Source organism: Neofelis nebulosa, chromosome 5, assembly GCF_028018385.1.
Source record: "Neofelis nebulosa isolate mNeoNeb1 chromosome 5, mNeoNeb1.pri, whole genome shotgun sequence".
Classification (NCBI taxonomy): domain Eukaryota; kingdom Metazoa; phylum Chordata; class Mammalia; order Carnivora; family Felidae; genus Neofelis; species Neofelis nebulosa.
In genome coordinates, this window is record NC_080786.1 from 100762683 (window position 1) to 100823776 (window position 61094).

The window sequence follows — 61094 nt, forward strand, 5'->3', positions numbered from 1 at the left end:
CTTTTTTCATACACAGAATGGCAGACCGTTGGCTGTTATCCCAGATTTCCTATACATAAAAAAGAAGGCTTTAGATAACTTGGAAGATATTTCCTAAAATTTATTGTAGTTATCCAGCCTGGACAAGGAAGTGGTTTTGACAGAAGAGAATGGGAGAAACAGATTAGTGCAGCTCTAGATTTCTTTGACCTGTATTCAGTGGACACAGCTAATTTTTAATATATGCTTTGTTAAGAATTTTCTTTCTTAGGGGCACCTGGGTGGCTCAGTCAGTTAAGCGCCTGACTCTTGGTTTCCACTCAGGTTATGATCTGGCTGTTCTGTGAGTTTGAGCCCCACGTCAGGCTCTGCGTTGGCAGCATGGAGCTTGCTTCAGCTTCTCTCTCTCCCTCTCTCTGTTCCCCACCGCCCTCCCCCCGCCCCCAACCACACACACACATCTGTGCTGTCTTCAACTTAAAAAAAAAAGACTTTTCTTTCTTACTTCATTGTTTCATTTAATTTACTGAGGACAGCATTTCCTGAATTTCAGATATTTCCAAGATAAGAAAATCTGCCACCTAACATCTTTCCTAGAGTTGATTACCTGAAGGTTAATGATAATTTGAATGGAGGTACTGTTAGAGAAATACAATGAAAAACAAAATCCCCTGCTGCCCCAGAAAATCTTGCTACAAAAGTAGAAAGTTTCATTATTGAATAAGCACTAAACTGGGATGTGAGGCAAACCACAGGTAATTCACTAAGGAGACTGCAAAAACAGAAGAATCTTGCCCTTTTATGGAACCAAGCAGATAAAATCCATTGTATACATTTTCTCAAGACTAACAATGACTAGTCCTAAACAAGAGAATTAACTGTACCACTTGCCACACATAATCCATCCTAAATTAATTTGGTAATGTATTTGCCAAATGTCCTTCAAAGAGAACATTTCCTCTTTTTAACTGGAAGTAGGCTTGCAATTTGGAGCTAGGTGCCCACTCAATTTCTGTGGCTATTCCCCAGAGGGAAACTGGGAGATTGCGTGTATATTCCTTGCTGATTACATTTCAAAGAGATAGCCTGCAGATCCTGATGGAAACATTCCCCGGCTGTTTACTCAGCCTTTCCAGAATTTATGTGCCTTTCAAATACATTAAGAACTTAAAAGTTTTCTAATGTAAAAGCTCTAAAAAGGGGGAGGGGGGGCGGAGAATGTCTGCCCCCTCATTTTTAATGGAGAGAATTAGGCTTCTTATTTTTTAATTTGTATTTGCCCTTATAGTACTAAGATGTTGGAAATAATCATGTATTTTGCTTTGTGCATCAAGTCCCCCTAGATTGGCATTGCTCTCCTTTCGCTTACAGACCCTCCTCACTTCAGAATGTTTTCTCCTCCTAGGCAAGGATTATTGTCTTTCTTCCAGTTGGTAGTAATGCCATCCTGGAAATGCTCCACGGAGTCCCACTGAAGCCTGGGGAGCAGCTACAAGGGCACAGTGATGTGTGGTGGCTCTGGTGTCACACAACTAGTCCCCTCCTTGTGCTGCTCCTGACTATTGCAAGTGTGACCTCTGCATTACCAAGGATGAGCAATAAAGCATTTTGCTTTATTTCATTTCAAGGAGCTCCACGAGGGCAAGCCTGTATCTGCTTTGCTCGACATTGAACCCACCTAGCATAGGTGCTTAACACACACTTGTTGAAAAAATGAAGAAACAAATGAGTGCCCAAGCTGGAACCGACCATCAAATATAAGCATAATACCAAACATCCAAGTTCATTTCTCTCTTTTTTTAACCTCTTGATTTTTTCTATTGAGACATAACTTACATACAGTAAAATGCACCCTTTTTGGTATAGAGCTATTTTAATTATGAGAAATGCACGTAGTCTGTTGCCACCACCACAAGACACAGAAGAACAACAGAAAAATTCCCTCCTGCCCCTTGAAGGTCAATCCCTCCCCCACCCCTTGCTCCTGGCCACTGCTGAAGTGTTTTCTGTCCCTACCATTTTGCCTTGTGCTGAACGTCATTAAAGGTAGGCTTTAAGTCTGGCTTCTCTCACTTCGTATAACACACTCAAGATTCATTCGTGTTGTTGTATAGATTTGTAGTCTATTCCTTTTTATTGCTGGGCAGTATTGGATGGTTGTGACAATGGTTGTCTCGCCATTCACCCCTTGAGGATCATTTGGGTTATTTCCAGGGTTTGAGGGGCAATTCTGAGTAAAGCTGCTATAAACATTTGCAAACACGTTCTTAGAAATCTTATTTTTTATTTCACTTAGGTTACTGCCTATGAGTGGGATTGCTAGGCTGTATAATGCTGCTATGCTTATGTTTATAAGAAAGTACCATGCTGTTTTCCAAAAAGGCTGAATCATTTGGCATTCCCATCAGCAATACGTGAGACCTCTCAAAGCCCTGCATCCCTTGTCAGCACTTGGTATTATCAATTTTTCTGGGTTTTTTCAAAGGTAGAAATTCTAATAGTTGTTAGCAAGAAAACCACAGACCCAAAATGCCATTACCTGAGTAATTACCAAGTCACCAAACAGAGACTTAATACCTAACTGCAGGTTCAACCTCCTCCAGAAATGTACATCTTAACTGGTAAATAAGGAATTTTCTGATCAACATCAGTGAAGTAATCTCTCACTCGGGCCCTCTTTATCCCCGAAGAAATGAGATAATCCACCGAATGAGACTCCCTGTCTTCCCCCTAAGGGATAGTGATCTTGCCTGAAACACTTCCTTCTTCTCTTTTGCTAATAACGTGCCTGCCCCACCCTCCTTCTATAAAAACCTTCCATTTTGCACAGCTCCTCAGAGGGTCTCTCTCTACTCGCTGGATGGGATTCTGTCCAATTCATGAATCTCTTATAAAGCCAATTAAATCTTCAGACTCACTTGTTTGAGCCTCTCTTTTTTTTTTTTTTTAAAGTTTATGTATTTTGAGAGAGAGAGAGCAGGGGAGGGGCAGAGAGAGGGAGAGGGAGACAAAGAATCTGAAGCCGTGTTAGCGGGGAGCACAGAGGCCAACACGGGGCTCAAACTCACAAACCATGAGATCATGACCTGAGCCAAAAATCAAGACTGTTAACCGACTGAGCCTCCCAGGTGCCCCAATTGACTTCCGTTTTTTAACATAAGTGTGTAAAAGTACCGCGTTGTGGTTTGATTTACAGTTCCCTAGTGACTATGGTATTGAGCATTTTTTCATGTATGTATTTGCCATCTGTGTATTTTCTTTGGTGAAATGTCTGTTCAAGTATTTTGGCCATTTTGTTATTGGGTGTTTGTTTTCTTAGTGAATTTTGAGAGTTCTGTGTATGTTCTGGATAAATTCTTTTTATCAGATATATGTTTTGTTAATATTTTCTATTGGTCCATGGGGTGACTTAGTTTGTTTTAAACTTTTCTTGCTTTAAAACAAAGTTCCCCCTTTGATTTTTTTTTTTTTTCCCAAGACTACAAAGCAGTTTAATAAATTTAGGAATCTGAAGTGAAAAATTCCCATGGCCTGACCGTAATTGCAGACAGGGCTTCCCCAGAGCTCAGTGCTCTTATTGACCAATGGCTTCTGGTGAAGGCCAGTAGCCCAATTCCTTCAGAAGAATTTATCCTCGATTCTGACTGGCCTAAGAATTAAATTGACGTGAGACAAATTAACAGGAGAAAAACAAAATTGAACAACATGTATATCTCCCATATACAAGGGAGAGACCCAGAGAAACTAAGTAACTTCCCCAAATGACTGGAGCCATAACCTTAAATACCATTTTCACATAAAAACAAAAGAAAATGTTGGGGTAGAGAGTCCAAGCAGGAGGAAAATGCACAGTAAACTAGGGTAATGCTGCTATGCAGATTTAATTGCCTTCTGCCTTAGTAACAGTTTCTGGAGATTTAGCGTTCCCCCTCCACCTGACACCCTTACACCTGGTGATTTCCCTTGTAAATGTAAATGTCTGTTGCAGTTGGGTAATTTCCACTTGATTTTCAGAGCTTGTTTTATGTCTGAAGTTTTTTTTTTAAGTTTATTTATTTGGAGGGGGGGAGCAAGACACAGAGAGAGGAGAGAGAGAGAGAGAGAGAGAGAGAGAGAGAGAAACCCAAGCAGACTCCAAGCTGTCAGCACAGAGCCCGATGTGGGACTTGAACTTACAAACTGCAAGACCATGGCCTGAGCTGAAATCAAGAGTCAGGTGCTTCACCGACTGAGCCACCCAGGTGCCCCTGTGTCTGAAGTTTCTTAAAAATAACTGATGTGAGGGGCGCCTGGGTGGCGCAGTCGGTTAAGCGTCCGACTTCAGCCAGGTCACAATCTCGCGGTCCGTGAGTTTGAGCCCCGCGTCAGGCTCTGGGCTGATGGCTCGGAGCCTGGAGCCTGCTTCAGATTCTGTGTCTCCCTCTCTCTCTGCCCCTCCCCCGTTCATGCTCTGTCTCTCTCTGTCCCAAAAATAAAATAAAAAACGTTGAAAAAAAAAAATTAAAAAAAAAAAAAAATAACTGATGTGATTTTGGAGTTGCAGGGGGTGTGGGTCCAGAGCAACAGCCAAGAAAGGATTCTTAAGACGTCTTTGGTGCAAAAAGGTGATTTTGTTAAAACGCGGGGAAAAGACCCACGGGCAGGAAGATCTGCCCCAGGATTGTGAGGAGGGACTGATTATATACTTTGGAGCTGGGGAAGGTAAAGGCAAGGGGAAGTTTCCAAAGGATTTTCGTATGCTGAAGAAGACTCAAGGGATACTGGAGGCCTCGCTTTTGTCAGTCAAGCTAAGGTTGTTTTTCCCTCTAGCAAAGCCTTAACATTAAGGCAGTAGGAGTTCCTGGAGATATATGATCCTCTGCCTGCCTCAAGTGTTTGTGGATGGGCTGCAGGTTCTAAGGAAACTTAAATTTATCTCCATATCCTTTTGCCTTTGTTTCCCATGTCATAACCAGCTTAAAATAACTAATATACCAGGGGTGCCTGGGTGGCTCAGTGGTGTAAGCATCGGACTTGGTTTCGGCTCAGGCCATGATCTCTCGGTTTGTAAGTCCGAGTCCCCCACCATGCTCTGGGCCAAGAGCCTCAATGGGATTCTCTCTCTGCCTCTCCCCTGCTCATGCTCTCTCCCATTCTCTCACAATAAATAAATAAACTTTGGGGGAAAAAAAAATAATCAACACACTGAAGAGGCGTACCTTAGGGTGGCATAATTTGCTCACCTTCTCCATCTCTGACATTTTAGGAAGTTGTTCATGTGTGCACCTCAGACTCTCCTCCCCCTGGGGTCCTCCTCCCTGCTGCAGAGAGGAACACTTCTCATTTCAGCTCTCAGCTCTCTGCACTGGTGGCCGAGCTCCACAGCAGCCTGTAAGTCAGGGAGCTGCCCTCGCTAGAGCTGCAGGTTGGCTGAGGGGAAGTCACCAGGAGACCTGAGAAAATGGGGAACTCTCTGCTGAGGAAAAACAGGTGAGTCCAGACTCCCCAAGGGAAAGCAGGAGAGATGGGACAGAGGAACGCAGCCAGAAAGAGAAAAAGAGGTTTTTGGGTGAGGGGAGGGAACTGGGTAAAGAACTGAGAAACATGAAGCGCCTCTAGGTGTCAGACACTAAGTTCAATTCCTTATGGGTTTGGCCTTCTCCCCAGAATCAGTGCGAGCAGCTGGTGGAGAACAGCTGAAAGGCAGAAGGACTTTATCAAGGGAAATCAGGGCAGTCAACCATGACTTCAGAAATGGAACAACTTTCTGAGGGCTGGGAGGGGATGTTCTCCTGAGCTCTCAACACCTGCAGGGAGCTCAAAGACACCACTATTTTTTTTTTTTTTTAATTTACATCCAAGATAGTTAGCATATAGTGCAACAATGATTTCAGGAGTAGATTCCTTAGTCCCCCTTACCCATTTAGCCCATCCCCCCTCCCACAGCCCCTCCAGTAACCCTCAGTTTGTTCTCCATATTTATGAGTCTCTTCTGTTTTGTCCCCCTCCCTGTTTTTATATTATTTTTCTTTCCCTTCCCTTATGTTCATCTGTTTTGTCTCTTAAAGTCCTCATACGAGTGAAGTCATATGATTTATGTCTTTCTCTGACTGACTAATTTCGCTTAGCATAATACCCTCCAGTTCCATCCACATAGTTGCAAATGGCAAGATTTCATTCTTTTTGATTGCCGATTAATACTCCATTGTATATATATACCACATCGTCTTCATCTATTCATCCATCGATGGACATTTGGGCTCTTTCCATACTTTGGCTATTGTTGATAGTGCTGCTATAAACATGGGGGTGCATGTGTCCCTTCGAAACAGCACACCTGTATCCCGTGGATAAATGCCTAGTAGTGCAATTGCTGGGTTGTAGGGTAGTTCTATTTTTAGGTTTTTGAGGAACCTCCATACTTTTTTCCAGAATGGCGGCACCAATTTGCATTCCCACCAGCAGTGCAAAAATGTTCCTCTTTCTCTGAATCCTTGCCAACATCTGTCCTTGCCTGAGTTGTTAATGTTAGCCATTCTGACAGGTGTGAGGTGGTATCTCATTGTGTTTTTAATTTGTTTTCCCCTGATGATGAGTGATGTTGAGCATTTTTTTCATGTGTCGGTTGGCCATTTGGATGTCTTCTTTGGAGAAATGTCTATTTATGTCTTTTGCCCATTTCTTCACTGGATTATTTGTTTTTTTGAGTGTTGAGTTTGAGAAGTTCTTTATAGATTTTGGATACTAACCCTTTATCTGATATGTCATTTGAAAATATCTTCTCCCATTCCATTGGCTGCCTTTTAGTTTTGCTGATTGTTTCCTTCTCTGTGCAGAAGTTTTTTATTTTGATGAGGTCCCAGTAGTTCATTTTTGCTTTTGTTTCCCTTGCCTCTGGAGATGTGTTGAATAAGAAGTTGCTGCAGCCAAGATCAAAAAGATTTTTGCCGCTTTCTCCTCGAGGATTTTGATGGCTTCCTGTCCTGCATTTAGGTCTTTCATCCATTTTGAGTTTATTTTTGTGTATGGTGTAAGAAAATGGCCCAGGTTCATTTATCTACATGTCACTGTCCAGTTTTCCCAACACCACTTGTTGGAGAGAGTGTCTTTATTCCATTGGATATTCTTTCCTGCTTTGTCAAAGATTAGTTGGCCATACGTTTATGGGTCCATTTCTGGATTCTTTATTCTGTTCCATTGATCTGAGCATCTATTTTTGTGCCAGGACCATACTGTCTTGATGATTACAGCTTTGTAATAGAGCTTGAAGTCTGGGATTATGATGCCTCCCTCTTTGGTTTTCTTTTTCAATATTGCTTTGGCTATTCGGGGTCTATTCTGGTTCCATACACATTTTAGGATTATTTATTCTAGTTCTGTGAAGAATGCTGGTGTTATTTTGATAGGTATGGTTTGCTTTGTTTTATTGCTAATACAAGCTATTTGTACTTTGAAGAAATTAGCCCTTTTCTCTTATTACAAAAAATATTTTTTTCTGTATATCTCATGCCATGCAGATATTTTATGTTTGCTTACTATTTTTTTAAATGTTTATTTATTTTGAGAGAGAAAGCGTAGGGGGGAGGAGACAAAGAGAGAGGGAGACAGAGGATCTGAAGCAGGCTCTGTGCTGACATCACAGAGCCCAATGTGGGGCTCAAACTCACGAACCATGAGATCAGGACCTTAGCCAAAGTCAGATGTTTAACTGACTGAGCCACCAGGCACCCCTGTTTGCTTGCTATTTCTTAAACATAACTGAATTAAATCTAGAAATCTCCTTGTTTTCTACCAATTTATGCTTAAAATTCTTTCCCCTTCTTAAGAAAAATCCACAGTATAATTTTTTGTTTGTTTTATTGCTTTACATGCAGCCCCATACATTCACTATATGGTGTCAAATACACACACACACACACACACACACACGCACACACGCACACATTTTTTTCCCAAGTAGTTAATCAGTTGCCTCAGCATCTTCATTTCCATGCTAATTTAAAATATCTCCCTTAGAGGTGTCCGGGTGGCTCAGTCAGTTAAGCATCCAGGAGTCTTGATTTAGGCTCAGGTCATGATCTCATCGTTCACAGGGTAGAGCCCTATGTCGGGATTTTGTCTCTCACTTTCTGCGCATCCACTCACCCCGTCTTAAAATCAAAAATCTTAAAAAAATAAAAATAAATAAAATGTCTCCCTTAATATAATTTTTTAAAGTCTTATATTTATATTTACTGGGATGTGATTTTCAACTTCACCATCCAATCAGCACACCCTCATCATGGTTCTCCAGACCGGATTTGTTACAAAAGCCGTGGGAATCCCACCCCACCTTCACTGAGCAGAGTGAGAGAACCTAGTTCTCTATGAGAGGAGCTCAGAGTCTTACTTACTGACTGGTGGTCCTCGGACAAGTTGCTTAACATTTTCAACCTTAGTTTTCTCATTGGTTAAAAAAAAATAGAATCATTATAACTACTTCATGGATTTAGTCTGAGATTAAATGAAATATATACAATGCATGTGTTACATACATGTAGTAAGTGTGTGTGTGTGTGTGTGTGTGTGGAGAGAGAGAGAGAGAGAGGTTGAGAGAAAGTAATAAACAAACATAAGTAGTATTTTTTAGTTTCTTTTTCTCTATACTCTCAATTCTCCACAAATGGAAAAAAATGTTTATACAGAAGAAACCTAACCCAAACAATGAATAGATTTTTCTTTATTTAATCCTTTTTTTCTCCTCTTGTCCCCTGTTCTCTGCCTTGGTGCTGTAAAAGATGAGGATTTACATGAGACAAAGCCAGTACCCTTCCCCATCCCTGTATACAGTCCTGAATGTTGTGCCCAGCAGATAGACTTCTCTATATACTGATACTCTCATGGTCACCATAAGGAATCCCGGCCATGTGGGAACAAATGATTTAGGACTGGTTGTGTATGGAGGTTGTTGGAGAATGTTAGTGGGCTGTTGCCATGGCAATGGAGAAAACGTCAAATAAAAGGCTGCCATGTACATTGAGGAGGGGCTGTGAACAGATCTGAGGGCAACAAGCAGCAGCTGAGGCGATTCTGGGGCTACACACAAATGGTGGTTGGAAAACTTGTGAATTGAAGTGGGAAGCCTGGAAAGGAAGTACTTAGCTCGTTCCTGATAGATTGGGTTTTAGGGGGCAACAGAATACTCATAAGGTAACCTGGTCTGGAAAATCATACCTTCAAACAGAGAGCATCCAGGTGAGAACAAATCCAAGAAACCTCCCGGCCTTTGCCCATGAAGAGTGAAGTCTGTCAGGTCCTGAACTTCACATACTCCACACGGAGCACCTTATTTAGACCCAGCATCAGTCGTAATAACAGTAAATGTGAAGACAAGACAAAAACACTTTGAACCTTAGGAGAGGAGATGTACTAGGAACCTAGTGTGATCCCCAGCAACTAGAAATAAGATCGCCATTTCCTGCTGTCTCTGTTCATTTAACTCAAGTCCCTTTGTGCTCAAGCTCCATCCTGGCCATTCCATTTGAAGCTCAAAGTTTCTATTTCTGAGGTGACCACATCTCCCACAGCATCACGATTGTTGAAAGGTTTGTGGAGAGAGACACTTGCAATTATCCTGATGCTGTTAAACCAAGACTCTTCTGACTACTCCCTTTGAGTGTCAGGGAATCACTCAAATATGAAAGTAGTGTCTCGGGGTCCAAGAATCCCAAAGGGTGGCAAAACCAGTTGTTTTGTGGCCTATAGAGTTATCTGCACTTTTCCTATGGTTTCAGGAGAAGCTTTTGAAAGAATATCAGTTAAAAAGCTACCACTGAGCCAAAGCTTCTGTTAGGAGTTAGACGCCCAAAGATTCCCCCCACCCCCAGCAGCATACATTTCTTCAGTGCAAGCTCAGGATCACATATTTGGGAGATGTCATTGGACATATGTTAAAGCACACAGTCCAAAGAATGAAACAGACCAGAAGGGCCATGGCCATTATAACAAGGGAGAGACTGGGTGGACCAGGGGGTCAGAGAAGTTTTGTGTAAGAGACAGGAGCCTGGAATTGCTGGCACATAGCCTGGTGTCATAGAGACGCATCTGGCCTCCTTCAGGGAGGTTCTCTGAACCCATCCCAGACCAAAGCATCCAAGCCGAAGGGCAAGAATATGTTACAGAAAAGTTGAGTGGGGGAAATAACCAGTTTAAAAATAACGTTTGCCCGCATTTAACTTTATTTAACCCTTACAATTCCATGAGGTAAGCAGGGGAAGTATCTTCATTTTACTGATGAAGAAACTGGCTCAAGGTTTCCAGAGACACTGACTGAGTAACTCAAACTTCAGTGTCTTTTCTCATCTTCCAAATCTGCTCCGTGAACCAGATTTCTTAGCAATTGGTGAGATTCCTTGGTTTCCTTCTAGCGTTTCTTTAGCCACAGAAACAGTAGATATAAACAAATGGCCAAAAGTAGCCCAAAGGGGAGGAATAACTACAGCCAACGCCTTTCAGCCCCCAAATTCTGATGGTACATAGACCCGAGGGGTTGTCAGAACACTCAGCCGTGCTGACGCCCACAGCTTCTCCTCTCCTGCCCTTTCCAAGGGAACTCCTTGGGAAGATCACTAGGGATGATATCTCTGAGTGACATTTTACACTTTACATAGTGTTACTGGTACATGCAGTACTTTATAAAGGACCCTCACATTTAAGTCTGTAGGTAGCTATGACTCAAATTCAGAAAGATGCCCAGAATGATACTTAGACTTCAGGCTGGATATCTGACCGCCAAAAGATCCTGGGCCTTTCTGCCATAAAATAGATCACAAGTCCTGTTGATTTACCTATGCCTTGAATCAAGGAGGTAGATTTGAGGATCTGAGCCAGTTAGAGATGCTCTGTTCTTGGCTACTCATTCCTTTATGAAATACTTATGGAAAATAGATTTACTGTGTGCCCCATACTGTGGCATGTGCTGGCAAATAAATATGGTTCCCAGCTCTATGACGCTAATCTTCTAGTGTAGGATGTCAACAAATGAACTGTTAAATAACAAAATTTAACCAAGTAAATTTGCAAACCTAGTCGTCTTTATTAAACGATTCATTAGTCAGGCAACACTTCATCTAGCAAGTCGAGAGGCTCTCCAAGGAGTTACGCAAAATGGAAGGTTTTTATAGAAGAAGGATGGGAATTAGGACCACCTGGGCGGCTCAGTCAAGTGACTGACTCTTGATTTCGACTCGGGTCATGATCTCACAGTTTGTGGGATCGAGCCCTGAGTCAGGCTCTGTGCTGACCGTGTGGAGCCAGCTTAGGATTTTCTCTTTCCCTCTCTCTTTCTCTCAAATAAATTAGTAAATATTAAAAAAGAATAATAAAGTGAAGAAAACTAAATTTTAAAAAAGTTATTAGCGGGGTACCTCGGTGGCTCAGTTGGTTAAGCTTTTGGCTTCATCTCAGGTCATGATCTCCTGGTTTGTGAGTTTAAGCCCAGAGTCAGGCTCTCTGCTGTCATCATGGAACCTGCTTCAGATCTTCTGTCCCCCTCTCTCTCTACCCCCTCCCCTCTCACACTCTATCTCTCTCAAAATAAATAATAAAACATTTTTAAAAAGTTATTAGCAAAAGAAAAGAACTATTTCTCGGGGTGCCTGAGTGGCTGAGCTGGTTAAGCATCCAACTTTCGATTTTGGATCAGCTCATGATGAGCCTCATGTGGGGCTCCGCCCTGGGCATTGAGCCTGCCTAAGATTCTGTCTCCCTCTCCCTTCATCCCTCCCTCTCCCCTGACTTAAGCATGTTCTTTGTCTCTACAAAAAAAAAAAAAAAAAAAAAAAAAAAAAAAAGAATTATTCCAGGCGAGGCCACTTTCTAAGGGGAAAAACAACGTGTCTTTATCAGGCAGATTATCTCACTTTTTTACGGGGACGGAGAGGGCCCAAGTGACAGACTCATTGGCATAGATTAAAGAACTCCTGGCTGACGGGTTAAGACTACATTTATGGAGGAGGTTGAAACTGCAATTAAATTATATATTAAAGGGCACCTGTGTGGCTCAGTCATTAAGCATCTGACTTTGGCTCAGGTCATGATCTCACAGTCTGTGAGTTCAAGTCCCACATCGGGTGAGCCCAAGACCCACTTTGAGTAAAACACGATCTCCACTTCGAGTGAGCCCAATTTCTCTCCCTCTCTCCCCACTCTCCTCTCTCTCTCTCCTTCTTCCCCTCCTGGGATTCTTTCTCTCTCTGCCCCTCAATCAATTGTGACCCCCCCAAGAAAAATTATGTATTAAGCACCAGTTTGAGAACTCAGTCTAAGTGACACCATTTTGGGCCTGTGTTGTTTTGAGGTGTTTTTTTTTTTTTTTTCAAAAGAACAATTATAATATGGTATAAATCGGAGAAATTCAGAGTGCTGTAGAACTCTATATAAATATTACATAACCTATACCTGAAAGAAATCTCTAAAACGTCCATGTACTTATACCTTGATTTCCTAGAGATAACTCACGTGTCCTTCATCACAAGAGTCCAAGCAAATCATTAAAATCAGTCATGAGCAAGCCCTTTCCCTTTGCTGGGAATACAGCCGAAAGTCCCTTCCCTGATTAGGAGTTGATAAGCATCATCTTCATATTTCAAAAGGTCAGTTAGTGTCCTGGAAGGAAGGAGTCATTCTAGCATGCTAAATGTGTCCAAGTCATCTACAATAAATACTGTCTTGGGGTAAGAGAAAAGGTTTTTCACAGAAATGGCAAAAGGAAGAGAGTGACCTAACAAAGCTGCAGAAACCAACATTGTGATTTGTGTCATCTCACGGTTATTTTAGATGCTGGGACTGCTACATTGCTGAAGGTTGTCTCTGCCTTCCGTGGTGAGTGGAGAATTATTTCATGAGTTATTTCCCTAAGTGTGGTTTCAATGTGGTATTTGCTTTAAATCACCTGTAACTGCCCACTGTCTGTGGCCACAGTGGAAGCCTGTCACTACCCGGACACAGTCATCTGAGAGTCAGTCAGGGAAGTGACAATTTGAGTTTGGTGAGAAACAGGAACAATAGTCTTGATAAGCGCTCCTCAAACAGGAAAGCCTCAGAAGCAAGAATTAAACTGGCTACCAATGCAGAGAAAGACCCTTGAATCCCACTGCTAGTCCCAGAATCCCCATGTACAGAAGCATACATTTCTGTCCCTTGCACAGAGAACTTACAGCCAGGGTGGTCATATAATTCATCCTCTGCACTGAGAAAGCTTTGAGAGTGAAAGAGACTCTAAAAATAGTTTAGGGTCCCTAAATGACTGATAAGGACGTTAACTAGACCATCTAAGCAAAGCAGAACACACAGTCATGCTCCTTGGAGTAAATGTCATCATCTCTTGAGATGATAAGGAGCATCCATTACATTTATACTGTGTTTTTCTGGAGTGGGGGCATCATCTCTACAGAGCAGTTACCTCTGTGTTCATATGGGAGCTGTTTGTTTGCTTGTTTGCTTGGAGATCACAGACTGAGCTTGGGGTTGGAACTGGAAATAATCTTGGCTCCTTATCTCACATGATATAAAAGAAATTGAGATTTTGTTAGAAGAAAACATCCCCCAAATAGTTACCTATAACATCATCATGGTTCTCCATTTATAAACCAATTCCACCTCAGCCTTAGAAAAAGGAGAAGGGAGGAGAAAGACACACACACACAAAGGTGTAGATTTCTCCTTGGTCTTATCCTTCCTTTTTCTTTTTATCTATCTTCGTTTGCCCCTATGCTGAAGGGGGTATACCTTTAACAAATGAAAGACTCAAAGATAAGGTTTTAGAGTTGAGTGTAATTTCCTTGGAGAGTTGCTGAACACTGAATCAACCAATTTTCTTTCCTTTTCTTTTTTCAGGAAAAAAACACACGGTTTTGAAGCAAAGCCGGATTCCGATAAGGAGAGTAAGTCATTGCTTTCTCTTTCCTACTTTTGATAGACTTACATTTCCAACTGTCCTTTCTCTGTGCTTCCAAAGCTCCCTGGGCATTATTTCCAGTGTAATACCTTCCACATCGGTCTGAGTCATTTGTCCAGTTGCTGGTCCCCGTCTCCACTAGACTGTGAGCTCATTGAATCAGGAGCTGGTGACTCCATATCTCCCTGAGGTCTGGAAGCTGAAGGGGTTAACTGGGAACAATAACTGGAGAGTTAGAGGTGCCAGGTGCTTCCAAGAGACTGCAAGGAGGCCAGTGCGGGCACAGAGAGCACTCAGGAGGGGCATGGCCTTGTGGTCAAGCTTAGGACGGAAGCTTTTGTCTTGAGAACCACAGGACTATTTTAAGGAAGGGTGGGTGTGATGGTGTTAGCCTTAAAAGACATGGCCTGGGTGGCTGTGCAGAGAACTAATTGTGTTAGGGAGTGGCAAGAACAGATGCTGGAAGATCACTTAGGAGGCGAGGCAACGGTCTCTGGAGACAAAACAGGACTGAAGCCAAGAAGAAGGAATTTGAGAAGGAGAGGGTAGCGAATAGCATCACGTGTGAGAAAGAGAGAAAGCATAGGCATGAGGACAGGCCACTGGATTTCTGAAGAAGAAAAATGAAGGAGTTTTGACTTTGCCTTCCTGGGTTGAAAGAGCGGAGCCTAATTCATTCACTCTGAGTCTTATCAACTAGTTTTGTAAAGTATGAAAAAGGAATAATATGGCCCTCCCATCCCTAGCGTCACCAGAGGAATCATGGGTTTCTGGAAACCCCAATCTCCATCAGAGCCAAACCCGGTAGAAATAAGACCTCTAATGCCAAAACTCGCAGGCTTTTCTTTCTTTCTTTTTTTTTTTTTTTAATTTTTTTTATGTTTACTTTTTTATTTTTGAGAGAGAGAGAGAGAGAGGGAGAATCTGAAGCAGGCTCCAGGCTCTGAGTTGTTAGCACAGAGCCTGACGTGGGGCTCGAACCCATGAACCCTGAGATTATGACCTGAGCTGAAGTCGGACGCTCAACTGACTGAGCCACACAGGCGCCCCTTGGAGACTTTTTTTGTAGTGATAATCAGGGACGTCCTAGATGGCCATGGGAATTTATGGAGATAGGAGCATCCGGGATGTCAGTCCTGAGGAAATGCAAATCCATAATAATAAATCAAGTGGCCTGCAAGGGCTTACCCACCTTCTGTGTAAGATGGCACCATGCAGCTTCCGTGGGAAAGCTCACGTTTGCTGATCGAGCTGATGTGTTTGTGAAGGGGGAGCAAGTCCATTTGCCTCTTTACTGAGGGGCCAGAGCCAGTTGGTTTTAAATAAACTGGTTTTTGATAAAGTGCCCTGCTTTTGTTTGTATCTGCTAGCAAATTCAGGAATGGGAAGGTTCAATTTAAGAGTTTGCTTCTGAAGGGGCACCTGGGTGGCTCTCTTCGTTGAGCATCCAACTCTTGATTTCAGCTCAGGTCATCATGCCTTGGTCGTGGGATCAAGCCCAAGTCAAGCCCCAAGTCAAGCCTTGAGTAGGGTCCCTACGTAGGCATAGAGCTTGCTTAAGATTCTCTCTCTCCCTCTGCCCTCTCCCCCACTCATGCTCTTTCTCTGCCTCTTCAAATAAAAAAAAGAAGGAAAGAAAGAGAGAGAGAGTTTCCTTCTGTCAAGATTTTCTTGAGCACCAGCCCCTGCATGACGGTCATCCCCTCACCTGCATAGACACCACAGCCCTCCTTTGCATTGTGGATCCTCTGAGGCCCTGGTCTGTCCCCTACGCTAGCCTGTGAGCCCCTTGAGGACAGGAAATGTTTCTGATTTTTCTTGGTCTCCACAGTACCTGGTACAGGGCGGGTCTGCAATGAATTTTGTATGAGGGATGGAGGGAATTGTGATTTCCTTTCCAATGCCCCACCGAATGTGTTTCCCTCCATGCAGCCTCTCAGCCCCAGCACGGCTCTGCTGTATCTTGTTTAGATAGTGCCGTCACTCCCTAGGGGTGTGCTGCAGGTCAGGATAGCCTGATGGGCTATCATGTGGCTCTCTGGCTGCTTATATCCAAGTGTTTGCCCCGCCACTCCCCATCCTCTGTCCTCAAACCCCCCGTGACCTGAAATTCATTGAGTGTATTTTCTTTCTCCAGATACAGAAATGTCATCTGCTCCCATCCAGGTAATGCAAACATCTCTGAACCTTTTTCTGAGATGATGACGGAAATGCGGACACCCCTGATGGCAGAAATTGGCCTCCAAGACCCCTTCAAAGCTCGATATGAAAGAAAAACTTTAGGTGCCAATGCTTGCTAGCCCAGGACCCTGTATGGGGCCCGAGGGCAGCAGCAGCTGCCACCACTGTTGTTATACATCTTATTGAAAGGAACTAATATACACAGAGTCATTTGTTGACACCAGTGTGCTGAGGGCTTTGCCTGTAGTGTCCACGTAACTGTTACAGCAACCCTCTAAGATTGGCACTATGATCTCCTCTGTTTTACAAATGAGAAAACTGAGAGATTGAGTGATATTCTCCCGAAGCCAGACAACTGACAAGAGGGGCAAAGACATGATTCAAAACCAAGCCTCCATCCCAGATCCAGGCTCTCCCTCTTAGATTTGCTGCTTTGCTTTTTATCTCCTGAGATGCCACTGACTAGGAACCTCTCTTGAGTGGTTTCCCTTTTTAATAATGCCAAAGTCTCTAGAATGAGTGGTTAAATATCATAACCCAGCCAAGTGAAGGTATCCTCAGATTGTTCTGTTATGTATGAATAGGCTGCCTTCAGGGCCTGAGATTTGGGAATTACACGGAGTGGTCAGGGGTCACTCTGGAACATGAAGCAGAGAAGACATGCCTGAGTAGGCCGAATACTCCAGAAAGCATGAGCTCTCTGGTGACCTGGGCTAGGGGTTGGAGTGGGGACAGCCATTTAGGAAAAACATCTAAGAGATGGGGGGAGAGATGGTCACGGAAGACAGACTTTGCCCAGGGTCAGGTCTGGGTTGAGCCTAGAGTATAAAGGGAATGGCAAGAAATCCACTGTTGATGAGGCTCTTCTTTCACCAGCAGGATAATGCTGACCAGAGGTCCTTAGAAGATCTCTCCTACACCCTCATCAATCACAGCGTCCTTGGAAGAAGGTCATCAGGGATCTCTGGGGCATACTATGAGAACATTTCCCCCAACACCAAGAGACCCAGGGAGTTCTTGAGAAGAACCGAGACGTCGTATGCACTTCTCCATGTGCCTTCCTCCCCAAGGCATTTGCCCTCCCCAGAAGATGAATATGAACTTCTCACTCCTGGTAAAATCTCCTTCCACTCCCTTCGTCAGCCACATCCGCCTATGTTACCTTCTGAGATTCGGGTTTCTTGTTTAAAATGAAATAGACCAGAACTTGTCTAATTACCAGTAAATAAAAGCTGGGGGTATAGAGATCTGGTTGAAGCAGGCATGGGGCACAGAGCCCTTAAGGGGCATACGCACGGGCACACACACACACACACACACGCCACCCCTTTCTACAGGGATCTCTGCAGAATGTGGTTTACAAACCACAGGGATCCTTAGATCCTACTCAATATTCATCCTACAAAGACCAACCACTTATCCTAAACACCACTCTTTGAGAAGGGAGTGGCCATCTTTGATTCCAAATGGCTTTGGGAACTGGCTGCTTTGCTCAGTGGTGGGAGGGGCTTCTTGGTCTTCTACAGCTGGGAGCATCACAAAGAGTCTGCTCCTGTGTCCAGGTTCTTCTCATAAAATGTCTACATAATTACCTTCTGAAGTCACAAGGAAGCATTACCCATCATACTAAGCATGCCAGGGGGGTCTACTCATTCCACACCTGGGCCCAACTCTTCACCTGGAGCCTTCAGGGGGCGGGGGGAGTAGGGGGAGGCTGGGTGCGTTCCTCTCACTCCATACCACTCAGCGATGGTCTTTGCATAGTGTCCTTTGACTTGTTGGCCCTCATGGCTTTGTCGGTTACATGGGTTGAGTCAGTAAGTTCTAGGCCAGGTTTTGATATAATTTTTAGTATAATTTTAATCCATATTTTAAACCTTGTATTTCTCCCTAGAAATATCTTAATAAGAAAATCATAGCATTAGAGCATGGTAGAGTAGAAAGACCTATGGAGACACTCTAATGCCACCACCCTTTTTTGCTCAGAGAGGATAAGTAGGCCAATGTAACTTTGCAAGTTACTGACAGAACGTTATCCAGAGCCCGATTTCCTGGCTCCCGATTCCACACTCTTCCAACATACTACATAGAAGAGCCTCCATTTAACTGTGTGGTGTATATGTGGATTAATTCATATGTCACGTATAAAATATTAATCAAATGTCTACATGGGAAAAATAACACCCCCATACACATACCCCTTCTCCAATGAGCCTTTCTCTGTATGTTCTGATTATTTTTCCTAGTTTTTTTCTCACTGTTCCTAGAATTCTGTCTACTCCCTAAAACAGGGGTCAGTACACTGTGGCCCACAGGCCAAACCTGACCTAGTGCCTTTTTTTTTTAATAAGTAAATTGTTATTGGAACACGGCCATGCTTATACATGTTCATACTTTCTATGGCTGCTCAAACACAGAAGACTTGAGTCGTTGTTGACACACACTGGGGTCCTGCAAAGCCAAAAATATTTATTTTTTTGCCCTGTTCAGGAAAAAAAAAAAAAAAAAAAAAAGTTTGCAGACCCCAGGCCTAAATGGTCATATTTGGAGAGAAACTCAACACAAATGTGTTTGGGTTTTGTAACTCATAAGAGCTGATACCAGTAACCTGTCATGAAAATATTAAACCACAATTTATATGAGACCAAGAATAATTAGCAAATTAGCCTATTTCTATATTCACACCTGTGTTCTCAACTTCCTGTTTTAAGCCACGGCCATTGTCCTAATTTTAGGGATGTTAAAACAGCAAGAAGTTTGTTGACAAGGTAGTGGATATGTTATGTGTTTAATCACTGTTTTGACCCCAAAACTAACCAAGGTTAAATAACTGCTATTTAAAATGTGCTAAATGCCAATGAGGATAATAAATCTGGTCCCATGAAGCTGGATGTGCCAACACAGGTTTGCTGAGACTTCAGCCAGTTGGTGGGCTTCAGCTAAGAGCCAATCACATCTGGGCATCTTGTCCTCTGCTAACTTCCTGTTTTCAGCAAAGTTCTCTCACATGGAACTCTAACTTTGACCCTTGGCCAGGGTTCACTTAGGGGAAAGAGTGTGGACATTAGAGTCAGATAATCGATGATTCAAATCCTGGTTCTACTTCCTTCTCCCTCTATGACCTTGATCATGTAACTTGAAGGCTCAGCTTTAACACCCATCACAGGAGGGCTGTATCTAATGTATGTAGTTGATTTACCACAGACCCTGAATAAATTATCTCAAAGAGCAAAGAGAAACAAAAAACTTCACGATGTCTGAGGAAAATCACGTGTTGATGTGCTTGATGATCAGGGTCACCCAGCTGTCCTCCAGGGAGAGAGAAACACAATCGCTGGGTTTTATACTGGAATTTTTCATTTGGACTTTGGACCTTTACTGAAGTTGACCGGTTTATAACTTTTTAGTACAATGGAAGTTATACAAATTTGAGTCTTATCTGTGAAAGTATTATTTGTCCCAAATAGTATATACCTTTTATCAGCAATACATTAAGCATAAATGCTTAACCAAAGAAATTTGTTCTTATAGTGACATTTAGAGGGATTACAAAAGGGAATTATTTTTGAGCAGGAGAGCCCTTTGGGAGGGCTTTGGAATCCCTACTATGTCTGTATATAATGCTGATCCTGTTTTCCATGGATTTCAGGATTTCTGATGAAAGCTGTGAAGCCCTTTTTCCTGAAAATGCACATTCACACACACACACACACACACACACACAATGTTACACAATTTAGGTTGTAGAGGTCATCCATCAGGGAAAGAATTCCTGTGTTCTGGATAAGATACTGAGGTTGAAGATCTAAACTGCTCCTTGAGGGAGCACAGATATAATCAGAAAACTCCCTTCCCCCTCGCCGGTCTCACACCTGTACATGGCCAGTACACAAAGGCACATTTTATACAGCCACTGCAGGTTTGGTGGTTTCCGTTTTATGTTCAGAGTAGCATCTATAAATAATCCCTTAACCCGTGAATAAATTCTTATTCAGAACAGAAGAGAGGTACAAGAAAAGGGCAGGGTCAGGAAAATCTACCGTTGACAATAAATGCAAACGCTGACATTTTTAGGACAACCGCAGGTGACGGGTGCTTCGAATACTCGCGAATGGAAGGGCATAGGTAGAACAGGACAGATGAGTCCCCAGGTTACCGCAGGAGCCTTCAGAGAGAAGGAGATTCTGCTCACATTTCTCTGACTCTGTTCTTTTTCAAGCCAGCCTCTTGTGTTCAGAAAGCAACTTGAAAGTCATTTGATCTGAGCATACCTCAGTTCTGCCATCTGTTAAATGGGTCAGTATAAGTTCTTCCCCCTTTTAGACAGAGGGTGCTTTTTGCAAGGCACTTGGGGAAGCACTGAGTGGTCTTTACCATCCCAGAGAGTCTTCTACAGTCTGATGGTGACACCTGTCAACCCATCCCTTCCCCCCTCACCGCCTGTGCTCTTTGTGGCTTCCCAGACATCAGCCAAGCCTGAACTGAGCAGGACCTTGGGGTGTCTGCCAAAGTCGGAGGCCACTGATGGTGTGCAGTTGCCCCGTGGGCTGGACTTTGCCCCCCAAAATGGTGGAACTCTAAGCTCACTCTTCAGTCTCTCCAGACCTCGGTTTCCTAAATAGACGATGAGGGGACTACCTTCTGAGGCTAAGAATACATGGTCTCTAACGATAACTGAAAGGCGAAAGGATGTCTGAGGACACCACTGCCAGCAGTGCGGTGACAGCATGAATTAGTTTATTTTAAAGCAATGAAACAGTAACAGGAGCAGAGAAGGGAAGGTTCAGAGAGACTTCTCTCATTTTTCTCAGCACTGACCAGACTCTGGATGGAGCAGGAGTCCATGCAGAGCCCACATCTAAAAGAGAAAAGACAACACGTGAACCTCATCCTCAGAAGACGCAAACACGTGTAAAGGAAAGCAGATCTATTTATTCAAACCCCACTGATGTATGCTGACCACTCGTTTCTCTGACTGCCCACAACCCTACAGTTTGTCTTTATTTTTCACACTGGGCTGTTTTTTTCCTGCTGTTTCCCACTTGGTCTGTGCAGAGTCTCAATGCCTAACAAGACCAGCAGCTTCTTTTCTTGTAATCGGTCTCTCTTGTAATTGTTTGCAAAGCACATTAAAAAAAAAAAATCTACAGAACTAAGTTAAATTGAGAGGCAAAAAAGAATTGGACACATGGGTTGAATTTTTCTTGGGAATAGGAGAAGGGGCACATCCCACTGATCTGGCTGTCTCCTTCCTGTCCCTAAATGACTTCCAGAAAAGATCGGTGCCTCTTTTTTTTTTAAATTTTTTTTTTAGCGTTTATTTATTTTTGAGACAGAGAGAGACAGAGCATGAACGGGGGAGGGTCAGAGAGAGGGAGACACGGAATCTGAAAGAGGCTCCAGGCTCTGAGCTGTCAGCACAGAGCCCGACGCGGGGCTCGAACTGACGGACTGCGAGATCATGACCTGAGCCCAAGTCGGCCGCTTAACCAACTGAGCTACCCAGGCACCCCGGTTTCTCTTCTTAAATCTTTCAATTGCTTCACAGATAGTTGTTGAAACCTTATCAAGCACCAGGCATTGTGCTCACCGTTAAGATGTGTGGCGACCCATAAACTCATCTCCGATTGCAGAACAGTGTATACATGAGTGCCATTTTTTTTCCAGACACCTCAAAATGCTTTAGTCACAAAGTTCAACTCTTTCCACAGCACATGAACCAAAGAGCCACACCTATGGAAAGTCTTCTGTGTGATTCACAAGGGGTCAAAACCCAAGAAAAGGTACTTGCCTCTCAGGAGAAGGGAAAACCACACCATCCTGTCTCCACACAGGAACAGGTCCTTCCTTTTGGCCCCAGGCCCTTGAGACACCTGGTCCTACTGGGAGAGCCCTGGGAGGAACTGGAAGGTAGAGAGAGGGCCCCTCCCCGCTCTCACTGGCAAGGAGGAGAACCCAGCCCACCCCAGCCCATCCAGCTCAGTCTTACTCAGAAGGGGAAGCTGCCCTCAGGGAAATGAAAAAAATCAGTTCCAACACCATTAACTGCAAGAAAATGCCAGTCCAAATCATGGCCCTGGAGAGTCAACAGCTACCAAGCAATAGTAATGTGACAATGACCACGCAAAAATAATTTATTGTAAATATTTTTAAATCCTTCTCCATTAAAGTTACTCATTACATTCTACAAAGTACAAACACACTAAGATTTACATTTGACATGTAAAAAATAAAGAGGAAGAAGGGAAATTCACCTATTTTGCTAGTTTAAGGAACTATCCTCAAAATGGCACACCAAGTTTACAATAAATGCACCCTCTAGTTAAATAAGAAAGCAAATTCACATTTTCCAGAGTCCTGGATCTCAAAAAGACCAAGGCAAATCTGGCCTGACACGCACATTTGGACACAACCCCATATACAATAGCCCCTCATGCTGATGTCCACCCACAGCCAATTTAACTGAGACACCGGGGCTAAGACTCTTATTATATGATCACAACACTCTCTCTTGGAAAGTTTCCAGCAAATCAATTTTCCCCACAAAACAAATACTGTGCTTCCTCGTGCTAGGCAATTCTGTACCCACAGATGATCAACACAGTCACTAATGCTCCCTTCAGCCGGCAAACAAGTTGGCATTAAGCCTCCAACAGTTTCTTTCCAACAGAGTTGGAAACTGCTTCAAACCATCTTCAATAAGATAAAGCATCATTGCCTGAAGACACGGAGTTTTATAGGAAGGCCAGTAACATTGGACAATAAAAATCCCGGGTGTAGTATCTACAGCACATGGCTAGGCAGACTTAATGTTTCTCGGATGGAAGTGTGACAAACTGTAAATTGGCAAAAATATCCCAAATGATAGCTGTGTGTTCAAACACCCAAGCTTACAGGGACCCACTTTCCAAAAGTGGGGTTCAGGAGTCACGGGAGCAATAAGATGGGAAATAAACACGCGTGGTATTTCCGAAGCTATACATAACACAGGGATAGCGGATAATGTGGCCAAGGCCGGTTTGCGAAGATCTGCAGGTCACGGAAATAGACCCAGAACTCTGCCGCTCTGGTCTTGTCCAGTGCCTTCCTCACAGTCTTGCTTGGAGGTAGATCAAATATCATATCGGGAGTGGGGGAATGGGAGGGGATTTCAGAGAGCGAGGGGCTCAGTTGTCCCTCACCCCTGCCTACCTACTGTGTTCTCTTTCCACCAGCACGGGCTGAGGAGATCCCGCCTCAAAGGTCACCTTTGCACTAAAGTGAAAGTGTCCACATGTGGGTGGGGGCAACTAGTGCTCCAAGAATAGCAGTAGCCCCACGTGGCAAGCTCCGCCCACCTACCCCGTTACCCCCACCCCCCACCCCCAACCCCACTGTGGGCTTCCTGCCTTTGTCAAGGCTGAACCCAGCTGCAGTAGCTCGCAGGTACTGTTTTGCTGGAGGCGGAGCCAGACCTCATAAACGCAGAATGGGGGGGAGAGGCCATTGCCAGTCCTTCCACGTTAATTCACAGGATCCCTTCTGGAAAATGACATGAATTCTCTCATCCCCAAACTCAGTGGAGCACTGCTTTCAGATACAGACTGGTATCCACCGCTTCATTCTGAAAAGAAAATACAAACGGAAGTCATTAATTTTTTTAAATCATGATTATTGTACAGATTTATGCTTTCATTTTATTTCATTGGGTTCGAAAATAAACTCTTATGTAAACTTGAAATGCCTATAAATCCCTAACAGAGGAAGTTTTCTCTTCGGTCAATACACACACGTATCTCTGAATGCTTTTTTTTTTTTTTTTTTTTTTTTTATTTGATTCTGAGAGAGAGAGAGATAGCCCCCAAACTGGGGAGGGGCAGAGAGAGAGAGAGAGAGAGAGAGAGAGAGAGAGAGAATCCCAAGCAGGCTCCACACCATCAGCATGAGCCCGATGCAGGGCTCGAACTCACCAACCAGGAGATCATGACCTGAGCCAAAATCAAGAGTGGGACCTCAACTGACTGAGCCACCCACGTGCCCCTGAATGCTTTTCAAAACGCAGATAACCCGTTGCTCATTCATTTGGGTATGATTCACGATAACATTTTGTTGAAGCCTTTTGGGTGCTGAGGACATTTAAATGATGTTTTCATAATCTATTAGCCTCTAGCTAATAGATATCTACTAGCTTCTAAATTTTCAGTGTGTTAAATGGTATATAATAGACTGTGAGCAAGTCTAGTCTGATGAGGGAAATGGCGTGGACCTGGCCTGACCAAGGTGGAGATGCCCATGCAAGGACCTGAGGACCATCACATGGAGGGTCCATGCACTGCCACAGGGTCCTCACAGTTGACATTTGGGGCTGGACAAATCTTTGTAGTAGTGTAGCAGGATTCTCGCACAGAGAGTCGTGACACTGAGGCTTTTCTTTCCAGGAAGCAACTTCGCCCATGCAGGCGCCGCTTAGCTGGGTTCGTACCCGAAGCACTGAGCCCCGAACGGCAGGTAGCGTAGTTTTTTATATACATTTTCTATTTCTTTGTCTCCCTATATGGTCACACACAAACATGCAGCCTGATTGAGTGGTCTCATGCTATAGGGTCATGAGGGATGTTGTCAAACATGCGTCCAGCCAGGTTGCCTTGAGGTTTTGGTTTTTTTGTTTTTTTCCCCAGAGGGGAAAAACCTCTACCACAGTAGAGAGGGGCCCTGTGTCTTGTAAGATGGTCAGATGCTGGTATCTAGATGCTAGATGCTAGTATCTCATACACGCACCATCGTGACAACTAAAAACATCGGCAGACATTACCAGCTACCCCGAGGGGGCAGCGGAGGGGCAAAACTGACCCCACTTGAGAATTAGTGCCTCTTGGCTAAACTTTCCAAGATTCCTGGAAAATCAATACACAACCTAAGTGATTTTCCTAGATACCAAGCAGTCCTGTCAAAACCGGAACTCACACGTTGGCTCCTCTGCCTACAGCCAGCTCATCAGTTTACCCCCAAAATGTGCAAACAGGATTCACTCTTCTCACTGCCTGCAGCATTTTCCTCTTTTCTCTCACACAAATCTGGCTTTTGCCTTCATTTAGTCTAGCTGAGTCCTTCACATATGCGAAAACAGTACAAAATAACTACCCCAGGTCAAGATGTCTAAAATAACTCATGCTGCCATTTTACATTTGTAAAACAGACTGACCCCCGCCCCATCCCCAGGCCCCCAAACACCCATAAAGTGAAGGAGCTCAAAAATAGCGGAAGGGGGAGGTGAGATCTAGTAAAGCAGTTCCGTTACCCTTGAGGGCGGCATGCTATGTGACCTAAGTCAGACGGAGAAAGGCAAAATGTTGCACGATCTCACACGTGGAATCTAGGAAAAACAAACTCATAGAAAAAGAGACCAGATGGGTTGCAGAGGGAGAGGGCCAGGTGAAGGTGGTCAAAAGGCACAAACTTCCAGTTGTAAGATAAATAAGTTCTGGGGGTGGAATGTACAGCATGAGGGCTAGAGTTAACACTGCTGTGTGGTACCTTTGAAAGTTGCTAAGGGAATCAATCCTAAAAGCTCTTATTACATGGGAAAATATTTTTTTAAGTTTACATATTTTGAGAGAGAGAGAGAGAGAGAGACTGGGGAAGGGGCAGAGAGAGAGAGAAAGAGAGAATTCCAAGTAGGCTCTGCACTGACAGTGCAGGGCTTGAACTCACGAACTGTGAGATCATGACCTGAGCCAAAATCAAGAAGTCAGACATTTAACCAACTGAGCCATCCAGGCGCCCCTGGAAAAAGAATTTTAAGAATCATTGTTCTTTGGAGTGGCTGGGTGGCCCAGTTAAGTCCTGGCTTCAGCTCAGGTCATGATCTCACAATCCGTGAGTTCGAGCCCCCCATCAGGCTCCACACTGTGCAGAGCCTACTTGGGATTCTCTCTCTCTCTCTCTCACTCTCTCTCTCTCAAAATAAATAAACTTAGAAAAAAAGAAGAAGAAGAAGAATCATTGCTCTTTGCAGAATTGGAACAGCATCTCTGTGGGAAACTGGTTGCCCAGAGGATCATGGGGGTGGATGGGGTAACCCTCAGACCCGCAGTGCGGTGAACATGGAAAACTGGCCTAAGAACACATGGGGTCTCACTGGGTCCCTCCCAGGGGCCTCTGCTCAGCCCACCTATCCCTGACTGAGCTCGTCCCCTCCCTTAGCCTGCCTGCCTTTTCGGGGTCTCTCTTCTTCCTCACTCTTCCCAAGTGGTCACTGTGTTGGACTGATACTCACACTCCTGAGGGTATCAAATGGCTCAAACACTGCACATGCATGCTCTAGAAAGTGGTCGCGGGGTCATAGAAACCCCCCTCCCCCAGCAGAAAGGTCTGAGAGGAACAATGATACAATCTCCTGCTTACTCCTGGCTGCATCCTTTGGACACCTGCCGCCGTCTGGCCCCGGGGATATGTCTCCAAGGCCATCTGTCTGAGCTCAAATTCTTCCCAAGCTCTCCCCAGGCTCACAAGCCACTGCCCTCTGAGTGGCCCTCCCACTCTTATAACCCTCTCAACTTTTTCTCACCCTCCTCTTCTACTTTCCCTGCCTACCTTTGGAAAGAGCTGGTAACCACCAAAGTACAGAGGGGGCTCGGAAAATCGAGATCACTCATGACACAGCAACGGCCACCAGACGCATCTCAGGCAGCTGCACCTCCCTTCTCTCACCTCTTCATACAGCAGGGGGTTGAAGGGTTTCCTCCCTTCCTTCCTTCCTTGCCTCCCTTCTTTCCTTCCTCCCTTCTCTCTCTCTCTCTTTCTAAAATTCCTGTTGAGGGGTGCATAACCTCTTCACCCTACACTTGGATGCTCTCTGTCTGGCCCACAGACACACTTTACTTATTCAGGTAAGTAAAACTGCTCTGTGAGGAAGCAATTCATTCTCAGTGAGCTTAAATTTGGCCTTCTGAATATCATTCATTCTACTTATTTGGGAAAAAGCAAGCTTTAAGACCTGCTTTATATAGCTACACCGTCTTAAACAAGGATTAGCCTGCTTTCACTTCCCGTCATCAAGAAATGCCAGTAGAATGAACACCCCTTCTCATACTATGTAGGAACAGGAGTACTTGGCAATCTGTCCTGCTCTTCTGATTCTAGGCTGGCTGGCACCATGCCTGGTGCTAACTACATCTCCTAATTTGCCTTTTTCACTCATTTAACTGGTATTTACTACCACCGGTGTGCAGAAAGTATTTCCAGCGGATCGCAGATGATGAAATATACAAGATGGTCGGCATTATGGGCTAACTAACAAGGGCCCCTGTGCCTCCAAGCGAGGGATCAGGGTGGCAAGTGAGACCAGAGGTCAGGCCGAAGCTCCCAGTGCAGACCCAATGGAGGCACGTCTCCAAGGCTTGTGGTTACTTCACCTCCCCACCTTCCTTTTCACCGGGTTTTGTGCAAAGTCTTAAAAATTCTCAGGTTCTGACAAGCAGGGTGTTTTCCATGCTGATGAAAAGTAACATACCAATGTTCTCATTCCACTCTTGGTTTCAAAAGTAGATGAGTAAGTTGATTAACTTTCCAAAGAGACTGATTTGCCCTTTCATGCCCGTCTGTTAATGTAATAGACTCAGTGGACTTCAACAGAAAAAGGAGATCGGTTTCTCATACTGAGATAATCTTTCAATGATTTAGCGGTATCATTCGTTCCAAATTCAATACTTCTCTTGTGAAACCGTGGCATTTTCATGAAGCTCACCAATGATGTTGCAAAGTGGGATAGGGGACTCCAAATGTGGGTGAGCTACAACAGGGAAACATTTAGCCTCATCTTTACAATTTAATTATTTTTTCCCACCTACTCTGTCTGCTCATGGAGGCAGGACCGTAACCTCCTCCATGGAGCGTGAACATCACTTGCGCAGAAATCAAACCAAACCAGCTGCCCTCCATCTGGTTCACTTACTGAAGGTCACAACTCTGCCTTCCTGACTTCTTCGACTTACCGTAGAGCAAGAGGGATGCTGGATCAAGCCCCAAAGTCTCACAACCGGACACTCTCTGATCATGGAGATCCTGTAGTAAAATGCCCAGCACCAACTCTTTACTCATCATATACTTCATAAAACTGTCATCTTCTGAAGGAACCCCAAATTGCAGGTGGTAGGCTACGGTGGCATTTTCACTGCTGAAAGGCACGCCAAACAGACACAGCAACACAGATCAACAGCATCACACAGCAACCCAGGAAGCTGACTTTAGCACGACCCTCTTTCTAGTTCCTCATGTTCCTCCAGTACAAAAAGGCAAAGGGCATACTGTCCTAGAAGAACCCTCTTCTGTAATCTCGCCACAGAAAGTTGAGATGACCCTAACCTCTTCCTTCCACCTAAAGCCCATCCTCTAGGAAACCCCTGGGAGAGGCCCTTGAAGGGAGAGTCGCCATGCAGCTGCTGTCAAGGACGATCCAAGGGCTGGCCCATCCTCTGCCCTAATACCAGCCTTTTATCCCCTGAGGCAGGGAAGCCCTGTTCTCCTCTTGTATTCGCTTCTCCACATCCTCACGCTCCACCCTCTCCCTGCCCCGACAAGTGACTGTCACAGCTGTTTGGTTTAACCAGTTCATTCCTTAACCTACAAAATGTCTGAGGTAGGACGCAAAGCTCCCTGCCACCAGCTGGCTCCAGAATTCCCGAATTCCCACCGGCTGCCCTGTGTAGCGGCAGCATATCACAGCTCCAAAGTGAGACCCGTTTTCTGTCCAATTTCCACCTCTCGAGGCTCTCAGCTTTGCAACTCTCAGGAAAGGGACCTAAGGAAAAGGGGTCTCCATCTTCCTAGAACATTTTTCCAGTCCCAAAATGGAAATAACCATAGGGCTATCTTTGGTTAATTAGTAGCTTACCCCGGCTGGTTAAATGCTACAAATGCTACCTCGACATACAGGTTTTTCAAAGTTATCCACATACTTTGGTTCAAGAAGGCCCTGATTAAGAGCCTGCAATAAAATAATTAAGAGGTGGCCACATCTGAGCCTCTCACCCTAGGGTAGTTTTTGACTGACCTGCCGCTCCCGGGAGCCTGGATCAGAACGCCGGTCCTGCTAAGGATGGGGAATGAGCTCCCTCTTGTGGCCAGAGGTCACATAGGCCACTATTCTCATATTCATGTGGCTGCAGGTTTATAACCCGTGACAGCCAAGCAGTGTGCCAAACTCTGCCGTTCGGATGAACAAAATACCATCGAGACTGTGGAGAACCTCTCGGTTTATGTGTGCTGCTATGGACGGGCTGCAAAATGCACGTTCAGGCTCTCAGCCAGAGACACAAGTGTGCAGGTGTCATTACTTGTTCCCCGTGCTCCACCTGCCAGTTATTGCTATCGATGGTCAACATCGAGGTTGACCATTGATAGCACATCAAGCTGCACATCAAGGCGTACATTCACCCTGCACTCCCACAGGTGGGCAAGGTCTCAGGCTGGCTTATGGAAAGGATCACAAGCTGACTTTCAGAAGACTAGACCAGAAGTTTTTGAAAGAGAGGGTTGCCCTGCCTAACCCAGCCTGGCTAGCCCAACCTAGTCCCACCACATCAGGTCACCCACTGGGGGAGTTTACATTAAGGCTAGATCTTGAGGGGAAAGGAGGGACTTTCAGGAAAAACAGCCATGTGGGCTTCGCCTCAGCTGCCCACTATTAGAGTGCGCCTGGCAACTGACGAACCAAAGGCCATTTTCGCAGGTTCCTGTTGGGCTGGGGCAGGACTGAGGTCACTATCCCGTGTAGACACAAACCTGGCTGCCAGGGGTCTCTGGCTGTCTCCTGCCCGCTAGCGGCAGCACCTTCTGGGGGACAATGGCTTTTGTTTCTTACTCATCCCAACACTGTTAAAACGCTGCCTGGACCTCTTAAAATGCAACAAAAGTGCTTCCCGTGCAGAGCTCCTCTACCCAAAATCCTAAAGTCTTAGATTTTTCTTTCAAATAACTCATAAAAACAAATTCTCTAACATTTAATCTTCAGATTTCTAGCCACATTTGGTTCAACCTTCTACTGTTTTTGTTTTGTTCCCCCCAATGTCTACCCCAGCCCATTATGCAGCCCCACCTCCTCTAAACCCATAATATGGGGGCTGGATTCTCAGAAAGACCCTCCAGGCTGAGTGTCTTTCCTTTCTCAGCTCTGTCTTTAAGTTGCAAGTCGGGGCTAGTATATACAGGAAAATGTGTTGGGCTTTTTTATCGGCATTTTAATACCAGTAATTTGTGATTAAAACGAGCAATGTCAAAGATGTAACCATAAGGTGATATGCACAGTGGGGGGTCCATAAAGAAAGAGGGATGGAGCTGTCAAGGCAACCCGCCACTGTATGCAGTTTCAGACTTCAGGTCCCTTTTGGCCCTATCCCGTGGTTCTATCACCTGGGTAGCTTCCCCCCTGTACTAATGCTTCCCCCCCTGTACTAAGATTATGGTTTGGGAAATTTATAGTTTGAGAAGCAGGAATCCCAATATAATACTATCTCTTTTTTAAGATAATACTATCTGTGATGGTCACATTCCAGAGATATCTTAAGAATAGTGGATAAGAAAGCTTTGTCATCTAAATCTTCTCCTACCAGTACAAAAAAATAATCAAGTGACACCCCTACACACATACACCTTTTATCTAGGTTCTATAGATAGAGACAAAAATATTTAGGACTAAGAGATATATAAAAAAAACCTATATATATGCATGTATTTACTATACATGTATAATATATAAAGTATATATTGTAAGTACATGAATAGAAGAAATCACACCAAACTGTTGATGGCAGCCCATTCAGTAGAAGGGAGCAGAACATACCATATGTATGGAATTGACTAGAACATGCAATATCCAGGGGTAGTAGGTGGGTGGGAGGAAATGGTAGACTTTCCCTGTATGAGATGTCTTTATATTTTTAATATTGTATAAGGAGCATGGACTCCTGTATTCCTTGTGTTCCTCAAAAGCAAAAGCTAGTATCTGGATTATACCATTTACATCAGGTCACTATCTGAGATCTATTTCTATTCCTACCCCTAGCTTATTGGAGCATCTGCAGGAATGGTTTACCTGGGAGTGGCTTCTCCTCTCTTCCATGTGACCCTGTTGAGTCATATAATTAATCAGGGCTTCACTTCGCTCCTTTGTAAAATCAGGGAGTTGAGCTAGTAGGTTTCCAAAGACCCTTCCAAAGCCAAAGCCATCACATCCCATCATCAGTTCCTTTTGTGCTTTGACACTCAGGAAGTCCTTCTAGACAAATGGTGATGGGGGTTGCTTTCCAGAGAAAGAGCAACGTGGCATGCTTCACATTCTTACCTGAAGTCTGTAATTTCCACTGAAGTAAAGTAACGACTCAGAGACGGGGATGAACTGTACACATCTGTGAGCTAAAAAAACAGGAACAAGGAAAACAACCACACACATTACAGATGGATCATATTGCGTCTGTATCACCTGACAAAGCAAAACCCTCATAGACAGAGATTCCATACTAGGTAGGAATTCACTTATCCAGAGGCCCCGGACCAAGAAACAGGAAGGTGGGGGCCTACCCCAACTGAAACTCAAGCTAACACTCATTTAAAAGGAGCAAGTGACCAGGCTGGAATTTTCAACATCTCTTACGTGTCGTGCTGACCCCTGTAGCCTTCACGCTGGGAGTGGTCTGCAGCCAGAGCCCAACAAACCCCAAGACCCCGGGCAGGAGACAACACGGCAGGGGCTGGGAAGGTGGCAGAACAGGCCACCCGGGGCCTGGCACACCACTGGACAAGGGCTTCTTCTCTCCTTTCCGCAGAGCTTTACTGTGAGGAGAAACAGCCACGGAAGAAACAGGAATAGCACCTTCCCCTGAGTAATGGGACCAAATGGAGCTGGCCTCTAATTGCAAAGATACAGAGTCCTCGTTTTATGCATGAAATACTGCAATCACACACAACAAATGGCAGCTGTGCTCCCAGTACCCAGGTTTCGTGACTTCACATTTTACTGTACTTAGTTCAGCCCTTTATTTCAAAAAGAAAACAAAGCTAAACCGCCTCCTACACACTATTTTTCCTCCCTCCCTTCCCCAGTACGAATCATTGTCTGCAAGTCGGCGCATATCCTTTTCATGCCATGTTTTTCCAAATGTAATAATTCCTTGCGTAACATAACAATTCATAATTACTTTGTGTTTTTATGCAAATAAAAGGTGCCATAGTCTACACGTTCTTCTTTTTTTCACTCCAAATTACATTTGATAACTCCCCATGATGGTACGTAGAGACGGAGGTCATTCACACTAACTCCTTACTCCTGCGGAGTCACCACTGACTGAATGGTCACTGAATGGTCACACCAACCCTTCCATTCCCTTATGATGGCCACGTGCACTGTTGGCACGAATCTCCTCTTATCACAAACCATGCCCAAGCAATCACCCTTGAACATTTCTGCGCCTCTCTTCTTGTACATGTAAAAGTTTCCCTTGAGTCTGTGCAGAGCAATGGAATCACTGGGTCCAAGAGGGGATGCGTCTCCAGCCCACCTAAATGTTGCTACACTGCTCTCCATCCCAGCAAGTGTGTTACATTTCCGGCGGCCTTGCTGGCACTTAGCGTTACCAGGTTTTGGGGGGGGGGGTTTAATTATTGCCAATCTAAGGGGTACAAAATGGTTTTCCATATGCATTTTTACTAGTGGGATTTGAGAATCTTTTCGTGTGTGTTTACGAACTCTGGGATTTCTCACCTTTGAATTATTATCGGTTTCCTGTCTTTCTCTTGGGTTGCCTGTTCCTTGGCAGTATCCGCAACTTCTGTATCTGGAATGTTTGGTGTTATAGTCTAGACGCTAGCTGGTGTTACATTACAAATACCTTCTCCAAGCCTTTGATTAGCCTTTTCCTCACATTTCAGAGATAGGAATCCTAGCCTAAAAGCAGTGCCCTGAGGGGAGCTCTGCTCGTTTTGTCTCCCACCTACTTCCCAACAGAATCTCCAGGCGCTTACATTTCCACAAACGTGCCCACTGAATTCACCTGGTGCCAATTCAATCTCCTGAAGGTGGAGCAGGGGGATCAGAGCACCTACAGTTTGTATGCCTCCAATCTTGACACTTTTGCCGTGATCTTTACAAGAACCTGACATAAGAGGCATTACTACCTCGTCCCCTTTCGTTAATAAAGGACACAGCTTTCGGAAAGGTCATGAAACCTGCCCAAGGCCACTCTGCTCACAAAGAATCCAGTCCTAGGTGTTACAGACACTAAATCCCTCCTCCTCGCATGTAACCACACTACCCAGTGAGGATGAAGCAAGAAGGAAAGTGTCCTAAATACCAAGGAGGAAAGAAGCATAAAGTGATAAGAACTTCAGAAAAAAATGACTAGGTCATCTTACAGTTGTTGAGCCTCAGAGAAAAGAAAGTTGCCAACAGGCCCATGCAAGAAGTAAGAAGGTGGCTCTCACAGGGTTGCGCAGAACAACAGGAAGGAGGAAGAGGAGGAGGAGAAGGAGGAGAAAGAGGAGGAGGAGAAGCGGAGGGGGGCGGGGGGAATGCTAGCGATGGTGTTCTTTCCACGCACTTCCTTACATACACACAAACACACACACACGTATTATGGAAGAGATCATGTCCTTCCAGCCTTCTCTGTTTCTTCTCTCCTCTTCCTTTTTAATCCTTAGGGCCTAGTAGTATTTTGCATATAGTAGACTCTCAGAAAAAAATGTCATTTATTTATTTATTCATTTATTTTTATTTTTTAAAATGTTTATTCATTTTTGACAGAGAGAGCATGCGCATGAGTGGGGGAGGGGCAGAGAGAGAGGGAGACACAGAATCTGAAGCAGGCTCCAGGCTCTGAGCTGTCAGCACAGAGCCCAACGTGGGGCTCGAACTCACCAACTGTGAGATCATGACCTGAGCTGTGCAGATGGATGCTCAACAAACTGAGCCACCCAAGCGCCCTTTATTTATTTACTTTTAAATGTTTATTTTTGAGAAAGAGAGGGGAGGGGCAGAGAGGCAGGGAGAGAGAGAATCCCAAGTAGGGCTCCTTGCCGTCAGTGCATAGCCCCATGCAGGGCTCGAACTCACAACCGTGAGACCATGACCTGAGCCAAAACCAAGAATCAGACACTTAACCGACTGAGCCACTCAGGGGCGCCTCTCAGAAAAAAATTTTAAGCTAAAATTTTATGTTAAGAGCTGAAATGGTATATCAGATCCCTTTTAGTGTCCGCTCTATGTTTCTGATTCTTTTTGGTGACACGGTCCCCTGCTGTCATTAGGACATGTTCACATATCTGGGAGCCGCTAACCACATTACTTTGGCCCAAAGAAGTGAAATGAGGGACCTCTCACCCCTTGCTCTGGTGTCCCACGCTGTGCCTACGAGGCTGGGTGCACCCTGAGCGAGGCGCCCAGTGAGCTACCAGAATTGGGCAGAGTTGCTAATTCGGGACCAGGGAGACAGCTTCCCTGTGTTACTGGAGAAGCCACTGTTAATTCCTGCATCAAGCACACAGGCTAGGGTTAACACAACATGCACCTAACAGGTTGGCGTAAGCAGAATCAGGGCCCCACCTGCAAGAGAAGAAAACTCTGGCAGTAGGATAAGTAAGAGGCTAGGAAAATTGTTTAGAGAAGCAAGACAATAAAGCAAAAGCAAGGACATGGTGTTCCACTGTTCATTCTCATTTACCTTCCATATCCGGAAACTTCCAGAAGTTGGCCTGAGTGAATGAAAGAAAGGAGTTCTTGACCTAACAGTAAGACTAATATCTCATGGGGCAGCTGGGTGGCTCAGTCAGGTAAGTGTCCAACTCTTGATTTCAGTTCAGGTCATCATCTCATGGTTGTGAGATTGAGCCCCACGTCAAACCCCACAATGAAACTCACATCAGGCTCCCCGGTGCTGGGTGCATGGAGCCTGCTTAAGATTCTTTCTCTTCCTCCCCACCTGGTGTGCCCTCTCTCTTTCTCAAACAAACAAACAAACAAACAAACAAAAAGACTAATATCTATAAGTTGCTCACTTTTGTTCCTGGACATATTTGGTTGGGACACCAGAAGGCAGTAGCTTTTTCACTTCACTGTGCCTTAACTTGTATCATCTTGCAAACCAGATAGCTCTTTTTTAAAAAAATGTTTTACAGAGATGGTGCCTGGGTGGCTCAGTAGGTTCAGCGTCTGACTTCGGCTCAGGTCATGATCTTCTGGTTCTTGAGTTTGAGCCCTGCTGTTGTGCTGACAGGTCAGAGCCTGGGGCTTGCTTCACATTCTGTTTCCCTCTCTCTGTCCTTCCCCTGCTCATGCTCTTTCTCTCTCTCTCTCTCTCTCTCTCTTTCTCTCTCTCTCTCAAAATTAAACATTAAAAAAAGCTTTTTTAAATGTTTTACGGAGTTGTTTATATACATCTCATATGCACCTGTGGGTATACAGGGAATGTATAATGATTTCCACTGATCCCAGAAGGAACCAGCTCAAACTGGCCTGTAAACTTGCCTCAGGGATCACACCAGTCCCTGTTCTTCTGGCACTACACAGTGATGAGCTAAAAATACCTGCAGAATCTGCTCATGTCCGGCTCTGTGCCAGAGATATGGCTCTAAGGTGAATGATTAACATCCATTTCCCTTTGACATCAAGAATTCAGTCTGTAACACGTGACATGTGCAGATGCTGAATCATTTCATTTCTGCTTGGCAAATGCAAAACCCCTTGATGAAAAAAACAGTCAAGAGGAAAAAGGCAGGAGGCTATTCACTCGACCACTTGCTCTGGAATCAGGTGGAAGAAAAGGAGGGAAGGGGGCTTGCAGGTAAGATTTAAACAAGGGAAAGAAGGAAGAAGAGAAGCCCAGATAATCATCCCAGAGCACAAACTCCTGTGACCAAAGGCGCAATCAAATATCATGCACCTCAGTACCCAGAAACGAACTCAGGGGTGAACGAGAAAGAATCTCCTCCTGTGGGAGCCTTCCTAGGAATCAAAGGGAAACCAAAGGAGGGTGACTCACACCATTCAACCTATCAACTGCAGATAAGCACGTAATGCGTGGCAGGCTGGTCTTGCTTAGATTCTCTTAGCCTATACTTTCCTGGGTCTGGCTGTGAACCCAACCAACCCTCCAGTATTTCTCCACCACCACATACAAGGGCTCAAATGAAAGGCTGACCATGTCAGCGAACGTTAAAAATTTTCAGCGCCTGGGACTGCAAGCTGGTGCAGCCACTCTGGAAAACAGTATGGAGGCTCCTCAAAAAATTAAAAATAGAACTACCTTATGACCCAGCAATTGCACTACTAGGCATTTATCCACGGGATACAGGTGTGCTGTTTTAAAGGGACACATGTACCCCTGTGTTTATAGCAGCACTATCAACAATAGCCAAAGTATGGGAAGAGTCCACATGTCCATCGATGGATGAATGGATAAAGAAGATGTGGTGTGTGTGTGTGTGTGTGTGTGTGTGTGTGTGTATATATATATATATATATATATGGCGTGTGTATATATATATATATACACATACATACATACAATGGAGTATTACTCGGCAATCAAAAAGAATGAAATCTTGACATTTGCAACAACATGGTTGGAACTAGAGGGTAATATGCTAAGTGAAATTAGAGAAAGACAAAAATCATATGACTTCACTCATATGAGGACTTTCAGAGACAAAACAGATGAACATAAGGGAAGGGAAACAAAAAGAATATAAAAACAGGGAGGGGGACAAAACAGAAGAGACTCATAAATATGGAGAACCAACTGAAGGTTACTGGAGGCATTGTGGGAGGGGGGATGGGCTAAATGGGTAAGGGGCACTAAGGAATTTACTCCTGAAGTCATTGTAGCACTAGACGCTACCTAACTTGGATGTAAATTTAAAAAAATCAAAAATCAAACAAGTTAAAAAAATCCTACTTCTGTTATGGTTTCAAAAGACACTGAAAATCAATATGTACATAGTAATTCAATTTGTAAGATCTGTGAATAGATACAAAACAAAATAAATTTTGGATACTTTGAGGGAAGAAAAAACTTTTTCCCCGGTGCCTTGCCAAAGAATAGGAAAACCACACCTCGCCTCTGCAAATCCCCACCACACGCTGCTGTGCAGTGTTCTCCACTCTTTTATCTAGAACACTCCTGCCTCATATTTCAAGACTCATCCCGAGTATCACCTCCTCCAAAAGGCCCTCCAAGCCTTCATCCTCACCTCAGGTAGTTTAGAGGCCCCTCCTTTGTGCCTTTAAAATATTCTATATGCATTCCCACGATAGAACATATTGCCCTGTTTTAGAACTATTGAATTGCTTCCTCTTCTTGGACTGTGAGCCCCCACTGAGGGCACAGACCTTATGGCTCTGACACTTGGCAAGCTGTCTAGCACATCACAGACCCTCAGTGACACTACAGGTTGAATCAAATGTAAGACCAGAGTGAGGAAACGGAACACTGTCTTCCAGGACGCATTTCCTGGAGACCAGAGCTCTTCTGTCGGGCTTTACACTACAGAAAACCCATTTCTAAGCATCAGTTTCTGCCAAAACCCAGACAAAGAATCCAAGCCTGAAGCTACTTACTTGAGAGCCCAATGCCAGCTTTTCTCCAAGAACCCACATTCTAATGCTAAGGACTCTGTAAACAACGCTTAAGATATAATTACCCTTTTCCTGAGCTGGTGAGGCAACTCCTCCTCGGTAACACAGTCCTCTGGAATCTTTAGCTCGACCAAGAATGTTTTATTTGATGATAATTCAAGTATTTCGTTTTCATCTTCATCGATGTAAATTGCTAAAGAGGGCAGGGATTAAAAAGTAAAAGTAAACACAAGCTTAACATAATAAATTGTCCCACCGGCTGCTGCAGAAAGCCAGGAGCATTCATCAAGGATAAAGCCCAGACACTGTAAGCAAGCACAAGCAGAAGTGCTGTGTCTTCTTGGTAATATCAAAATCTCAAATGGAGGGGACTTGCCTCCATTACGACAAAAATTTTGTTTGTGTGTTTTACAGCAGAAGCGGTCCCAGATTCCATCGAACACAAACGGGGCAAAGCCGGTGGGGGTGAATGGGAAGAAAATGAATTCCTTTGTTAAACTGAACCTGCAGCCTTAGGTATGTACGTGGGTGTCCAGGCAGGTGTTGGAAGGGGGTCTGCGGGGTAAACGGTGGGTGATGGGGGGCGGGGATTGGCAGCAAGGAACTTCAGTGAGTCCCCTCCATTCTGGGTTGTCAAGGACCATGCTGAGAAAGGGACATCACATCACGGACCAGAACAGTGCGGGGACTAGACATGAGCCGGGTCTTGACATCATCCAGGACGACAAAAGGCGGGCACGAAGCCATCACTCTGCAGTCTGTCCCACCCAAGAGAAAGGTCGACGCATTCTGTTTGTAGAAGGGAAGCCAAAGTATACTCAGAGCCCTAGGGCCTTGCATCCTGGCCAAACGTGTGGCTGCCTGCACTCTAATGACAGTGAGCTAATTGATTTTGAAGCAGTTAAAGCCAAAGGAAAAACACACAAAGCCAGGCGCCAGGAGCTAGAAGCTGTCACTCATGGTGCTGCCTCTGCTCCCCGGGCTTCACGTGGGCCTCACCACCGGGCCCACGAAGGAACCACCCCTCTGGCCCTGAGAAAGGCGTGGGTGGTAGAAATGTGTGTCCGTGCTGCCTCAGACCGTCCTCTCAGATCCCAAAGTGCAGACATAACAGAAGTGGCCTCTTTTACTGGACTCTGAAAAGGCCATCAGTGTATGATGGAAGGGCCGGTGAGAAGAAGTAAGAATCCTGATATTTACTCCCTGACGGAGTTAAGGAAACGGGAGGCACGAGGAACGAGGGAATGTGCAGAAAAGAGATCACATGGCCCGAGATGACCAGCTGAGAAAGGCCTGCTCACGCTGGCCCCTCACTGGCCTCTGGGAAACTGGATTTGGGGAGGGTTCCCACCTTTCCCTCTGAAGAGGGGCTCACCGTGCCTCAAACGGTTGGTACAAACAGCGTGGCTTATGCTGGACACCTCCTTTCCTTCTGGGCATCTAAAATTTTGGTAGGTACCAGGCAAAGGCTGCCTATGGGAACAACCCCAATAAAAACCCTGGGCACTGGAGCCTCTAATGAGCTTCCCGGGTAGACAACATTTCACGTGCGTTGTTACAGCTCATTGCTAGAGCATGTAAGTGTGTCTGTCCTGAGGTTTGTGCCTAGTTTCCTCTGGATTTTGCTTTATACCATTTTGCCATGATAAGTCGTAATCATCTCTATGACTGTATGCTGAGTCCCATGAGTTCTCCCGGCAAATCATTGGATCTAGGCGTCATCTTGAGGGTCCCCAACACAAGGAATTATCTCTGCACCCTTGTTTGTTGTAAGTCATTACATTCATTTGTCTGACAATAAAGTTATGCCTTCATCGCTGCAAACTTGCCAAGTACAGGAAATTGTAGCAAAACAAGAAAAAAATTACAAATAACTCCTTAATCAACAACTCTTCCCCCCCATATTTTATTTAAAAAACATTTTTTTAATGTTTATTTATTTGTGAGCGAGAAAGAGAGACAGCGTGAGAAGAGGAGGGGCAGAGAGAGAGGAAGACACAGAATCCGAAGCAGGTTCCAGGCTCTGAGCTGTCAGCACAGAGCCTGACATGGGGCACGAACCCAAGAGCTTTGAGATCATGACCTGAGCCGAAGTCAGAAGCTCAACCAACTGAGAGCCACCCAGGCACCTTCCCCCCCGTATTTTATATTACATATTTTAAGTCTCCATGAGAAGACTATTGCTTATTTGTCTTGATTCTGTTGTTAGTTGTTGTTGTTGTTGTTAATGTAACAAAAGCTGTTTTCCCTGGTGTCTGGAATTCCTGCCAAAGACTATTCTAACGGCTGCATAATGTTCATAATTGGCTCACCATTTCCTTACATCAGATTTTTAGCATTTTCACTTTCTGCTGTAATAATGCTGTGATGGGTATCTTTGATCTCCACAACCACCAGGTTACATTTCCATAGCAGATATCACTGCCCTGGAAGGGACCAGGGAAAACCAGAAAATGAATTCAGGATTCACACAACTGCTGAATTCAAAGACTCTTAAGAAGACATACCAAAAGAGCTCTCTAATCGCAGCTCCAATGACATACACTTATATGATCCAAATAATGAATCTGTATCAACACCTGGCTAAAATAGTTGTGTCTGTCAAAATAACAATACTAACAATGGACTTATCCAGTCAGGAGAGTTTTTATGCCACTAATGAGACTTCATCTGGACAGAGAAAAAGTGTTTAAAAAAAAAAAATCACAAAATAAGGACACCTGGGTGGCTCCGTCCATTAAGCGTCCAACTCTCAGTTTCAGCTCAGGTCGGTTTGGTGAGTTCGAGAACCACATCAGGCTGTGCACTTGACGGTGCGGAGCCTGATTGGGATTTTCTCTTTCTCCCTTTCTCTCTGCCCCTCCCCTACTCACACTGTCTCTGTCTCTCTCAAAATAAATAAATAAACTTCAAACAAAGTCACAAAACATACAAAGAATGCTGGAGATACACAAAACAGCTCTTTGTCTGGAATATAAGAAATGAGGCTTCAGAGGGAGGCCCTAAACGCCAGATGTCTTCAGGAGATGATGGAGGTTGTTAAACGTCTCCCAGGAAGAAGTGGAGGAAAATCTGATGATGGATGGGAAGAAAGGGAACTGGGAGGGCTGAGGCAGACAGGCCGCTAGACACAAGATTGGGAGAGACTGATTTTGACTGCAGGCAGTGGAACTCAGAAGGAAGGAGGGAGGGAAGGAGAAAGCCTGAGATGGAGGAGACGGAGCAGGCTTTCATGGTAGCCAGACTTAGTTTGAACCTTGGTGTTGGCCAATATTTATTAGTCATGAGACCCGAGTCAGTCACGTAAATCTCTGAAGCTGTTTTCTCAGCAGAAATATCAACTGCTCCACTGTGGGAAATGGGAAAGATGGGAATCAACACATACAAAGGACCCACCGCAGCAGCCTGCAGGAAGTGGACAGTCACTGATAAAGGCACTTGCCAGTGCATTATCAAGGCACTGCCAAGGAATGACTGGATGAGACTGGATAAGATTTGACTACTCCCTTTGGGGCGCCTGGGTGGCTCAGTCGGTTAAGCGGCCGACTTTGGCTCAGGTCATGATCTCGCGGTCCGTGAGTTCGAGCCGCGCGTCGGGCTCTGTGCTGACAGCTCGGAGCCCGGAGCCTGCTTCGGATTCTATGTCTCCCTCTCTCTGACCCTCCCCTGTTCGTGCTCTGTCTCTCCCTGTCTCAAAAATAAATAAAACATTAAAAAAAAAATTAAAAAAAAAAAAAAGATTTGACTACTCCCTGGACACAGCAGAGACGAAGAGATCAAAAAACAGTTCCAAGATGTCAAGCCTGGACAACAGGAAGAATAGCTACTGTACTACCCATTACCTACAGACACTCAGCTGCACACTTGCAGCTTTAATTCTCATGTAATTCTCAAATCGACCCTATGAGTGAAATATTAATGTTTTCATTTTATTTATTTTTTTTAAGTTTTTATTTCTTTTGAGAGAGAGAGAGAGAGAGACAAAGCATGCACGCAAATGGGGAAGGCGCAGAGAGAATCCCAAGTAGACTTCGCCCTGTCAACCCCAGAGCCTGATGTGAGGTTCAATCCCACGAACTGTGAGATCATTGACCTGAGTTGAAAATCAAGAGTTGGACACTTAACTGACTGAGCCACCCAGGCGCCCCTAATGTTTTCATTTTAAAATGAAGACACTGGGGGCACCTGGGTGGTTCAGTCGGTTGAGCATCTGCCTTCGGCTCAGGTCTTGATCTCACAGCCCGTGAGTTCAAGCCCCGCGTCGGGCTCTGTGCTGACAGCTCAGGGCCTGGGGCCTGCCTCGGATTCTGTGTCTCCCTCTCTCTCTGCCCCTCCCCCGCTCATGCTCTGTCTCTCAAAAATGAGTAAGTATTAAAAAAATTTTTTAAAGGAAGACATTGAAGCTTAGAGAAAATCCATAATTTGTTCAGGTCAGGTTGAGCTAGTAAGCAGTAGTATCAGGATCCGCTTATAGACTCAGATTCAGAAATCATTTAGATCTTACAAATGTGGAAACTGAGGCTAAGGAGGTTGAAGAATTTGCCTGAAGTTGCACAAATGGATGGTAGCAGAGCTGGAATAAACAGGGTCTCATGAAACCATAGAGGGCGCTAACGGGGGAAGGGAACACAAACGAATAGTAGTTTCGTATAATGATGGAGACAATCAGGCAGAGATCTTTCCAGCCAAGAGTATGACTCAAATTCAGGAAAAGAGTGTGGATGCAGATCTAGGAGTCAGCTCCAAGAGGGGTGGCTGCAGCCTTGGGAGTAAATGAGTTCCTCAAGGGAAAGGATGCAGAGTGTGAAAAGTAAGAAGGTTGAAGACAAGCCTCCAGTACCACATGTGGAGGCCAAAGGCAGAAACAGCAGGAGACACGAGGCCCAGGAGTTCTGTAGACCCACAAGAGCACAACGCACTCAAATAGGCTACAAATAGGGCAGAGATGAGGGAAAGGCCACTGGGCTTCATGATCAAGCAATTACGGGTAACCTTGGGAAGAACGACCTGGAACCAATGGGTTAGGAGCAATCAGGAGGCAAGATCCAAATGCAGACCCCTATTTCTAGAAGTCTGCCAGTGAAAAAAGAGAAAGAGAAAAAAAAAGCCTAAAATGAAGAAGCAAGATTCTGAGGGAAGAAAATTTTGAAAGACAGACAATGCCAACACATTTGAAGAGGCTCAGGTTGAGAAAACCCTGAAGATGCTTAGCCAGACATGGAGCTATCTAGAGATCCATGGGTTAGGAGAAGCTGGAGAGGATCCCATGGAGAGCATAAGTGAAGCAGTTGGTGTTGGGAAGGTGGAGAAACATATGAGATTTGAGGGAAAGAGAAAGAGGTGAAAACACAAAGAAACTTCAAGGGACTGGGCCTACAGATTTGCTACTAAGTTCCTGCCCCCAAAGGCCTTGCTGGTTTATAACTTGCCAATGCTGTCTGTCTAGGATTTTCCCATGAGTCAGCCTGCACCGGGGAGCACTGCCCCGTGCAACCTGTCTGCCGACACATTGCGACAGCGTAAAATGTGGCTCTTATACCCAACTCAAAGGCAAAACAATTCATTCAACAAAACATTCAACACACGCCACTTCTGCTGAAGTCTCTGCTTACATCTTTGACAATTACCTAGATATAGGAGAGAAGAAGAGATCAAAAACAGTTTCAAGACATCAAGCCTGGACAACAGGAAGAATGGCTACTATATACTAAGCATCATGTACAGACACTCGGCTATGCCTCGGTAGATGTAATTCTCATGTAATTCTCAAACCAACCTTATGAGTTAAATACTAATGTTTTCATTAAAAAAATTTTTTTTAATGTTTATTTATTTTTGAGAGAGAGAGAGAGAGAGAGAGAGAGCCAACAGGAGAGGGGACAGAAAGGGAAGAGACACAGAATCCGAAGCAGGCTCCAGGCTCTGAGCCGTCTCACAGAGCCTGACGCAGGGCTTGAACTCAAGAACTGTGAGGTCATGAGCCAAAGTCAGACACTTAACTGACTGAGCCACCCAGGCACCCCAAATGTTTTCATTTTAAGATGAAGACATCGAAGCTTGGAGAAAATGCATAATTTGTTCAGGTCAGGTTGAGCTAGTATCTTAGAACCACAGCATTCCTACTCACAGAAAAGCCTGTATGTAAAGAGAACAAAGAAGTCAGGCAGAAATCCGTGATGCTGGAGGATATCACATAAGGGTCCCCACAGTGTTAAATCTGATCACCTTTAAAGTATATTTCCAAGTGTCCACCTACCTGAACAAAGAAGTCAGGCAGAAATCCGTGATGCTGGAGGATATCACATAAGGGTCCCCACAGTGTTAAATCTGATCACCTTTAAAGTATATTTCCAAGTGTCCACCTACCTGTCACAGTTTGGCTTTTATAACATTTAAAATACTTTGCCCAACCCAGAGTGTCATTCGTAGGGTGTTCCTCAGGTCTCTCCCCTCCCTGGCTGGGGCAAATCAAAGAGACCCCTGGAGGGTGTTTATCCTCCAAATTATCCAGAAAGAAGATGACTTTGAGCTGGGGCAGGGGGGGGGGGGAGACTCCCCCCCCCCCTTTACCATTTATATCAAGGAACTTACAATTCTTTAGAGAGAAGAAAAGAATCCATCATTATCTCTTCCCTCAAGAGCTAAGACAAAACCAAGCCTCCAGACACAACACAATTCCCTGGGCTCTGCTCCCAAAGGTGGCCACTTAAAAAGATTTCACTGTTTACCATAAGCCTGGCAGAGTGCTAGCCTCTCCTGCACAGTGTGTGGGCAGCCCCGGCTCAGTGCTATAAGCAGAGCTATGACCCTGAATTTGCCACCAGTTCAATGGCAGGGCAAAGGCAAAGTGGCTGGGCAGCCCACCCGAGGGGCAGGCAGTAAAGGGTGCACAACCTGCAGAAAATTAACAATAACAAAACAGACCATAGTTGATGGTCATTCTTAACAACGTTAGCGACAAGGTACACCTCCACAGTGGACACCTCTCCGTGGGTACCCCACTGTGCCCTCCTCAGGTAGTCACCCCTTCCATCGTGGGACCTGCTTCGTGTCCACTTCTGTGTCCCCTCCGGCTCCACAGTCATTAACACCTCTGCCTCTGAGCCTCAGTCTGTGTACTACGGAGCCCTGAGACAGGACACTGAGGAGCTGGAGAAAGGGAAGAAGGAGGCAAAAAAATGGCAAAAGCAGCTCAGGAGCAACCTCGCTTTTTTTTTTTTTTTTTTTTTTCCAAAAAAGCTTTTAATGTGTATTTATTTATTTTGAGAGAGACAGAGAGCAGGGGAAGGGGCAGAGAGAGAGGGAGAGAGAATCCCCAAGCAGGCTCAGTGCTGTCAGCAACAGAGCCCCACACGAGGCTCGATCTCGAGAACCATGAGATCATGAACCACGAGATTGTGACTGGAGCTGAAACCAAGAGTCTGATGCTCATTCAACTGAGCCACCCAGGGGCCCCTGAGGAACCTCACTTCTTAATGAAGCCAGACAGCCATATGTGCAGCCCTTGACTCTGCTAACACTGTGCTTTTCCAGGCGGCAGTATTTTCCACACAGAGCCCAGAAGTTCTATGAATTTGATTCCCTTGCTGGGGCTTGGCAATTAGGCAATGACCAATTCTTAATACTGTCATCCCAGAAGTACCTACAGAGCTCGCTCTGGGTGAGGCCGGGGCCGTCATGGAGGGAGCCCTGTCCCTGCCCCTTTTCCCTATTGCAAACTCCCACCGCCACCTATCATGACTCTCCCCAAAGGCCCAAACCCCTGAGGGCTGAGGTGCCAAGTAAAGTAAAAGTAGGGCTCTGATTTAAAAAATGTGAAAGTTTGCAAATCTCTCTACAGCATTAACATTTTTAAAGACGATTTTACAACCACACTGAAAATGAAGCTTGCACTACACAGAGTATAGAGCTCCTCCCTGAATATTATCCTATGAACTCACGTGTCCCCTGAGAAACTGTGGAGGGAAATGCAACCCCTGCCTCTGCAGATCGCTGTTTGTGAGTTGAAGAGGTTGGATGATTTTTGAGAATGGAAGACAGCTCTTGGGTCTTGTGCTTTAGAATCCTGAATATTAAACCAAGTGGACCTGAAGCATCATCCTTTGTTAGAGGCCCCAGATGCCAAGAGACAAATCGGCCAACATTCAGGATAGCACCACTTAATTGTGATGGGACAAGGCTGCATGGCTCAACCTCAGTTTCAACATCCACATGTGGGAGTTGATGGGAAGAGGGCATATGAAGGCCCACCCCAAAATGCTGTCCTCAGCATGATGGAAGGGGTGTAGCACCTACCTCAAAACCAGCCCATGGCCTCCAAGGATCACCCATCCCACCTCAACTGTGCCGTAAGTAACTAAGCAAACATGGTGCCTGCCTGAGAAACATGCTGGAGGTTGGCATATATCTTTCAGCTTTCCTATTCCTTCAGGGACTTTAAACCCTTGAGACAGGAGAGGAGGAGGTCGGGAGGAGGAACATGAGGTGAAGGGCAAGTGGAGTTCCTGAAGAAAATCCCAGGATGCCTTCTGGAGAGACTCAGGGGATCCTCAGTCTTGCTCTCACCCAAGACTGGGTTTACTAAGAAGAACCCAACTCAACCCAAATCCTTGTGGAGACCAGATCACCCTCAAGAGTATCCCAACTCCAAAAATCTCCCCAAAAACAAGAGTCCAGGACCAGATGGCTTTCCAGGGGAATTCTACCAAACATTTAAGGAAGAGTTAACACTTATTCTCTTCAAACTGTTCCAAAAAATAGAAATGGAAGGAAAACTTCCACATTCTTTCTTTGAGGCCAGTATTCCCTTGATTCCAAAACCAGACAGAGACCCCACTAAAAAGGAGAACTATAGACCAATTTCCCCAACTTACATGGATGCAAAAATCCTCAACAAGATATTAGCCAACCGGATCCAACAATACATTAAAAAAATTATTCACCACGACCAAGTGGGATTTATACCTGGGATGCAGGGCTGGTTCAATATCCACAAAACAATTAACATGACTCATCACATCCATAAAAGAAAGGACAAGAACCATATGATCCTCTCAACAGATGCAGAGTAAGCATTTGACAAAATACAGCATCCTTTCTTGATAAAAGCCCTCAAGAAAGTAGGGATAGAAGGAGCATACCTCGACATCATAAAAACCATATATGAATGACCCAACACTAATATCATCCTCAATGGGGAAAAACTGAGAGCTTCCCCCCTAAGGTCAGGAACAAGACAGGGATGTCCACTCTCGCCACTGTTATTCAACATAGTATTGGAAGTCTTAGCCTCAGCAATCAGGCAACACAAAGAAATAAAAGGCATCCAAATCAGCCAGGAGGAGGTCAAACTTTCACCCTTTGCAGATGACATGATACTCTATGTGGAAAACCTAAAAGATTCCACCAAAAAACTGCTAGAACTGATTCATGAATTCAGCAAAGTTGCAGGATACAAGAGTATCCCAACTCCAGAAGAAGTATCCCAACTCCCTGCCCCTGCAATCATCCCCACTTACAAATAAAAACAATTTTCTTCTTTCCTATTTTAAAACTGAAATGATTGTCCACTGGAGGGTCCTATATTTATGCATCATGAAAACCTTAATATCAATAATCATAAAAAATTAGCAACTATTTAAAAACACTTTAAAATGGTGTGGAAGACTACATCACACACAGTCATTTTAAAAAAGTGTTCATAAATAACTTATTTTCTTTTTAATGTTTACTGATTTTTGAGACAGAGATAGTGCACAAGTGGGGGAGGAGTAGACAGAGAGAGGGGCAGAAGATCCAAAGTGAGCCCTGTGCTGACAGCAGAGAGTCTGATACGGGGCTGAAACTCATCAACCATGAGATCATGAGCCAAGCTGAAGTCAGATGCTCAACTGACTGAGCCACCCAGGCACCCCTCACAAATAATTTCTAATGAATTGGCAAAATGGTCTCGACATGGCATTAAAAATCCTAAAGGTAGGCCACAAGATGATTAAAAAAAATCTTTATCTCAAATTATTTTAAAAATGCGAGAAAAGGATAGAAGAAAGTATAATGAAATATTAATAATATAGATGGGCTTCATGGGTAACTGAATATGGATTATTTTCATTTTCATAATAAATAATAACTAAAATAATATATGTAAAGGATATAGTTAGCACCATGTAAGTTTTGTTTTGTAAACACATATAATACAAATATAATAAACAGTTATTTCCAAAATAAATTAATGACATTTTATACATTCATGGTTCTGTTGAAGTTTTAAAGATGCTTTCAAATGGGCTATTCATTATTTATCATTATAATAATGTCCCAGGTATATCAGATGAAGTACAATAATTATTTTACCAAACAAATGATAAGGAAAAATATTCAAACAGCAGATGCAGAGATACAATCAAATATAAGTTAGTGTTTAAATTAACACTTGAGAAATTTTCAAGATCCGGTGGGCAGAGTTTAAAGTAAAATGTTGGTCTCCACCCTTCTTTCAGAGCTTATAAAACAAACCACAAAAAAAAAGTGAAATAAAGCAAACAAAGAACCATGTATAGCTGCCACTCATACCAAATCCCAAACCAGTTTTAAATTCATATCATAAAGAAACAGCAATCAGCACATCTTTCATATCAGAAACAAGTGTAAGTCATAAACATTACATTAGTTCTTAAAATACATCAACTTAGTCCTACTTAAGTCCTCTTACCTCCAATAAGACATAAGCTTATGATGATCACTACAATGAGACCTAGGAAAACAGAGGCAATGACCATCCACAGTTTGCACTTTCCAATCAATTTCTTATTACAGGAGCTCCAAGGGTTCTCCTTGTTAGCCTGGAAAGCAGAGGGACACTGTGAGGCAGTCACTGGTCTCAACAAGCATTTCTGAATGCTTACCAAGGGCCAGTGATACAGAAATGAAGGCAGCGGGATCCTGCCCTCCAGGGGGCTCCCCTCCACGAAGTCAGGTTTACAAAGAAGCAGAATGGAACCTCACACAGAAGTGAGGGAGAAAACACCCAGGGGGCCCTGAGGTGGGGAGGTTAGGCAGGATTCGGAAGGACAGAGAAAGGCATTCCAAAGCCAGGAGAGAGCAAGCATCCTTCGTGTGGGTTCGTGAAGGACCTGGCCAAGAGCCTCAGCTAACAGGAATGTGGCAAGTAATAACAGCTAAGATTAGAGAGAGCGAAAGGCTGGAGGCAATCTGAGAGGGCTCTGAATGCGGTCAGAGCAGTTTGGACTTAATTTGGTGTGAGCTGTGGACCTGTGGAAGGTTTTGGAGCATAAGAGTAGACTTAAGATTCAGAGCAAAGTGGTGTGCAAAAGCTAAGAGGCTACTGCTGTGACCTGTAACGTGTAATTAGGGCCTGCGAAGGGAAATGAAAGGAAGGACATGAGACACACCAGGAAATAAGGGGCAGTGAGGCAGCCACTGCCATGGCTTATTGATCACCAACACCAATTCATTGCATGCTAACAGCCCCGCAGGGGGGCCACTGGCCCATCTCCCAGAGGCAGGTACAGAGAGCAGCCAAGGCTGATGTCTGCTGTGTGTCCCTACAAAGCTGGCACCTTTTGTCCACGGCCCCCCGTGCCATCGTGCAGAGCTCCAGGTTACGAGTGGGCCTGGCTGCCACGGTGCTTCCACTCAGAGCCACCACCTGCCCCTACAAGGTCCCAGGACTCTTCTGCTTCCCACTGAGCCATTGGGTAATTCCCACACAGAGACCAAGGACTGCGATGGGGAAAAGGTGTGTTTCTGCATCGGGATTCCCCTCCCACACTTAAAAGCAGAGCGACGCCCTCATTCAGCAAGCTACTGAAGCTCACCAGCCCCGACATCCTCAACTGTAAAAATAATAACAAGTGTAGCGCACAGGGCTGTGGTAGAAACCAGACATCACATGCACGAGAGATCGCGCGCACGAAGCCCCTGCTAAACAAAGATTAGCAATTCAACACATGACAGCAATCATTGCTCAGTGTTCTCGTCTCACAAAGCAGCAGCAGGCATTTCTGGAGTCTCGCTCCTGAACAGGCACCGTGTTTACTGTCTCTCCCATCATGACGGTGCTGGTGGCCAGCAGAAAAGGAAATCGTTCACTTTAGGACTACAGTTCAGACTTTCTCAGTGACAGGTTCCCAAGCCTGGCCGGCTGCACATCAGGAATTTAAACTACACAGCCCGAGGCCGTACCTGGACACGGGGACCAGATTGCCACGAGGTGGGGGCAGGCCCCCGTCTGTAATTTTGAGCCTCCCGGACTGAATCAGTTGCTCTATCAGGGTTGAGACTTCTGTCCTGAAGCCTCGTCACTCTTCAGGAGCCAAGTCAGATCTCTCCTTTTGTGGAGGCCTCCCTGCCACATCGCCCAAGGAGACAGCCCCCCAGAACGTGAGCTGTCCACACAGCTCATCTGCCCCTGCTTTGTCTGGTTTCATGTTCAAGATACCAGCTTATCTTCCAAGGTAAACTGAAACCAGACAGAAGGAGGGGTGGTTCTTGAACTTCCTTGTTCTTACATCTCACACTTATGCCTCAGTCGGGCAGTAGGCACGTAACACATGTGTGTGGCTTCGTTGTAGAGGGTTCTACAATTTGTAAGAAGGTACTTGGAGAAACTCTGGAGTAGAGCTCACGTTGTGGAGCCCCTGAGTGCACTTTACATTGGCTCCTCTGGTCGGGTATGAAGGACCAATAAAGGGAACGTCTGGACAGCAGAAAACGCTCTTGAGGTAAGTATGCTTCTGGAGTTCAAGGACAGTGCCAGCCAAAAATTGAAAACTGCTCCAAAGCCACCAAAGCCAAGGGCTCAATAAGGCATGGGGGAAAAGAAGTCTCAGTATAAGGAACCTTTAACTTCTCAGGGAACAGGACTATATCTTCCTACTTACAAAGCCCCTGAGAACAAAATGACCCCATGCCATTTTCAGTCCTTTTTTTTCCTTCTAAGTTTATTTATTTATTTTGAGAGAAAGACAGAGAGACAGTGAGTGGGGGAGGGGCAGAGAGAGGGGAAGAGAGAATATCAAGCAGGCCCTGCACTGCAAGCACGAAGCCTGCCATGGGGATCGAACCCATGAAATGAGAGATCGTGACCTGAGCCGAAACCAAGAGTCGGACGCTTAGCCAACTGAGCCACCCACATGCCCTGCCATTTTCAGTCCTTCTACAAGAAGCAGCCAGGACCCTAAGATTAGTACAAAACGAAATGGGCTGAAGTCTCAAATGAACAACAGAATGAGGGTCAATGCATCTCTCTGGCCTCTTGTTGCCTTCACTGATGTTTTCCCTTACAGGTAATAAACTAGGACCCTGGTGGTATGAAGGGCCCACTGCTCTGACCTCAGAGGGGAAGTCAGCTCAGAATTACACAGCCCTCACCGGTACAAAATGCCTCTTCGTGTCCAGCCCAAAGCTGTCAACACACAGCCAGTTCACTGTCCCGCCGTCAGCCCTCGGGGAGAGAGACCATCCTTTGCAAAATTAACCTTCACAGACTCTAAGCCATTATAAAGTAGTCGGTCAGCTACTCCCAACCCAAAAATAAATGACAGTGCTTCTCAGCTCTCTGCACATTAGCGTCAACCAAGACTTGTGCATCCTTTAGAAGTTCCCCCTCACCCCCGCTCCCACCCCCAAGGTTCCACGGTGGCCTGAAAGTGAAGGGACTCTGATACAGCAGGTGAGTGCTCCCTGCGCTGAGACTCCCCTAAAAACCAGGTCACAAAGACATACTGCCTCCTTCACTGGCATCTTCATTCTCTCACGCCCAAATTCTAGGCCAGGAGGAGAAGCCACAGGCAGGTTTTTCTGCAGGCTGCTTTCCAGAGACTTTTGCAAACTGCATCTTACATTCTATGAGCTGCATTTTGTGGCTCAAGAATTTTTGTAGCCTCCCTCTAAACATTCCCCCAGATAGTCACATCCAAACACACGACATAAGGCCCTGCCACAATGGCAAGACTGTCTCTTGGATACAAACAGCTTTTCTTCCCTTTGGCGCCATTAGGAGCAGATAATGTACGTTATCTGGAAAATTTTTCTTAGCGCGTAGGAAAATCTGTGCTTTGTAGTCTCATTGTAGGATTTAATTCACTTGTCCACACATAAAAAATCTAGCTGATTCTTGTCCTAAATTCTGAACAATGCATAGCAATGGGGCTAATTTTTAGCTAGCTGGTCCACAGAAGTCTTGCCTACTTCAAAACTATCAACTTATTGTATTATTGATGATGCTGTCCCTTAAAATGTCTCCGGGACTTCTATTTGGGAACCGAGGTCAGAGCCCATGTGATGAGCCATAAAAGAAAACCAATCTCCATCTATTACCCATAACTTCTTTTTCATTTCTGACCCAACTATATTACCATGTTTACAGTGACAACAGGCAAAGTAAACTCAGCGGCTTACATTCCTTTCCCTCAAGCTCCAAGAAGGGGAAAGAAGTTCTTTCCACTGCCTCTGTATCCCCTCCCAGATCAGACCTTCCAATAGGAAGATACCCTAGACACGGGGTGTCTTCTTCCCAACTGTCCCAAAACTGTCCCCTCCTCTTCACCCATCCACCTGCAACTCCCTCCTCATTCCAGATATGCTACGCAAATACTCATATTTCACTTAAGTGCCCAAACTTACCAAAATTAGGAACATATAATTTAGGCAATTATACATAAGTGAGTATAAATTACATATATATTCTCTCTCCCTAATTATCAATAAAATAAACCCATAAACACAGCGTTAGGTTTGAGACCTAAAAAGCCTAAGTTCAAATCTCAGAGCCACCACTGAGTGAACCTGAGTTCACTGAGTGAACCTCAGAGAGTGGTAACTTCTCTGAGCCTCAGTCTTCCAGTTTCTTCATCTGTCAAATCAGAATACTGACACCTTCCTCTTAAGTTTGTTGGGGGTAAGTAGAAGCATTTATGTATGGGAAGTATGTGGCACATGATATGTACAAAGCATATGGTTACTAAAAATACGTGGGCTTAAAAAATAGTAAAACAAAATAACAAATAAAAATACATGGGCTTAAGCTGCATTTCAAAACTGGAAATCTTAGCATAGAGTTGAAGGAGACCCTACACACAAAATTCTCAGGTGCCTGGCACGCCCAAGCACTTAACAGGATTGTACAGTCGTTGACTTTTCAATTTAAAATACACTTCAGGGGGCGCCTGGGTGGCTCAGCAGGTTAAGCGTCCGACTCTCGATTTCAGCTCAGGTCACGCTCTCATGGTTCGTGAGTTCGAGCCCCGCGTCGGCTCTGTGCTGACTGCATGGAGCCTGCTTGGGATTCTCTTTCTCCCTCTCTCTCTCTCTCTCCCTCTCTCTCTCTCTCCGCCCCTCCCCCATGCGCTCTCTCTCACTCTCTCTCTCAAAATAAATAAACTTTTAATAAAATAAAATACACTTTAACTTATTCTACAGAACCAAAGAGAATAATTAACACATTACAGGAGGATTTTCTCATTTTTTGATGTTTCCTGTTCAAATATTTGAATGCCCTCCGAGTTGTGGGCATTCAAAGGTAACCATTCACCTCCACACCATTCTGTCAACCACCATAGCTCTTACTATTTGGTGACCTACAAAGCTAATTCACAAGGAAGTCTAGGCTCTCCATGCATACCCGGTTGATGAGGAAGTAATTAGAACATGAAAGAGCCATCTCTCCTGGGTAAGTACTAAATAAACAATTATAGAATACGGATGCCCTACGTGAGTGTGGCTTCTACTCATCTGTTTTCAGCAAGGCATTCCCAGGCCTCCCAGAGAAGCCCAGTTACCCACATTACATTACCATTTGACCCTTGGGAACACAGACCTTTGCACCTTGCCTCAGGGCACACCTTTTAGTGGTGAAGTTGTCACCAAAACTCCTATCTCTGGATTCAGTCCCTGGAGTCACTGGGGAGTCCTGGATCTATCTAACATGTGGCAGTATTCCCAAATCCATTCCTAGACCCTGCCATGGAGGTCTGAGGCAGAAGCCCATGGTGGCAGCCACTTGCACAGATATCGGACCATCTTTCTTTCACCCTCATTCTTCTGTGGTGTTCATCTCTCATTCATAAAATCCCCCAAATCACTCTCCAGGGTATCGATAGGTCCTTCTAAAAGCAGAGTGGACAGTGTTTCCAGGAACCCATGCAAAAGCAATGCTTTCACCGTTTGATTTCCTTGCTTATCCCTGAAATCAACAGCTTAGTAGTCAAAGGCAAGGCGTGGGAGTGGAGAAGTGAGATCTAAAAAAGATCAAGTTGGAGCCATATACATGGGGAGTTCCAAGCACTCTGTAAACCTCAAGCCAGTCTTAGGGTTCATCAGACGGCAGATGGCTGTGAATTCAAAGCCTCTGCTATTTTATGAGTATTTGATGAGAATGAATCATGTTCCTGTCACTGCTAGGGCTAGAGCAGAAAAGAGGTCCTTTAGAGATTGAAAGGAGGCCCAAGCAAATGAGCCATTAGTCTAGTTCTTCGGGACAAGAACTTTGAAATCACCTCCCATCAACTGAGCAGGGAAAAGAAAACTTTCTGGGAAAAGAAAAAGTGTGTGTCTGAGGGATGTGAGCCGGCTGGGGGATGATGCGCAGAAGGGGAGGGTGGAGGGTAGGCGGAAGTGGCAAGGCAGTAAAGGTAAGGCCAGGAGATGCTGATGAAAGAAAGGGAGAAGACTCCATCTATCACTCGAGTTCTCCTTACTTCGAAAACACAACACACACACACACACACACACACACACACACACTGAATTTAAAGTTACAGAACCTTTTTGGGGCGCCTGGGTGGCGCAGTCGGTTGAGCGTCCGACTTCAGCCAGGTCACGATCTCGCGGTCCGTGAGTTCGAGCCCCGCGTCAGGCTCTGGGCTGATGGCTCGGAGCCTGGAGCCTGTTTCCGATTCTGTATCTCCCTCTCTCTCTGCCCCTCCCCCGTTCATGCTCTGTCTCTCTCTGTCCCAAAAATAAATAAAAAACGTTGAAAAAAAATTAAAAAAAAAATAAATAAAGTTACAGAACCTTTTTAAACCACCTCTATCCTTGGGGATTCTCTCTCTGAAGAGAGGAGCCACACACCTCCGGGGTAGGATTCCTCAAGTTCCACGGCGGTCGGACGGGCCAGAGGGGTCGCCGGGACTCAGGCCGGCTCCGGCTAGAGCGCACTCCGGCATCCGCTCCATTCAGAAGATCCCAGCGCGCACCACCAACGCTCCGCGTCCGCGATGCGGGGAGAGGTGGCTGGAAACGCGCAACTGGGAGGGTGCCAGCCGGGGTCCGGGCCCACAGCCGGGCTCAGAGCGCGCTCCGACACCGCCCCGGGAGCCCAGCAGGCCTTACCTGGGCTGCGCGGGACTCCTCGGCCGAGAGAGGGATGACCTGGACGGTTCCGTTGAGAGGCTTCTGCTCGTCGGGCTGCCCCCCGAGCACCGAGAGCTCCACCTCTTCCCCCGTCGATGGGGATCCGGCCCCTTCCATGGGCAGGCAGAGGACTGCTGACACGCGGGAAGTAGGGCGCACACACGTAGGGGTGCAGAGTCCAGAGCGGCCTCCCGGCGAGCTCACACTCCGCCCCCCGCGGGCGCGGCGGGGCAGACCTCGGGCGGCGGGCCGGGCGGGGCGGGGCACTGGCGAAGGGGAGGCGCCCCTGGCCCCCGCCGGGGTAGAGCCGCCGCGCCTACGTGGGCTCGCGAGCAAAGCAGAAGAGGGCTGTTTTTCTGGTTTGTTCAGGGCGCTGCCGGCTCTGCCTTTCCCTGTTCTCGCAGATCCAAAGCAGAAGCTGAGCCCAGGGCCCGTTGGGTGGCAGCTGCGGCCCGGATGGGTCCGGACCGCCGTGCCACGGAGGAAAGGTAGCATTCCACCTCCAGGAGCTGTCTACTGCCGGGGCTTGCCCCAGCGTTCTCTGCCTAGCGCAAGTTCATTCATCGAGTCAACAAGCAACTGGGAACGCTGTACGCACTCGCGCAGAACATCTAGTTCGGGGAGCCTGGGATTTTGTTTGCTAAGCAAGGTGTGTGTTGATCATCTCGAGCTTCTGTTCAGAGCGGGCTTGCCCTCAGCACACGTATTAAGACCAGTTTGAGGTGTGGACAGGATGCATGTAAATAAGCTTCACTTCAGAAGAGGTCGACCTGTGTCCAAAAGCCTGCCTACTGTTCAGACACTTCCTCAATATTGGGTCTCTAGTTGTCAGTTGCATGGTACCAGATCGTCTGGACTCCATCTGCCTGCTGGAGGGGGTCATGCTGACTGCAGCTGCTCAGCTGCCGGTCTGCACTGACTTCTGCTTTCTTGGCTCTAACTGGCACATTCTGCAGGAATCAGGCTGCATTCACACAGCTGGGATTTTTCGAAAAAGCTTTTCAACAAAGGATCAAGGGTTAAGAGAACCAAGAAGGGGTGCTAGGGCACCCAAGGATAAGCGATAGTAGAAAGCCATCATTACCCACTGGCCTAAAAGGGACTGGAGCCTTGAAGGAGGGCCCTCCCGATGGGCTCTATGGTCACAAAAAAGTTGCAGCCACTTCCAGGACTGTAGCCCAGCAAGGAGGAGACAGACAGGAATAAATACTGTGACCTTTCTCCCTACCTGCCACTCTCCTTTCTGTGACTCCCACCAGAAACTGGTGACAGAAGTCAGGGGTCAGCCTCCTAAAGCTCAGAGAAGAAAATGAATCTGGGTGCCAAAAGAAAGGGAGCCTGCACCCTATCTTTCCCTACAGTAACTGACATCTTGTCTTCCTTCTCAGACATTCAATAGTCTGGTCTGGTCACATTCCTCTTCCGGGCTGGCCCTCACATATCCCATTCTATTGCCACCCCCACGTCTTTGTATATGATGTTCCCTTTGCTTGCAGTGTTTTTCCTACCCACTTTCTGCATGGACAATTCCCATCCATCTCTAAATTCTAGCTAATACATACTTTTAGCACTAAACCTTCCCTGACTTGCGTCCTCCCCCAGAAGTTTTCCACGCTCTTCTCTGTTACCAGTACGTGCTATACCGTGCTGAATGGGGCACAGATTCAGTCCACTTGAATTCAACAAATAGCACTGAGTGCTTGCTATATGTCAGATATTCTTCCGGATCCTTGAGGTATGTCTGAAGAAGTAGCTAAATAAAACAAGATCACTGCCATGGCGATCACTTCTATTTAATGAGGGAAACAAACTTAAACACAACATTTCTAGAATATTAGAAATGATGTGTGCTATGGAGAAAAATAAGGCAGATTAAGGGAGCTGGAGTGTCAAGTGGTGAAGGGGAAAGAGGAGGTGCAATTGTAAATAGGGCCATCAACTCAGGCCCCAGCCAGAAGGTGGGATACGTAGGACCTGGGGGTACAGTGTCCAGCATGGTGACTGCAGTGTAGCATGTGTCTTGCGTACATGAAAGTTGCTAAGAGGGGCGCCAGGGTGGCTCAGTCAGTTAAGCGTCCGACTTTGGCTCAGGTTATGATCTCACGGTTGGTGAGTTCCAGCCCCGCGTCGGGCTCTGTGCTGACAGCTCAGAGCCCGGAGCCTGCTTCGGATTCTGTGTCTCCCTCTCTCTGCTGCCCCTCCCATGCTCATGCTCTCTCTCTCTGTCTCAAAAATAAATAAATGTTTGGGGCGCTTGGGTGGTTCAGTCGGTTAAGCGGCCAACTTCAGCTCAGGTCACGATCTCACGGTCTGTGAGTCCATGAGTTCGAGCCCCGCGTCGGGCTCTGTGCTGACGGCTCAGAGCCTGGAGCCTGCTTCCGATTCTGTGTCTCCCTCTCTCTGCCCCTCCCCTGTTCGTGCTCTGTCTCCCTCTGTCTCAAAAATAAATAAACGTTAAAAAAAAAAATTTTTTTTAAATAAATAAATGTTTAAAAAAAATTTTTTTTAATAAATAAGAGAAATAAAAATTAAAAAAAAAAGAAAGTTGCTAAGAGAGTAGATCTTAAAAGTTCTCATCAGGAGACAAAGAACGATAACTTTGTGTGAGGATGGACATTATAGACTTATTGTGATTGTTTACACAAATATCAAATCATTATGTTGTACACCTGTAACTAAATTAGTCCTTAATTTTTTAGAAAGTGAAACTTGAACAAAGAGTTAAAGGTGGTAAGGACAGTAGCTGTGCTGTGCTGAAAGAAGAGGGACATTCAAGATAGGGACCTGAAACTGAAGCCTGTCGGACTTTTCCTGTCTGAGAATCAGTAAAGCGGCCAGAATGGCTAACATGAAGCATGAGTCATTTTTTTCTCTTGTGTACCTCCCCTGTCGTTTAAGCTCCTTGAGGTATCAATGCATCCCCAGTACTTAGCTCTGGATTTAGCACAGTGCCCTCTATAAATGTTGATTAGTTTGATATTCTCAGCAGTGCTGGTTTGCTAGGCCCAGGCTCTGAGACCCCAAATAGGATCAGCAAGACGTCTCAAATCCCAGCTCTCATCCTTACCTGGGGGCCCAGACAACCTTCCCCATGGCCCCACAGTTTACAGAAGATCAGTTTCACTGGAAGACCCTCTCCCTGGGTCAGATGAGTTGTAGCTGTCTCCCAAGCCCAGTTTCTCCATGAATAGATATTTATAAGCTCCTTTACGCACCAGAGGATCAAAAAGCTACTGTTTACCGTCACAAACACACTCTAAAGTCAGATCTCCTAGTGTCTTTTGAGTTCTGCAAAGCAGGGTTTCTGTATTCTCTAATCTAGACTAGGGTGCATTTCTAGAATTCCACTAACCTAACTCTTGCATATAGTTGGCATCCCTATGGAAATATAAGCTTTGAAGACAAACAGATTTTGCACTCTCGCTACTGTGTGTACTTTGGCAAGTTGTTTAATATGAGCTTCTTTCCTCATTATAAAATGGTTTCTACTGAGTAAAGACGATTAAATGAAGTCATTAGAATAAAGCCTTTATTCCTGGGCCTGACAAATAACAGGGTCTCAGTAAATATCCCTTACTTTCTGTAATTATCTTTATAATTAATATGCACCCACCTCCAACCCTTAGCATCCAGCAATAATTCTTGATTCAATATATTTTCTTTTGATATTGATTTGTGTTCCTGTCTTGTCACATTTTCTTTCTTCCTTCCTTTCTTTCTTTCTTCCTTCCTTTCTTCCTTTTTTCTTTCTTCCTTTCTTATTTTAGAGAGAAAGAGAGCATGAGCAGAGGACAGGGGCAGGGGAAAGAGAGAGAATCTTTTTTAAAAAATATTTATTTATTTATTTGGCGGGGGGAGTGGCAGAGAGAGAAAGAGAGTCCCAAGCTGGTTCCGCGCTGTCAGTGTAGAGCCTGATGTGGGACTCAAACTCACAAACCATGAGATCATGACCTGAGTTGAAATTAAGAGCCCAACCTACTGAGTCACCCAGGCCCCCAGAAAGAGAGAGAATCTTAAGCAGGCTCTACGCTCAGCACAGAGCCCAACATGGGGCTTGATCCCACATTCTTGGGATCATGACCTGAGCCGAAACGAAGGGTCAGACACTTAACCGACTGAGCCACCCAGGTACCCCCGTCCTGTCACATTTTCTCGACCACCGACACTTGTTGGCACCTCCCAATATTACCTGAACTACTTAAATTCTTACTTGAAACTTACTCCTGATTTCTGGTAACTGCAAATTTCTTACTCTCCAGAGAGCTGACCTAGAATGAAGAGAAGGGTCCCAATCTCTTCTTGAGGACTTTTTCGTCCTGTCAGTCAGTCTGACTCGAAACTAAGGATTCAGAATGAGTTAGAAAGAAATGTTTCTCCCTTGAGGTACAACCAAATTTAGATTAAACAATTCTTTTTTTTTTTTTTAACATTTATTCATTTTTGAGAGACAGAGAGAGACAGTGTGAGTGAGGGAGGGACAGAGACAGAGGGAGACACAGAATCCAAAGCAGGCTCCATGCTCCGAGCTGTCAACACAAAGCCTGACGTGGGGCTGGAACTCATGGACTGTGAGATCACGACCTGAGCTGAAGTCGGGCGTTCAACTGACTGAGCCACCCAGGTGCCCCTAGATCAAACAATTCTTGACAGAAGTTAGGTATTTGTGAATGAGAACCCAAATTCTACATGGATTTGTTTTTCCCATTTCTTCAAAATCCCCTTCTATACAGGTAGATTTTTAAAGGGTATTGTTCTTTCGTAAAGTTATGCCAATGTGTTTTTTTCAAGTATACTCTTCTTGAGCAAATAGTTCTTTGTAATATAATTTCAAATTATTAGTGACTCAATTGCTTCAGTTTGTTCAAGGAGTAAAATGTAAATAAATTAAAAACTTAAAACATACTTGTTGCCAAGACTCGCTGACCTGTATAACATTTTCAGTTTTGCTTTTCTTATCATACACGTTCTTCTTCCTTCATGTCTCCTTTGAGAGCAAATATTTTCCCAAATGATAGTATAAACTGAAAAATAAAGTCACATCATCCAAGTGAGATCACCAAAGCGCCAAAGCATCTCGTTACCTTCAAACAGGTCGGTGCCACTTGAAGACACAACAGTACGTATCCGTGTGTTGTCTGGTGACAAGCACTACGACTGTGAACAGCAACAAAGGGCTCAGCCACTCAGACTAACCAAGCAGAAAACAACTGAGAAATATTTGGTTTGTGATGCTGCATTTTGCAGATTTCAAGACACCGTGAAGGAGGCCAAGAGTCCCCGATAGTCTGATACACAGAAATGCTCCTGTCTTGATTTCCAGAGGCCGGTCCACTCTGCCAACCAAACCAGAATTTGGATTTGCCTCTATTTACCCTTTGGCAAGAGTGAAGTGACATCATCCAGGCATTTGGGCATGAAAGAGCCAAGGGAGTTAGGCTGGTGTGTCTGAACATTCTCCCCACCCACCCCTGCACTGCTGAGGAACACGGGACACTCACATTTGTGCAAGCAAGTGCTTAGAGGGGTAGCATGGACATGTGGTTTGAAAAACTCCCTGTGATGAATCTGATAGATCATGCTGGCCCTCCTCCATCTCCTAACTGAGACCACAAACTGACTCAAGGTGGGTGTCTACTGTTGAATAGCAAATCTCCTTAGAACTGACCATAAATACAAAGTACAGGGGCACCTGGGTGGCTCAGTCAGTCAAGCATCGAACTTTTGATTTCGGCTCAGATCATGACCTCATGTTTGTGGGTTCAAGACTCGCATCCGACTCTGCGCTGACAGCACAGAGCCTGCTTGGGATTCTCTCTCACCTGCTCTCTCTGCCCCTCCCCTGCTCACGTGCTCCTTCTCTCTCTCAAAATAAATAAATAAACTTAAAAAAATGTTAAAACAAAAAAAAAGTACAATTCACCTTCTGCCTAGGTCATAGCAATCCCAGACAAAATAAACCTAGGTTTTAAGAAGCAGCAGCCTGATTCGTTCTTCTACACAGTGGATTTAGGAACTAAGTCCCACTTTGTGAATTAAGTGGTGCAC

General features: G+C 45.1%; 2 protein-coding genes across 7 annotated transcripts; one reads left to right on the plus strand and one right to left on the minus strand.

Annotated features, from left to right (window-relative positions):
• Positions 1-5291: 5291 nt before the first annotated feature.
• On the plus strand, positions 5292-21231 carry GCSAM (germinal center associated signaling and motility). Of its 3 annotated transcripts, none has more exons than XM_058731443.1 (6): positions 5292-5448; positions 12775-12819; positions 13834-13880; positions 16032-16060; positions 16952-17189; positions 20887-21231. In XM_058731443.1, the coding sequence occupies exons 1-6, from the start codon at positions 5420-5422 to the stop codon at positions 20988-20990; spliced, it is 492 nt and encodes a 163-aa protein (XP_058587426.1). In that variant the 5' UTR covers positions 5292-5419; the 3' UTR covers positions 20991-21231. The 3 variants fall into 3 exon arrangements, 2 of the variants coding, with proteins under 2 accessions (XP_058587426.1, XP_058587427.1); XM_058731444.1 differs by having other exon boundaries at positions 16955-17189; XR_009262187.1 differs by lacking the exons at positions 5292-5448; positions 20887-21231 and adding an exon at positions 8815-9192 and having other exon boundaries at positions 16955-17086.
• Positions 21232-22180: 949 nt separating this feature from the next.
• Positions 22181-55571, minus strand: C5H3orf52 (chromosome 5 C3orf52 homolog). 4 transcript variants are annotated; one of them, XM_058731440.1, is made up of 6 exons: positions 55029-55566; positions 48388-48517; positions 37742-37869; positions 31395-31465; positions 28048-28117; positions 22181-23678 (listed from the first exon to the last, which is right to left on the minus strand). In XM_058731440.1, the coding sequence occupies exons 1-6, from the start codon at positions 55542-55544 to the stop codon at positions 23631-23633; spliced, it is 963 nt and encodes a 320-aa protein (XP_058587423.1). In that variant the 5' UTR covers positions 55545-55566; the 3' UTR covers positions 22181-23630. The 4 variants fall into 4 exon arrangements, with proteins under 4 accessions (XP_058587423.1, XP_058587422.1, XP_058587421.1 ...); XM_058731439.1 differs by having other exon boundaries at positions 28048-28226; positions 55029-55562; XM_058731438.1 differs by having other exon boundaries at positions 28048-28229; positions 55029-55559.
• Positions 55572-61094: the final 5523 nt, after the last annotated feature.

Bases quoted from the DNA above. Each gene is read 5' to 3' on its own strand.
- C5H3orf52 (XM_058731438.1), bottom strand. From the start codon at position 55,544: ATGCTACCTTTCCTCCGTGGCACGGCGGTCCGGACCCATCCGGGCCGC. The intron at 48,518-55,028 runs GTAAGGCCTGCT...TCTGCTTTCCAG, and splicing joins AGGAGTCCCGCGCAGCCCAG to GCTAACAAGGAGAACCCTTG. The intron at 37,870-48,387 runs GTAAGAGGACTT...TGCCCTCTTTAG, and splicing joins AAGCTTATGTCTTATTGGAG to CAATTTACATCGATGAAGAT.
- GCSAM (XM_058731443.1), top strand. From the start codon at position 5,420: ATGGGGAACTCTCTGCTGAGGAAAAACAG. The intron at 5,449-12,774 runs GTGAGTCCAGAC...CGGTTATTTTAG, and splicing joins TCTCTGCTGAGGAAAAACAG to ATGCTGGGACTGCTACATTG. The intron at 13,881-16,031 runs GTAAGTCATTGC...TTCTTTCTCCAG, and splicing joins GCCGGATTCCGATAAGGAGA to ATACAGAAATGTCATCTGCT.